We start from the raw sequence: 72,089 nt of genomic DNA, 5'->3' as shown, positions 1-72,089 counted from the left end.
AGTTAATATACCCTGGTCCCTTCAGAATGTGAAACGTTGGAAAAGGCAGTGACTTTTGAATCAAATTATACAGACCAAAGTTCAAATCTCACAGCTGAAATCTGTGACAGTAAGTTTAAATTTTCTGCCCTGCAACTTCCTTCAGTGTGAAGTGGAGATGATCCCAGCTTTCTTGGAGGATTTGTGCATGTGTGCGCGCATGCGTGAGGATTAGAGAGAATGTTTGCAAAGTACCTAGCATAATGCCTCGATAAACAACAGTGGACCTTTCGTTTTTAAACACAACCAGATTTCATGACCTTTTTAAAATCACTTTTTAATGATAGAATTAGGCCAGGTATTTCGATTCCGTCCCTCCCCCCACAGCACGCGCGCACACACACTCACTTCTACGTGCATACCTGTTACAATTTCCTCAATTCTTATTCACTTGACATGTGAAACATTAACTTTAACTTTTCTGAAGTTAGTTCATTGGTGGTGAATTCTTCCCCTGTCTCCCTTCCCCACACAGGTCTCCTTTCCCTTTGTTTCCAAGCCAAGACAAAAATGTTGGGTATGGGAAATATTTATGGGGTGCCATTTAGACAAATACAAGAATTTGATTGAATACTCTCCACCACTGCCGGTTGAAACTAAACACGAAGTTGCCATGGATACTGGTTGCTTGGCCTCTGCTCCAACACATTAGAGCCTTTTTAGTTCAACAATGTGCAAACCACAGATGTTACCACGCATTGTATTCATAATCAGCTTGGCTCTATTAGCAGAGGAGTATCTTGAGTTTGCTTTAGCAGAGGAGGATGCAAATTCTCCGAAGGGAAACAGAATGCCCTGTGCCTCCACTGTGCCTCCAAGTACAGGCAGTGATCTCTACAGACACCATTTCTACCTTCTTTTTTTTCTCTCTCTCTGCTTCTTTTAATCTACATAGACGACTTCTCTTTTGTTATTTATTTGGAAATAAGAATCTCTACTACAGTATTTGGTAAAAAGACCACAGGAGCATCTGCTAGGAAAATTGCCCCCAGCTTTGGGTAGAAGACTGAAGTTATCATCATAGGAGAGAGAATATAAGGAGTGAGAGCAGGAGGGGAGTCACAGCAGAGAGCCCGGTTGATCAAGAGAAAGAAAAGAACTGGTGTGGCCACTCACTAGCTGTGTGTCCTTGGGCAGAGCGAGGGTTGTCAACCTCACTTTCCCCTTTCCACTGGCTCTCCCACTTGCGGGGACCCTGGTGATCACACTGCGTCTGCCTGGATAATCCAGGGGAGTTTTGATATTTTAAGGATAGTTGAGTGTCACCCTGAATTCCACCTGCAACCTTAATTTCTCTTTGCCACGTAGCATTCGCGTGTTCTGGAGTGTATTCTGTAATGCACTGGTGCAAAGGAAATTTTGCTTTCAATTGCCCGTAAATGTCTATATCTTGTTCACGAATTCCCTCAGTGGAGTAGCGAACATAACTGGCTCTTGGGGCATGACACTTTATTGGCGCCCCCCTCCCCTTTACTACGCTTTTCCTGTTTGTCTTAGAGACCATTTGGCACCCCTCTGCGAGTGGCGCCCGGGGCATGACAGACCCCCTTGCCCACCCCTCTCCTACGCTACTGAATTCCCTTCCCACTGTTAGGAAAAGGAGGCGGTTGTGATGATTTGTTATAGGTTTTCTCAGCCTCTTTTGATAACAACTCAGTTTAATTCCCATCTGGGACTACTTGTCTCCCTTCAGAGATCCAGTCCTTTCCCTTCTCCCTCTCATGTTGGTATCTGGGCATTTAAAGGCTTATATGACTGTGATGATGGCGTGGGCAAGAGGGAGACAGTGCTGCAAGGGACCATGGAGTGCTCTCTCTCTCTCCCCTTTCTATGTACAATTACCCTGGCGAGGCTGCTGGGGCTTATTACAAGTGAGAAACATTCTTTTTTTATTATTTTGTATTTTTCCAAAGTTAAAAGTGGGGAAGCAGTCAGATTCCTGCATGAACCCAACTGGGAGCCACCCGGCATGCCCACCAGGGGGCGATGTTCTACCAATCTGGGGCACTGCTCCTTTACTGCTGGAGCTATTCTAGCTCCTGAGGTGGAAGCCATGGAGCCATCCTCAGTGCCCAGGCCAACTTTGCTCCAGTGGAGCCTTGGCTGTGGGAGAGAAAGAGAGAGATAGAAAGGAGAGGAGGAAGAGTGGAGAAGCAGATGGGTGCTTCTCCTGTGTGCTCTGACCATGAATTAAACCTGGGACTTCCACACACTGGGCCAATACTCTACCATTGAGCCAACTGGCCAGGGTGAGGAGCATTATTTATTCTAAAGCACACAGTGTGTAAAAGGTACATTATATTACTGGGCATCAACTCCTATAAAATGCTTCCAAAAATAATATGCTCTTATCAACAAAGTGTTGAACTCAGAAATATTTGGTGGAAGAAATATTGATATTTCTCTTGCCCATTCCCATCCCGTAGGAGTTTGATGCCTCAAGTCTACAATTATAGTCCTGTTGCCCTAAACCTGCTGCTCTAAATCACTGGCTATTTCATGGCAAAAGCAATGATGTCATCTTCTACCTTGTTGCGACAGTTAGGCAAGAACAATTCTGAACTAAACAGTATTTACAGGAAAACACTGTTTGTTCTCCTAAAGAAATATTTGTGATTATTGTAAAAAGAAGGGACATCCAATTCCCTTCACTGAAGTCAAGTGATCCCAAGCCTCCTGGAAGCAACAGAACCCAAACATCTCCTCTTTCCACAAATTTCTGCCTGTCCAGGATAATCATAAGTAAGAGTGTTGCCTCGATAGCACCTCAATAGCGGACAAGTCGTGTTTGGTTGACCTTCCCTGTCGAGCTGCTTCCCCGTGCCAGTGCCTCCCTGATCATTTGCCAAAGGCACAGCTCAGTGCCCAGGAGGAGTAAGCAGAGGCTGAATTTGCGAGCCAGCCCGAGGGGGAGCCCTGTGGTGAGTCACGCTTTGTGGCTGGTGGCTCAGGCTCTCCTCCTCAGGTCCCCTGCAGTGGTGAGAGAGTAGTCTCATTTGAAGAAGAGAATGTGATTGTTGGTTTTAGCCCTGGCACAGGGTGGCAGTGATGACGGTGGAGGGGAGGGAGAGAGCGAACCTGCCTGAAGCTTGAGAGTGGGAGGTGTTCGGTCCTTTCACAGGTCAGCTGTATGGGTCCTCTCTACAGTTCCCGGCTGGTAGAAGCACTGTGAGTACAGCAATGGTCACTGACTCTTTTTCCTACTTCCCACATTCATTGTATAGGGGAGGTTTCATGATTTATGTACATGTCTGCTTGGACCGTTGTGGTTTAAGTCACCGTTTCCTCTGAACACCTGCACCTGCTCTTTGGACAGTTCTCTTTCCCTCTGCTGCTCTTCTTTGCCTGTTCAAACCATTCCCACATATTCAGAAACATAAATTATATCAATCCATGCCCCTGATGAAATATTACCAATGTCTTTTCAAAGAACCTAGACTAAAACAGCACATCAGTCAAGATAGGTTAATTTCTTGTGGCAACCTTGATCTTAGACTTTGCAGCCTCCAGAATAGTGAGAAATAAATAAACACTGTTTAAATCACTTAGTCTGTAGTATTATATGCCATGGCAGCCTGATCCGATTAATGCCATCTGCTTAGGGACTCCTGTCATCATAGGTGTTTAAGGACCTTGGCTGATGGAGACTCTGTTTTATCCCAGGCTTTCCATAAACACCCAGGCAAGGCAAACAGAGGCAGTGAGACCCAGGCTGGCTCTTTAAACTTCTGTGACCCATTTTCTGGGATGTGACCCATTTCTTCAACTTCTCAATTTTTATTGGTCAGAGCAAGTACAGTAATAGGACCTTGCGTGTATCAGCTGGGTAGAAAACAACTCTCATGTCCCAGTTCACTGTTTGAGAGAACCAAAGCAGTGTGAACAGTCTCAATGACCATCACAGAGAGACAGAGGTAGAATCATACTCCGGGCTGGGAAAGGCATGTGCAAAGGCCCTGGGGTGAGAGGGGCCAGCATATAAAGGAGAGCTGAGTGTAGCCTTGTGTCACTGAGAGGAAGAATAGAGAGAGATGTCAGCCAGATGAAGTGGGAAACAGGTAGCTTGTCACTTATTAGCTCCAGCCGATAAGTGGGGGAGCTTGGAGAGAAAGGAAGGAAACTGTGGCCAGGAAGCTGTTGTAAAAGACATGAGACAGGCCTGACCTGTGGTGGTGCAGTGGATAAAGCATCGACCTGGAAATGCTGAGGTCGCCGGTTTGAAACCCTGGGCTTGCCTGGTCAAGGTACATATGGGAGTTGATGCTTCCAGCTCCTCCCCCCTGTCTCTCTCTCCTCTCTCTTTCTCTCTCTCCCTCTATCTCTCCTCTCTAAAGTGAATAAATAAAATAAAAAAAAATTAAAAAAAAAAAAAGACGTGAGACAATTCTGCTTGAGGTACTCCAGTGACTTCCCATTACCCAGAGAGTGAAATCCAAACTTGTTACTCTGCCAACTGGGCTTGGTGGTGGTGGTGACAGCTGTACAATGTTATGAAGATAGTCAAACCCACCACATTGGGCACTTCAGAGGGTGAATGGTTTTTAAGGGCCAGTGAATGCTTTTATTTTGTGCTTGGAGATTACAAAGATCCAGACAAATAATGCAAAATTGTGCCCTTTGTTTGTAAACTTTCACCAAAAGAACTTGTAAAAAATAAATAATGAGGCATCAGTATTTGTGTTAAAAACAGTAATAATATAAAAACTCTATTTAATGGATTTGTAAATAAAAGGAAGGTGTTAGCTGATACCACAATGGTAATCATATTGTAATATGTAAGTATGTCAAATCAACATGTTGTGTGCCTTGAAGTTATTCGCTATTGTATGTCAATTACATCTCAGTAGAGTTTGGGGAGAAAGAAAGGAGATACTTACTTAAAAATTTTAATTGTCCCCACACATCTAACAGCTCCAACCAACATTAATTTATAATGTCGAAATGGATTTTTTTCCTGTCTAGATATAAAAAAGGAATAGTCATTATATTCACATTCAGGTTAACTCTTTCCTTTATAAGACACGTGACATAAATATTTTTAACAGGTTAAGTCTCGGCAGTGGTGGCACTGGGATAGTGGGATTATGTGCTCAGGTTTGCTTTGTACGTGACAAGGCGTTGTCCCGGGTGGCAGCCCCGCTGTCTCTGACCCTGGCCCCCTCTGCTCTCTCCTCTCACACTGCGCTCCGGCTGGCGTCCTGTTCCTCTGCCCTCTTAGCAGGTCTCCCGGGTGGGGCTTTGCAGAAAACTCTGCCCCCAGGCCCCTGGCGTCAGAAGACTTCCTGTGGTTCAGGACCTGGTTCCGATGTCACCTCATCAGTGAGACCCTCAGAAGCTAGGCCTGGCTTGTCAGCTGCCCTTCTCCCTTACGCTCTGGCTCATTCTGTTCTGTGAAGCACTTACCCCACTGGCGATGACCTTGGTCATTAGTTCATGGATTAATTTTCCGTGGGCTCTCAGAAGAGTGGTGGAGGAGGGCAGAGGTTTGGCCTGTCTTGCTTACTCCTATATCCCCAGAACCTTCAAGTTCGCCTAGCCTTTCAGAGGTCTCAGGGATATTTGTGGGTGGAATTGTTAAATAAGTTCAGTGAAGAATATGTGCTTTTTAAAATAAACAGATAGGGGTTTCAGTCTCTGGCCTGTTCTTCCACTTACTTGATGTGAGACCTTCACCCTTAACCAATAACTTATCTTCTTTGTGACTCAGTTTCTTCTATTTAAAATGGACACAAGAATAGTGCTATTGTGCATTTAAAAAAGAACAGTGTATTGTAAGGTGCATAGTATTGCATTTTACAAAAAATAAACCTTTAACAAGTGTTATGTATGTGCTAAATAGTATCATCATCATGTCCTCTCCCATGACTTTTAGCTGTGATCAACGGGACATCTTGTTCAGCTTCACAAAGAGCCATGCTTCACAAATAATGTATAATTCTGCCAAAAACCCATCCGAGGGCTATATACATGATTAGAAATTGATCTTTTATAATATTCCCTTAAACCATAAAAATTTTTACTCTAGTTTTGACTAGAGTTATTCAATTTGATTACTATTTCAGTGAAACCGAAAGCAATTAAAAAAACTAGCTATATGTGTTTACTAATTAGCTTTATCAATTTTTCTTAATGCCTAAAAATTTTCAGCTTGAAATAAATCCCTGAGAGCAGACCCGTGCCAAGATAGTGATGAATACCTTTTAACATATGGTTGTCTACTTGTACATATTTTTAATACGTGAAACATTCCTTGGAAGGAAGCATGAGATGGGAGAGATTTTCAGTGGAAATAGAAATTCACATGAACACATATTAATCATTTCCCTCTAAGTAAATAATAGAAAGGAGGTAATATATGTACAAAGAAGACTCAAGTTGTTGTGAATGAAAAAAAACAAAAACAACAACAACAATAAAAAAACAAAAGGGAAGAGAAAGCAAGTGAGTTGTGAGTTCCCAGGAGATCAGTCTGGGTGGATCATCTCCAGGTTCAACACCAAGGAGGCATGTAGGAAGCTGAAGGGAAACTGGGTGGGGTGTCAAAGGATGTGAACCGAGCTCACTTTGTCCTCAGGCAGCAGAACTGTGACCTCGGGCAGCTCTAAATGACCTCTCTGTCATAGTTATTGCATATTAAACAGGCTCAATTTTATGTACTTTACTCCCTGGGGTTGTTATGGTAAAGTAGAGTTAAATGACTTGGGAGAAGACGATGCACTTCATAGATACACCATATATCTACTACAGGTTCTTCTGTTTGCAATGAAACTAACATTATGGATTCAAAGTTGATTTCTGCTCATTTAACCTATATAATCCTGTGAGATAGGTGTAATTATTTACCTTTTACAGATGGTAAAATGAGGCTCTGGCAGAAAAAGCGACCTGTAGCAACTACTCACTGGCTGAGTCAGGATTTAAGCCTAAGTCTGTCTGACCTCAAGGCTGATGCACTTTCCGTGACAAGTTTCAGCCCCACAGAAGGACGTAGGTATCCAGGGGGCGGAGCTGTATCACCTGGATCAGAGCTCCAGCCCTGCGTGGGTGGGCATCACTGCTTCGTTCTGTACGGAAAGTACAGTCACATTATGAACTTATTTCCCACATGTATATTTTTAAGAAAATATCATTAGAATACATGATCTAATAATTTTTGACAATTTAATAAAGTTACCTTCTAGAATCCTCAGGGCTTACACCAAATGTAGCTGGGTCCTGGTGTAGCCCGCAAAGGAAGAATAATATCTCACTCCTTTATTTCTAAACTCTGTGATGCCGCCCAGAAATGGCCCCTCTTTTGGGGCGTGTTGGTAATTGGATTTTCTTTTCCCGCATGAAGGTATCAGCGACTTCTATGTCTCATGTGCTGCGTTGGTGTCTCTTCTCTGAGCTTCTTCCCTGGATGTTGTTTTCATGACTCTATGGATCCTGGCTATAGTTTGTACTTAGATAAAGAACCCTATATTGAGTGACAAATACCTCTCAGGCAAGGAAGTCCTGCCTCATCAAGCAGGGAGTACATGTTGAGAATACAGTAAGAAGGCAACAGGAAATTTGGGAAATTCTTGCATGCAGATGTGGAGAAACACGTTATTAGTGGGACACTAGGGGGGAGGAGAGGTGCTGGAGGTGTGCCCAGTAAAGGTGCGCTCAATAGAAGACAACACCTATGTTCACAGGTCGCCAACCTGCTGGGCCCAGAGCAGAATTCCTCATTCTCTGGAATAATCGTGGATGCGGAAATAACCCTGAATCAGCAAGGCAGTGTGTGTATCAAGTCCAGCAGGAAGTTGGATATGGAATGTAAGATAAAGAGATGTGATAGGAAATGTCCTTGTTTGGACTCGGAAGACAGGATCTCAGCCTCTTTGTTGCTGTCTGTGATCTTGGCAAATTACTTAATTTCGCTGGGCTCTCATTTGTAAAATAAAGACAATAATAAGTCTCCTTTGCTTCATGCTTACTACAGGGCAGGCCTTGTGCAAAGTTCTCATATTAGCCTTATGAAGCCAATACTTTTACTCTTCCCGTTTTACTGATGGAGAAAATGAGGCACAGAGAGGTTCGGTCATTTCCTCTGACATACCCAGTTAATAGCCAAGCAAAGATTCTAGCCTAGCTTTTATTTTTAATCTTTATGCTTTAGCCTGTCCAGAGCGTTGAATAAAAAATTTTATAATTGTATGTGAAACATTTTTAGATATTAAATGCAGTCTCTTATTATTCACTAAATTGCCTGGCCCCATATGAATAGAAATGGTTAAAACTTTAAGACATAAAGCTCACAATCAGGAATTTCCATTACTGTTGTGAATGTCATCAGCTGGCAGGAAAGGAAACTCTCCAGGGGGGGGGGACAGGGCCTTTCAGATGGGCATGACTCTCAGGACACACCGGCCTCCACTGGTGCTTGGCCAACAGGGATTGTAAACAGTCATGGTGCGGGGAACGTCAGGGTCTGAGGGGCAGTGAGCTGCACACAGCACAGAGACCGCAAGGCACAGCCTCCTCCGTCGAGGGCAGGGCGCAGCTTCGGCCGCTGTGGGCAGTGAGCCCCTGGAGCGTGCCTGCCTACGCTGTCTACCGCGTGCTCTGGAAGAGGCACGCCCAAGCAGAGGAGGCACCTTGCCTTGTATCCACAGACGCAGTAGGAGACCCTGATTTTATTCCTCATCACTCTCTTTTCTTCTTGTGTTTGTTCACAAGGTTCTTTTCTGATCAGCTATTCCATTCAGCTCTGGACCCAACACTTAACCCAGCTTACATGGGAGCTGGCTGAATGGCACGGAGTGATCAAGCCAGACATGGATCTCAGCACTTAGAAGACGCACAATCCCTGAAAAAGGCACTGGATTCCTCTGCGCCCGAGTTTCCTCATCTCTAGCATGGGCGGAACAGCACCTCCTCTTCCCAAGTGGTTGTGAGGGTCACGTGAAGTGAGCTATGAAGAGTGTCCCCCACACGGGCCATGCCCACGACCTGGACATAGTGGTGAGCTGATACATCTGCTGCCCAGAATCTCCTCCTCTTTTTTATTTGGGGAAATACCCCAACTACTTTATCCCTGTCCATGGCATCCCGAGGGAAAACTGACCCTCTTTCCACCGCCTGAGAAGCAGGGCTTGGGCGGTTCACCCGGTCCTAGACACTCTGATCCTTCCCTCCAGGATACGGAATTGGGAACCCGTGTTGGAAGAACCAGAAGAACTTGGGGCCATCAGGGTGACATGGTGCTGCTCTGGTGGGAGAAGAGACGATTCTTGAGAAAAGTTGTTTGTGTTCTGGATCAGGTAAAGCTGCTTTCTTTCACATGTTAAAGAAAAATTGTCCTGATACTTGTTGAAAAAATAAAGGAAGACTTTATTCCAGATTACTGCATTAGAGGTCAGGGCTGTTGCAGTAAGGGAGAGACATGAAGCTCAACTCTGAGGACAAGGACAGCCAGGGATTTATAGTCAAGAGCAGGACCAGAGGATGGTGAGTGGACAGAATATGAATTAGAAATTAAGGTAGGGAGTTTTTTTGTGTTTTTTTTTTTTTTTAAATTAAACTGACCTAACAAGATTCTTGCTAAAGGCAGGCCAAAGGCTTACACATGAAAGGTGAAGGGTGAGGAACTTGATGTCAAGGGTGACCAGAAATCAAGGCTGGGAGATTCTGCCTAACGGACTTGGCAGGATTCTTGCCCAAACTGAGCTAAGCAGGCCAAAGCCTGGCCGGGAACCAAGATGGCGATCTAGCTGATGAGTGGGCTCAGAGGACCCTTATGAAAGTTTGGTCAAGGAGGAGTCTTTGTTGCTCACCTGCCACATCCAAAGTCGGGTTTTAAGCCTCTTCTCAATTCTGTGTTCCTTTGATAAAGTTCTAATACATCTTTTTCTTATGAAGGTAGCCAGTTTCCTTCTGCCAAGAATACAGATGAGATACACTCTCCTCTCTCATAGTATCACATAGAATGAACAGCAGCCCAACTAATGGGGATATTGAATGAATCAGAAATGCATTTTCTCCACTCTATAGTCTGGTTCATTTTGAAGAAAGGATAAACTGACATTATAAAAACTCCATTCTATGATATTACTTAATCACCATTGCTATTTTTAAATGAACTACTATCAGGGTCATCTTGGATTGAGTGTCCATTCAGTGAAATACTTCTTTGCTTGAGATCCTTCAGTGTGTTTGAGAGACACGTCTTAGACTGGTGCCTGTCTTCATCCTACTGAGTGGTCCTCTCTGATTTTCTCCATCATTGAGAGAGGAGGTTTCAGAGCTCGGGTGACTGGCCCAGAGTCATGCCTTCTGTGGTGGAGCCAAGATCCAAACCCAGGTTTTCTGATGGCAAACCACAACGCCGAATCTATGACTCTGCAAAATTGAAACCATAGCTTGAAATTTTCTTTGCTCAGGACCATTTATTCCCAACAGCGTGTCGGTTCATGGAGGGAGAGCCCTGTTTCTCTCTAATACTGTCTACTAAGAAATACATCTATAAAAACGATGCCCAGGCTTAGGTAAGGACCACCTACGATGGGAGTTTGGATGTGGTCCTTGTCCTAAACGGCGTGACTGACTGTCAGCTTAGACAGAATGAATCAGACTGGCGAACTGCTTGCTGAGTGAGCCTCATAGCTGACTGATGGCTTCCCACTCCCTTCCCCCAACCACTAGCCCTGCCGGGGGAATTTGCTCCTGGAGCTACACCTACGTGACTGGCAGGCCTGGGTATAAAACGGAGACATCCCCAGAACCAGGTACCACCACGTAATTTTCCTAGTCACAACATGGGTGAATGTGTTTTTATCTCAGTAATTTCCCAGTGACATTGTGTTCCGTGGAGAGGAAACCCCAGATGTACACACCCCTCTTATGGTATGCGTTTGGGATTGCAAAACCAGGTTAACTGTTTCCTAAGATTTTGGTGTCAGGTAACTGTCGTTTGAGATGATCTGTGCAGAAATCCCCAGGGGTGTTCCTGTTAATTCCAGCTAATCCCTCTCCAGCAGGTGAACCAAAGGCGGCTTGTTCCCTTGGCGTGCCTTCGAGCCTTAAACGCTCATGACTTCACGTCCTAATGAGCCACAGGAAAGCTTCCCCACACAGTTTAACGTCCCGCTCCTTACATGACAAGCTTCAGGGTCTTTCCTTCACACTCAATCTCTGATAAGCTATTTTATCATTCCCCAATGACAGTTAAATGAGTATCCTCAGACTCCTCGTTAGTGTAGTCGCCCAATTTGCTTCCAAGAATTCTACCTTAAGAAACTTCTGATGAGGAGCTGGCACTGCTGCCACCTCAAACAATCCCCAGGGGCATTGTGTGTGTGCGCGCGCGCGCGTGCGCGTGTGTGTGTGTGCGTGTGTGTGTGTGTGTGTGTGTGTAAATGAAATGATTTTTAAAACAAAAAGGAAAGAGGAAGGGAAAATATATATATTTTTTAAGCTTGTCTCTGAGTGCAGGACCGTATCCCAGGATTTTCTGCGGTTAATGAAAAGTCAGACAGCAGATGACATTTACCCTGCTAAATGCTGATGATTAAGAAGGAAAAGGTTATACCCTGCTTTTTTCCTCTGGAGCGTCTTGTACCGGGGGTCAACACGAACGTCTGCACAAAAGGAACTGCCTGTTTGTGAACAACCGAGGCCAGCTCCAGCGTGGTTGTAATTGCTCCTGATGATGGTAATTACTGTGTGTCCCCCTCTGGGTATTTCCTTTTCTGAATCTGGCCGGTTGAAAGCCTAGCTCCAACGTCCTAGCCTACGTTGGCCAGCCCCCCTCCTGGCCGCAGGCCAGCAGCCCATAATTAAAGTGTTTCTGTGGGGGAGTGTCTCCGTGTACTACCCATTGTGAATGATGTCCTTGGAGTCTGGCTATCTAATTGAAAAGAAATGAGACCTTTCCAATTTGTTCCTCTTTCTGCAGCCCCTGCCCCGCCCGGTTCCCAGGGTAGACAACTGTTGTGAAATGCCACACAAGAGGGAAGAGTACATTTCTGTGAATTTGAAAGCTAATGCACAATACACCCACATCCCTCCACCCCCAGGAGCGGATGCTTCAAGTGTAACCTTCCTATTACAATTATTCTTGCATGATTAAATAGAAACTGTCCTTCTATTGTGCTCTTTGCTGATAGATTAAATGTTCCAATGAGACATTAGACGATTGTAATGAAGCGTTTCTGGAGCATCGAATTATAAATTAGGTGCATCTTTGAAGATTACCTTCGACGAGACTTGCTGATGTGGCTGTGAATTCTAAATAATAAACATTATCCACATTTTTATATATATCATCTCACTAGATATTGCCAATAATTTTATGAGGTGCCTAACACTGTTATCATAAACTCGTTTTTTTTACTAGTGAGAAAATGTCAGTGCAGAGAAGGTAAAAAGCTTCCCCTTGTCCTTCTGCCTTGTACAATGGAAACGGGACGTGAATTTAGATTTCTTGATTTCCAAAGTGATGTCCTCCTCACCATACCATTTAAGTACTTACACAGCCAATGTGCAGAATGTGTTATTTCAATTTTCACAAAATTCTACAGATGTGTCTCCAAACCCTCAGAACATTAAATTGAAACATTATAATGTGTGTTTTTATTTTTTTTCCAGAAGAGTTGATTGAGTTGTACTCTCTCTACCAAGTGGCCCAAACTCACAGAGGGAGAACAATTATATTACCAAACCCCATTGTCAACAATGCAACTCATATTCAAAACTTGGAAGGAAATTAAAAGAGTCTTGTTGGCTTCTGTTCCACAGTAAACGTGGGAAAAGAGATCAGTGTTTGCTTAATGGAAACCTTCATTCAAATTTCTAATTGAGCATAATGAACAAAGGAGAATGTCCCAAATGCTTGAGAGCTGTAAACAGAACAGTGTTCTTTTAATGATGTACACTGATTATCTTAGTGAGTCTGCATTACACGGGGCCAAATGCTGCTGTGGGAGACACAGCTCCCCCTTTGTGTGTCGAATAAGCTCTGAGCTGTCTTGGCAAGGGAGTATGGGGGTGGGGGGAGGCGGCTTCTTGCTAGCTGGTATTATGATAGAATTGCCAGATAAGAGGACAAGCATTTTTCAAAGAATTACTATTAAGGAAAACCTGAGCTATGACCCTGATGGAAGGACATTGACCTTTGAAACTTATCTATAGGAAATAAGTGTAGTTCATGTTTAAGTGAATAGTTTCTAGAGACAAAGCCACCAATTCTAAAGACGCTCCAGACTATATTTGGAACCTCTACAGGGGGTTGAGATGAAAGTTTATGTCAATTTCTTGTAACTTCCTCAGCAGTTGCAAATCTTTGCCATGGGAGACAACATGATTTTGGGAAAAAAAAAGGTAGTAATGTTGGACTCAGACCAGATCTGGAGAATTAAGTGAGGGGATAAGTAGGGGGCAAGGCCATCTTGGATCATGAGAAAGTATGTCAGGTTTAAGTGGCAGAGTCAGGAGACTTAGGTTTAAATCCCAGCTCTGCAGTTGCCTAGCTGTGTGGTTTTGGCCAGGCTACTCAAAATCTCTCGATCTCTGTTTCCTCATCTATAAGATGGAATTAAAAGTCATGCTAGCCTACTCGAGCAGTTGCTCATTTATTTCTTTCATATTCATTCATTCATTCAGCAAATGTTTATTGAGCACCTATTACATACCTTGCCCTGTTTTAAGTCCTGGGGACAAGAGATGAGTGAGCACAGAAGAAGTCCTAGAACTCCAGGAATGTGTGAGAAAGGAGGTGTGGATAAAAACCTTATAAACACATTAAAGTATGCACTCGATAAGGTGTTCCATCAGTGCCTGAGCCTTCGTTCTCATAGGGCGATGTCAGGAGAGCCAGATGAAGCCTGCACATGCACAGTGGTTTATATTCCAGGAGGAAAATTATGAGCTTGGGGAATCTCTAATTTTTTATAATGGACAGTAAGTCTGCCCGAACTTTGCCTGGAGAGCGACATTATGTTTGCTATTCAGGACGGTAAACAGACCTGCCTTTTACTATCTCCGTCTTGTAGAGCTCTTCACTGTACAGAACACCTGGGAAAGGGCCAGAATAGGGAAGAGGACGCCAGTGCGTCCGCAAGGTGTGAAAAAAGGACAAGGGACTCTTGGTGCTCTGTCTCACAACGCCTGCCGGAAAGTCACACCCACGGGTCCATCTGGACCTACTGGATCTGGAACTCTGGGGGTACAGCAGAAAAGCTGTGTTTTCCACCCTGGTTATTCTGCTGTGGTAACATGGGAGATCCACCATCTAGGGAACTGACTGAACGTTGAGAGATTTGAGTGGAAGTGGGTGGCACCTCAGCTGGACTGTCTCCGAGGGCGGTGCCTGCAGGTGACAGTCCCGTGTGTCTGCCTGCTCTCCTCGTCCTGCTAACGCCACCACGTGCAGAGGACTGTGGTTAGAGCCTGGGGAGGCAGTCACAATAAACATGAACTGATCTAGAGATCAGGATGTTGGGTTTCCACTGTCACCTTTGCCATCTAAACCTGAGCGACAATCTAGTTTTAAAGACGTCTGTAGATCTGAGAAAAGGTTCTGAAGATCATCTAGTTTTAGGATTCCAAATCGGGATTTTTCTCTTGTGACAACTCTAATCCTCTTAGACACAGGTGTTAGAGGGACGCCCAGCGCCAGGCACGGTGTGGCATGGGAGGTCAGAATTCTTGTAGCTCACATCACCAGTCTGCCCGAATGCAGATTCTTTAAGAAGAGAGAGGACATGTTCCTTATTCTTTGATACCTGCTGCTCCTCTGTTCCCTGTGTTATTTTCAGGGACAGCCACAGGGCTTACTTTCTCTTACAAGCTTAATTTCTGTCTGTATTTTACAATGCTTGGGTGAGTCGTTGCTGAGGTGGCTGAAAAAGCATGGGGCAGTTGGATCCTTGGGCTGTGTATTTTGCATGAAAATTCAGCCCCGCTGAACAACTTCTGAGGCAAAACTTTGTTAGATGACGTTCTTTGAAGGGTTGCTTCTTCCAGAACCAAATGGATCTTTTTGGTATGCCTGCAATCAGCAACAATGAGAGAGAGAGGAAGAGAGAACAAGAAATTTATTTTGAAGTACTGTCTTGGAAATCAAAGGTAATAGCAAGTTTTATATGTTATTAACCACCCTATGAATTCTTCAAAACAGCTCTGGACCTCTCAGATTCTTTGTCTGTTTTTACATTTTTTAAATTAAATATTTCTAGTCAGCCAAGCATATTGGAAAAAACAAAATTTTGATTTGAATCATAGCAGTTTCCTTAAGATAGATTTTTTTTATTTTAAATGCAACCAAATACTTCAAAATGGAATTAAACAACACTAGTGGGTGATGGTTTTGAGTTTTCTCCAAGAAAAAAGAATTATTCATAGCTACAGATTTGTTGCAGTCCTAATTAGGTATTGCACTAGCAAGCACAGTTTTGAGAAGGACGAGAAGATATGAAATAGTAATAACCATAGTGGGGAAGAAGAAGGGAGAAGACTAGATAGGCCAGAAGAAGGAGGAGGAAAAAGGAGAAAGAAGGGAAAAGGGAGGATGAGAGTAGGAGTGAGAGAGAGGAAAGGAGAAGGATAAGAACAGAAGGAAGGCGCATGTTGACCTCTGTTCCTTCTACCCAACCCTTGTTAGAATCCTGTTATTTCTAGGGGGTGAGCGGCTACTTTTCAGTTTTAAGCTAATGCTTTCCCAGAAAATGTTTTCTTTGCTCCCTAAATTATTGATTGAGCTATTAAAGCTCTAAAATGAAATTTTAATTCATTGTGAGTCTGCCCAGAGTGTGACCTCCCAGAGCGTGCTGATAGAGTTGCTGACCTGCCACGGGATTGACAGTGGAGGGGATGGATGTGCCGGGGACCCAAGAGGGTCTGTGTGGGGACAGCCCCAGACGACCCTCCGTGCCCGTGCCTGGGCTCTGTGGGCCAGGGAATCCGGGGGCCCGGGCAGGAGGGGTTGTTCTTCACTGACTTCCCCGAGAAGGAATGTAGGGTTTTTCTGTCAGTCCCCTTTACAGGGTTGACATGGTAAATGGGCTCTCTGCCCAGAGGTCGAGAGCATCTACCTTAACCCATCTGTCACATCTGACCACTGGGAAGTTGGTGACTCAGACAGAAGCAGAGGGTACTAGTCATGAGCCCATGCAGGCATGGAGAAGGTCTGGGACGTGCCGTGGCGTCACTGTGCAGAGGGCAGTGCTTGGCCTCCTGAAGCCCTGCACTGAGCTCCCCTCCCTGCCTCTGACGGCAGTTCCCTGGAGAAGGTAACTAGTGTCTCTAATTCTCTGTGCTCTCACCTATCAGATGGAGGTGATGATAGAAGCGTGGGGCCAGTGTGTGGAGAAAAAGATGTAATGCAAATAAAACGCTTAGTAGCATGCCTCGTAAGCATCTCCATAAACCTGAACCGTCTTTATTTTTACAGTTACATCATGACATCATCATTTCCGTCACTGTCCGGAGCTGGATGAGAAGGCTCAGATTAGGGTGCATTCAACAGATCAGGAGCAAGTCAAAGGGAACAGGAGTGTGTAGTGTATAAGGGAAGAAATCAGGCAGACCTTGGGGAAAAGATCGAGCACGAAGACCAGGAACGTAAGCTAACACTGATACGGTGTATTACCAACACTACCACCTATCATTTACTGCTTATCTGCCCAGGCGCTATTTTCTTCTCTTATACTACTGTTTCTAATCCCCACACTCACACTATAAAAAGGAGAGCATTATTTTCCTGTGTTAACTGGTGAAGGAAAAAGAGCTCAGGACATGGTCATAGCAATCGAGAGCCCAAGCTCTCGCCCCAAGGCCTGTGGTCTTTCCATGGCAGCGGTGCTTCAGCTAACTGTTCTCTGGCGAGATCGTGGGTTCTGGTCTCCTTTCTGCTGCTTTCCTTCTGTGCTGCAATGGAGTCAGGGCTAAGATATTTGGCCCCAGAGAAAAATGCAGAGGTCTGCTACTCACCCATATCTCTCCCCTCTTACCTTTGTTTAATTTCCTGGCTCCTGTTTTATTCTGTGTTGTTGTTGGGTCTTATCGTACCTCTGATTTTATTGTGCACGCAACATTTTTGAAGTAGCGACTATAGCGGTTAGACATGGTGCGAAGCAAGTGAATTCCAGAAAGCAACCATGCGTGGTTTCCCATGGGCTGTGAGTCGACAGGGGGTGGCTGGGTCGAGGCTGGAATGGGTTGCTGGTGGCTCCGCTCCACGTGTCTCTCTCCTCCTGCTCGGACCAGGCCATGTGTGCTCCTGGGATGACAACAGCAGAGGTGCCAGACAGCCAGGGGAAGCACACACGACTTCTTAAAGCCTGAATTCAGCACTGGCGCACATACCTCATCTCCTTCTCGTGCTCTTGGTCAAAGTGGCCCACATGGCTGGGTCCAAAGTCAAGTGACAGGAGAGCCCACATCCACATGAAGGACACCATAGAAGCACATCCACAGTGAAGGACACCGTAGAAGCACATCCACAGTGGAGGACACCATAGAAGCACATCCACAGTGAAGGACACCGTAGAAGCACATCCACAGTGGAGGACACCATAGAAGCACATCCACGGTGAAGGACACCATAGAAGCACATCCACGGTGAAGGACACCATAGAAGCACATCCACAGTGGAGGACACCGTAGAAGCACATCCACAGTGGAGGACACCGTAGAAGCACATCCACAGTGGAGGACACCGTAGAAGCACATCCACAGTGGAGGACACCGTAGAAGCACATCCACAGTGAAGGACACCGTAGAAGCACATCCACAGTGAAGGACACCGTAGAAGTGGACGGAAACAGGGAAGGGGGGAGCACTGGGGCCACTGTGCACTTCATCAGAGATGTGTCGACCAATCAATCACTTTTGACCTACTGTTGCCTGTTGGTCTCTATTCCTCTTCAGTGTTTTTCAACCGCCAGTCTAAGGACCAGTTCTCCAGAAATTTTGTGCCAATCTGACAAAGATTTAGCCACCCTGATGTTGTAGGAAGATTACAGATCCAATGATCTTAGTCAAATTCACTTATGCTCAGGGTGAGTTCTGCCTTAACATTCCCTGAAATAATTCTTCTATTTTCACCTGTCTCCAAGTGTAAAAAGGTTGAAAACCACCGCTCTATCTGACTGATTGGCAGGTTAGCTCTCTTCCAAGTCCTGACAGCCATAGGAATCAGGCACCTCCCTTGGGTGTGGGTGACACTGAGGGACACTGAGGGTTGCTTCCTTTCTAATGTCTCATGTTGTGCCCTCTCCCCTCTGCAAGCTCCAGAGAAGGAGCTATATCTTCAAACTCTTGCATCACAAGTGGGACACATTGGTGAAACACATGACTGATCTTTTATCTTTGAATCCCCAAACATCTTCTTTAAAAGCTTCTATTTCCTTCAGTAATATTGGGGCACCATGAGTCAGTGCATTCACATAAATTCTGGTATTCTTGTATTGTAACTGGTATTATACCTCCGTAATTCTTTTCCTAGTATTGTATTTTTATCAAACTTTGCAAGCACAATACCTTTTGTTTGATAATGGTAGATATTCAAGCAAGAAATATACTGATTGGGTAATAGAAGGGCTCTAAAATTAAAATTTCTTCAGTACATGAGCATGAATCTTGATCATTTCACAGAATGGATGCTCAAACATGCGACTAATAAATAAAGCTTATTTTTGCTCTGCAATAGTCTACATTTCCAAGATAAGGATCTAAAATTTTTTTGACCTAGTTCTTGGAAAGGGTTATAACATGCCATTTAAATCAATATTAACCTGGCCCCCAAATATCTGTAGCTGTTATAAAACATGGATATTGAGAATTAGAAGGCTTCCAAAAACTAGCCAACATTTCCATTGCTCTCCTTGTCTTTAGAAATTACTGGCCATCCATCTCTGTTTCCCTGAAAAATGGATTTATTCTTCTCTCCAATCTTCTGCAAACTAGCCTTCTCTGTTTATTTCTTAGCATATGTGGCCCTAAAATTGACAATCCCAAAATGGGAGGATTAACTCTTGAGTCTATTTGGTTTTATAATTTGGGAGCCGGTAGCTGGCTAACCCAGATTCTCTCTGATCCTTGGGCTGGTGTCCTTCCATAGACCAATGAATAATGCCTGTTGGCAGGGCGAAGATGATGTCAGACGGTAGTGAGTAGCCCTGCCTTTAGGGAGCACAGAGGAGGAATTGATAGTCATCTTTATCACATTAGCCTTTCCTAGCACCAGCTTAAATAGCCAATAATACAGTTCCTGAGAAAAGCAATTAGACATCATCTTCCCAAATAGTGGAACATCCTAAAAGCCCCAATGGTCTTTTGTTTTCTCTTTTCCAGCTGACTTCTGAATTCTCCATTATAATTTTATCTCTTCAGTATTAAGGTTTTAAACTCAGTTAAGGTTAACATTCTCTCCCTTAACCACTCCATATATTCTTGTCAATTAATTAACTAAGGAATTAAACATGATTGTTGAGTATGTACTATGTAGGGGGTATATTTTTATATTCCATGTTGAATATAACCCAAAAGATAAACCCTCTGTGTTGAACATAACCAAAAAGAACTGCTTGCAAATTGCTTACAATCAAGTGTTGACAGATTGATGTAAATTGAGATTCTAAAAGCAGATGACCGGGGTCTACAGATCACAGGCACCTGAGGTAAAAAAAGAAAAAAGAAAAAAGAAAGTGAAATGACTTCCAGAATGTCCACTATGTGCCATGCACCACTGCTGGGTCCTTTATGAGTCGTTTCTCATAAATCCTTACATTACCCCAGCAAAGACAGACATCATCATTCTAATTTAAAGAGAAGGGAGATTAAAGGTCAGGCCTTCTAGATTCCAAAGTCTGTTTTTCTTCCTAGGTCAAGCTGCCTTCCAGAATGAGGTGGCGAGGTTGGGTAGATCTGTGGCTCTGTTCCCTCTCTGGCATGCAGCACTACCTTTACAATCTTTCTTCAAAGCACTCGATGAGAAAACTTGCTTCCCGTGGTCAATAAAAAACTGTTTTGTTTTTTTTTTAATTTTTATTTGGGTTCTTAGTTAATTATTATATTTCTGTTCAAGTCCAAGGAAGATGATGAGGTGAAGTGGCCGAATGAGACTGGGTTGATCATTAAAACTGGAAGGGATGATTTCTGACACCGTCATGGTGGGAAGTAAATCCTTATCAGAAACCCAGTTAACCTTTGACCAGGTTGTCCCTGTGTGAATGCTTCCCCTCCAGGAGGAAGCCGACCCTCCGGGAGGCCATGCGACCCGTTCACATCATCTCAGAGCTGACGACTGTCTCCTCCATTTCAGGGGCTAGGCCAGCAGTGTACGAAACGGTGTCCCCTAGCCGCGAAGCACTCTGTCTTCTTCTGTGCGTTCCCATTGCATTCCGGGAAAATTGCTTAAGTCCTGGAGGAATACTGCAAACTGTAAAAGCTTCTCCACTTCCCCTCTGCTCTGAAACACATCACTGACGATCAATAAATGCGGGAGAAGCACAGTGGAGTGGTTGGAAAGGCAGGATGCAAGGCAGACCTGGGTTTGGATCCTGGCACCTCTCCTTAGTCACAGTGTAGACACGGGTAAGTCACGTAACCTCATTCATGGTATCCAGACCTGTATTAAAGAAGGTAACAAAATCTCCCTCCCAGACTTGATTCAGGCACTAAATGAGTGTAAAGCATGTAGGGAATATACTGTGCAATAATGTATAGAGGCCTGCCATGAATGAGACTGTCCACTGAGCACGGCATGACTCTAACCATTCTGTTTACACGTGGTCAGTACTGTGCAGTGAACAGACGCTTAGTCTCCCTACTGGAGCCATTAGCATGCTGCCCACTGCAAAGAACGCATTTTTAAAAAGGCAGTTGTTGTCATTATTGGTATTGCTTTTGTGGAATTGTCATACTGGGTTTTTTCTCTTGACTTCAGTTTGGATTATTGCTTCTATTGAGGACCTACTCACTGAACCCGAATTAATCCTGTTTTCACTCCTGCCGAATATCACTTCTCTGATCACTTTATTTTATTGTAGACACAACAGACTGCAGGCAAATTTTGACCTGGAATCTTGAACTACTTTTCTATGCAGAGCTAGAGCTTTGCCTTTATGTTTGCCGGCGAGGTGGAATCAGAGACTATGGATAGAAACACGTGAGCTGGGTTTAGGGGACAGTGAACCTGCTTTCGTGGATGAGGGTGGAGCTTGAAAATTGAGGTAATCTTTTTGAACGTCTGTTTCACAATCACAGAAGTACAAAAGGGTCATTGAAAGTTACAGCAAAAGAGTTAAAGGATTAATAGAACTATGGAATTTGTCCCTTTCAGAGAGAAGATCTGTGGGAGACCATTTATAATTGGATTGTCAAACATTATTGCCAGTTGATGAATGCTGAACCTTAGGTGCAGGTGAATTCCACTGTTAGCTGGAGGGGAGGCGTTCTGTGGTCTTCAAACTGCATTGACTATGAATAACTTTGCGCAGCACCTACGCCTTTAACATGCTGATTTGCTCTCACATAATAAGGTCAGGTCTTAACCAAACCGGTAGGTATGCTATTTGCTCCATTCCTTCAGAAATGCATCAAGAAAAAGAAAAAAATAAAGGAAATTACATTCACTTAGGAATCATAAAAAGCTTTGTTATTTTTTAAATTTTTTATGTCAGTGAACTTATTTTTATTAAATTTTTTTGTACATTGAGATTGTAGCACTCAAGAGAAAGGGAGTGGGCTGTACGTGGAGGGTGAGGGATGCAGGATGTGACAGTGTTTGTGAGGTCTCTTCTAGTCCAAGTGCTTTGGATGTTTGTTTTATCCTCATATTTCTTCCATGAGGCTGGTGTCATTGGTTCCATCTGACAACGAGAAAAGCCAGGCTCAGCGAAAAGCACTCATCTCTTCCATGTCATCCCTTTTGTACTGGCAGAGGTGAGGTTCTGATCTATGTCTGCTGTCCCCAAGCCAGTCCTCTCTCCTTTAGACCAGAGTCAGCAAGCATTTTTGGGAAATGACTATAGTTAATAGGCTTTGTGGGCAATCCAGTCTCTTTCACAACTACTCAGTGTACTTGGTCATACAAAACCATCTATCAACAATATATAAGTGCATGAGTATGGCTGTGTTCCAATAAAACTTTATTTATAAAAATAAGCAGTGCATAGGATTTGATCTGCAAGCCTAGTGTGCCAAGTCCTGCAAACTTCAGAATAAATACCAACCAACCAACCAAACCTTACATATTGAGAGGAAGAGCCATTCCATATATACTGATAGACTGTGTCAGTGCCTGGAAAACAACCAAACTCTTCTTTAAATAAATGTATGTCTAGTGTCTCAAGGTTTTATCTCAGTGAACCACAAAAGACCAGGTCAAAGCATTCCCTGACACATGCAATCTGTTAAGGGTTCTTTCCAGCTGGGTGGCTCGTTCCTTCCCTTCCTGTCATTTTAATGTCATTCATAAGTTCCCATATACAATGGATCCTCACATTGTTGGAACAATTCCAATATCATAAAGCAGAACAGATAAAAATTTAGTTTGAAAGTAAAACGAGAATGTTGTGTTCTCAACTGAAGATACCATGAATGATACATTTCAAACGATTCTTTGCCATTTGTTTGTTTGTTTATTTTTACATGCTCTACAAACAGAGTCTGGGAGGCCCAAAACAGGATGCTAACTAAAACAGAGCGAAAAATGTGCTTCTTTACAAAAATCAAGGGTAAGTATGTAAAAAGTGAAAAGAGTGCCTTAACTCTTACTAGATTTCAGGGGAAAAAAATCACCAACTTGTTCCCCTATTACAAGGTGTGGAACACCTGAGAGTTGGGCATCACCAGATGCAATAACAGCCAGTACTCACACGGATGGATACAAAAGACTTTGGCTCAATTTGCAGTGAAGTTCATGTCCAGTGGCTTAACATTCTGGTTCAGAAGTGCTATCAGTGTTTCAGGTGAGAAAGGATGAAAGTCCAAATTGAAGCAATAACCCTGTGATAAAAAAGGGGTGAAAATGAGAAATTTTTATAGGCAGAATTGACAAAATGTGGTGCGTTAGATAAAAGTGATGATGATGATGATGATGATTACAATGATGATTTTGGGTGGCAGGTAACAGAAACTGATGAACTTAAGCAGAGATGCTGAGTTATTAGTAGGACTCTGGCATAGCCCACTTAATTGAAGAAAGGTAGTGTGCATAATTGATCAAATCTTGGGATGGCAGAAATCCAGGAATCTCTAGGGACATCAGCATGGAGCCTCCAGATACCTATCTTCTTTCTGGGGTGTTGCTATATGGTTACTGACTTCCAATCTGTGGTTAGTTGCATTAATGGTCCCATTTTAATACCTCATTGCATCCACGCCCTTTCCTCTGTAATTCTATAGTCCCCTCTCACTCTGATTCTGAAACTGGTCCAGTAGCAAATCTGATATAATCAGAAACTCGAGAAAGCACTTGCAGGTTTCCACTTTCTTGCATGTTCCTCATCTTTGCAGTGAGAATGTGCCCAGACTAGCCTCCTGGATAATGTGACTCATGGAGAGAAGCTGAGTGATCTCAGCTGTCTGAGCTAAGCCCCCACCTATGAGAGAGAGCTAATTTGATAACTGCCCATGCCACATGTAGCTGACTGAGCCACATGAGTAAGCCCCACCAAACCTAGTTCAGATCAGCAGAATTTTCCACTGACCCACAGACTTATGATAAATATAAATTGCTGCTATAATTAAAATTTGTGGATGTTTGTTATGCAGCAGCAGCTAACTTGTACACCACCTCTGTGTCTCTTGAGTCAAGTCTCACTTTCTCAAATAAGAAGATGTATTCAATTTGGTTTGGTTCTTGTGTTTTAGCCCTGAATCATTTGGCTGTGACCAGGGATCATATAGTATAATTGAAAGGAGAAACACAATGAGCTGGAAAAATACCCCAACCTGTAATTTATCCATAAAAGAGGGACTGGGATAAAGGTGGAGAGTCAAAACCTCTTGAAATGTTTGTAAATATCCTCAGAGTTTCACCAAGCTCCTGAGAAGAAAGGTTTGTAGAGTGCCACTGATGAAAGTTGTGCATTAGTACTGGGGAAATTGCTTTTCAATAAGGAGCCAAAAACTGATTGGCCAAACCCATGAAGAACTTGACTGAGTGGAGAACAAAAAGACTTGTTTTTTATCTCTGCATCCTCAATGCCTAGCTAATCAGGGCATATAGCAAGTAATATATACTTTTTTAGAGAGGTCTCTGCATCCAAAGAATTGTCTAGAATAAAATATCAACTGTTGATATTGAAGAGAGTGGCCAAATTTTGCTGGTTTTAGATACATCAATACAGTACATGATAATGCAATGCTTATGTAATCTTAATTATAAAGAAAAGTAACACATTGTGTCAGAAACAGAAACATTGATGTTATCCTATAACAAACAAATGTGTTTTTCAGGCAACTTGTGGTGTTTTTGGCTGTACTTTTCTTCCTCACCATTTTCATAGAATTTTAGAACTGGACGGACACTGAGACCCTCTGGTCTAGGGAGCCTATGGCACGGTCTTGCCTCAGTGCCTTCCCATGGCCAAATACGCTCTTCCTTTGTAGAAGGTTCTCATTGGCTTGTATGACCCCTCATCACTAAGTCACTCGTTCATTCTATACCCAATCAGCACAGAGTTGCTGAGCTCCAGCCACGCGCCTCTGCACACGGAGGGTGAAGCAAGTAGTCCCAGGAGTTAGGTGCTTCCAGCTCCTGCTCAGTCTGGGATTAACATGCTCCTAACCATAAGAAAAACATCCACGTCCCCGTTTGTATTCTTCATACTTTGTAAAAAAGCATGTGCAAACTGTGCACATGCACCTGGGCTACCTCTCCGTGCCCTAGCAGCCGGGCTGAGAGAAACTGTTGAGAGGAACGGCATGTGGGAGCGGGCACCTTTCTTTATGTGTGTTCTTGAAGTTAGTTGCATTTTAATTATAATTTTCCTCCTTTCTTTCTTCTTTTCTTCCTTCTGTTTTCCTCTTCCCTTGTGCCCTGCTTTATAACAAATGCTGGTTAAATCCTGGTATTCAAGAAGTAGCATGTAGAACTAAAGACACCTATGCTAACCTTAATGTAGCACATGTTGTGAAAAAAAAAGGAAAAAAGATAAGCAGAGGTTTTACTGAGATCTGAGAAAGAAACTAACAATGGTGGGCAATTATGTTTACCATATTGTTCTGATTTTTACATAATACATATATCTCATTTGGTTCGTACAGCTGCTCTATTAATGAGGTATTTCTATCCCTATTAGTAGGTAAAGAAAACAAGGCTCAGACTGTCAGGTAATTTTCTCAAAGTCACACAGCTAAGGCGTGGCAGGACGGGGATTTACATCCTCGTTCTTTCAGTTTTGACTGAGAAGCCTGCAATTGTTCCTCTGCTCATTGAGCTCATCACTTTTTAGCCAATCCACTCTCAGAAAGCAAAGCAGAGTCCTGTATTGTTTAGTTTTTGCTGTAATAATGCTGCATAACAAATAGTCCCAAAATCCATTGGCTTATAGCAACAAGCATTTATTTTTCTCCCCCATGGGTCTACAAGTAGCTTGGTCTTTGGCTGATTTTAGGAAGACGTGGATGCATTGATCTGGGTTTGGCTCCCGGGGCAGGTTGGATACAGCCTACTCTAAGGAACTTTCAAACCCTCCCACCAGATCCTGCGGCCTCTTCTCATAGTAGTGTTAGAAGTGCAAGAGAGTCTTTCAAGCCGTGCAAACCCTCCAAAGTTCCCACTCCCATGTTCATTAACATATCATTGTTCAAAGCAAGTTACACAGTCAGTCAGACATGGGAAGGCAGGGAATTATCGCCACCTGTAGTGGGAGAAAAAAGAAGTTATATGGCAAAGTGTTTAGATGCACAAATCTATATCAGAGAGCAAGTCAAGCATTGGGAACAATAATTCAGGGTACCAGGGTTCCAAACCAGCAAGCTGGCCGATCAGGTGTATACCTGTGACTTATCCCTTAACAGCATTTAGCATCGGCAGTCCTGGCTTTGTCACTTCCTGACCATGAAGCATTTGGCTGTCACCCAACCCTTCTGAGTGCTCACCTGTGCTCTATGGTCATCATATTCCTGTTTGATACTTCCCAGACTTACCGTATCTAAGTGAGATCTAAGAGAACAAATTTGAACTTCTTTATAAATTTTACTGCAGTATCCCAAGTTAATATTGTTATTTATTATTTTTTTATCACTATTAATACCACTTTAATTATTCTTGAAGTCTTTTGGGGGACCACCTGGTAATCCGCAGTTGGAGAAGCAGGTGTTCTGTGGGCTGCGGCATTAAATGCTTGATTATTTTATTATTATATCCATGGCTTGGTTTCTGGTAGTCAGTAATTTGTTTATGTTATTTAATAAAAGCAGACATTGTCTCATAGGCAGCCCATCAGCGGCAGCCCCAGCCTTGTATTTCCTGGGGTGTGGTTTTCATTTGGGGCGGCCCCCACGGGAGTGAGGGTGGCTGGTGGTTCGCGGGCGGCCTCCGTTTCCCAGGAGTGGTCAACAGTGCGCAGGCGCTTAGGAGCCCCACTTCCCGTAAGTGCACTGACTCTCAAGCTGAGAGCTTTCGCACGATTTCTATTGCTTGGTAATGGGCTGCTTCTTCTCGCTAGCAGCCACACACAAATAGTGCTTGAGGTGAGCAAGAAAAGGCAGGAGGTTAACGCCTGCCAGGAGCAGCTAGCTGGAAACGTGAATGCAAAATAATCTTTTCCTGAATAAAAAAACCATAGCATTGAAGGGAAGAGGAGGGGGCAGAAGTCACCATTATAAACCAAATATAAAATTCCTAAGATAAACCTAAACATATTTTTACAAGCCTTGTATGTTTGCTCAATTCAACTCAAACCTATGAAATTCAATTCTCTACAACTCAATTCAACCAATACTTCTAGACCCAATAGTGCTAACAATACAGGGATAGTCTCTAACTCAGAGATGAATAACATATAAACTCTGCTCTCAAGAAAGTCTAGAAGATAGTGGTGAACAACACACACACACACACACACACAATTAGGGGGTGGGAGGTAGGGTTTTGGAGTTTGGAAGAGCTAGATTAGAATCCTGAACAAGGTCTCGATCTTGCTAAGTATTAGTCTCTTCATCTGTAAAAAGGGGACAAGGGCATACATCTCATACAGTTCATTCAGTGTTCATTTATTTATTTAAAAATATTAATTAAGCCTCTATTTTGAGTCAGGGGATATGCCAGCTTTCAAGGAGCCAATAGATTTACAGGGAGACAGATATTAAAAAGAGTAGTGATGCAATAATAATGTTGAAAAGTTCTGCCAAAATTAAATACAGGATATGTGGCATATGGGGTAATGGATGAGTAGGATCTAGGGTGTGAGGTGTTTACGGGACATTCCTGAGGCTGGATAGTCATGTACTACTTCCCTTTTAAACAGAAGGAGGAAGGATGCTTGCGATTTAACAAGGTGCATGCCTGTGTCCATGCGTGTGTACATACAACTCATGTGTTGGGGTTGGGAAAGCAGAATGTTTCAGGGAGAAGGAATGACCTATAAGAGAAGGCCATTATGGTAGGCGTGTCATCAGAGGGTTGAAGACACAGACAGAGGCCATGTAGGAAGAAATTCTGTTAGGGGCTTGGGCTTTGTTACAAGAAATATGAAGCTATTATAGAGATTTAAATAGGATGGTGGTGGCGGCTAGGAGAGGGTGTGCTTCAGTGTGGGCAGTGGTTGGGAAGGAGACAAAGATACATCTGGGAGGCCAGTTTTAAGTCTGTTGCCATCTTTTCGGAGAAAGGTGATACTGGCTGTCTACATAGTAAGAATAGAGAAGAAGAAAAGACAGTCTAGAAATAATTTTAGGAGGTCACCAGTGTCAAGGTCATTAATGAGCTCCAGGTTGCCATATGCAAAGGTCAATTCTGTGTCCTCATCTCATTCTACGTTTGACACAGATTGGCTATATTGTTTATGCTCTCTTAGATTATCTTTATCCCTTTGTTTCTGAGATACCACCCTCGGTTGGATCCCTGCTAATGTACTGTTCAATTTTAGTCTACTTTGCTGCATCTCTCTAATCTTCAAGGCTTATAAATTGCTTTTCTCCTACAATGGACTGAATATTTGTATACCCCCCTCTCATTCATACATTGAAATCCTAACCCCCAATGTGATGGCATTCAGACATGGGGCCTTTAGGAGGTAATTAAGTCATGAAGGTGGATCCCAAATGAATGGGATTAATTCTCTTATAACAGGACCCCGGAAAGTTCTCCTGGCCTCTTTCTGCCATGTGAGGATATAATGAGAAGCCTGCAAACCAGGAAGAGGTTTCTCACCAGAACTTAATCATACTGGCATCTTGATTTCAGACTTCCAGTCCCTAGTAGTGTGAGAAATAAATTTCTGCTGTTATAAGCCATTCAGTGTATGGTACTGTACTATAGCAACTTGAACTGACTAAGACATCGCCTTTATGTCCCTCCTTTCCGAATTATTACTCCAGCCTATCTGCCCCCTGACTTGTATGTCCAGATGATATCACCACTTGGATGTTTAATGATCTTGCAGGTATCAAATCCAAAATGGACATGCTAATTCTACTCCCTGCCTTCTGTATTTTATGACTCTGTTATTCCAGTTACTTAGAGCAGAAGTACTGGGAGTCATCCTTGCCTTTCTCTTTTCCCGTAATTCACATCCGGTCCCTTAGCACATCCTGGACACTTGTTGTAAGTTATTCGCCTTAATGAACTCAGTCAGAGACACTCTTGTGTCCACATCCTTTACAACATGGCTTTGTAGCTTCTCCCTTAATAATGTAGTTTGTTTTCCCTCCCTTGAATATGGGCTAAGTTTGTGATTTGTTTTGCAACAAAATGATAGACCGAATGCAAATAGGTCGTGGCCAGACTATCTATAAAAACAGAACTCTCACCTCCAACTTGCAGCCACTGGCCCAGGAAGCCAACCCACTATCTATAGTAAGTCAGACCACGACCTGCAGCAGTGAGTCCAGGAAGCCAAACGGTAACCCCTGTAACGATTGACCTCAAATGGCCGGGACTTGATGAATAACTGAGAGCACTCCTAATTTTCACGTCACCTTCCAAAATAGGACCAACCAGAAAAAAAGCTAAATGTGCACCCTACCCAAAAGTGTTAGCCCACCACCGCTTTCCCACGCCAACAGCCTCCAGGTGGGACATCCCCCAAACCTCCCTTTCCCCACTGCAGGGCTTTCTTACCCCTCTGTCTGCCTTGGCATCTCCGCCAAATGCGACTGATGATGGCTGACCGCTTGTTATACCAGTCTCTGAAAAAAAATAACCTTCATTAGCTCTCATTTGGGTGATCTTCATTTATTCCCCTAAGAATATGGTGGAAGTAACAATATGGCCATTCTATGTCTGTGTCTCAGGAGCCATTTGACAGTTCTGCTCTCGCCTTTCTGCTGTCAGCGCGAGAACAAACGAGGTTCCTGGGCACTCAAGGGCCCGCTCCTCTTTGAAAGACTTTCCAGAGCAAAGCTCAGGTGTTTTTCCAATGGGGCTGCCTGAAAGTAAGAAGCCAAAACAAAGAACCCGAAAAAAGCGTAGTGATTTGAGGGTTATTTGGAAGAAAATGGAGAGACGGAGGACTTAAGCTTTCCAATCAGGTAACCCCCAAGCTGTCTAGGATTGGTACTAATGGGGGTTGTTCTTGGGTAAGTCCTGGATTTTCATTAGAGGAGGCAAATCATTCCAGAGCTGGGACGCTGCTCACAGTTACTGGTCTGACAGGAGCTCCGGATGAAACTCCCAGCCAATCAGCTTCTACGTCATGCTGACCTTTTGGAAATGGAAACCTCTGAGAGAGTAGCAGAAGCAAGGTGCTGTATTTCCTGGAGACTCTCAAAATATGGCTTAGATAAGAAACATTGTTCTGCACAGAGCTGTGAGTGAAGACTTTGTGTGTGTATTAATTCTTAAGTATTATGAAGAAGAAAAGCAGGTCTACATGGAGTCTGGAAAAGCTACCAGGAGAGATGAGCTTAACCACCTCCCTTGATGGGGGTTGCCCTGTCTAAGGGGGTAACCCTATGTCTAAGGTTGTTGTGGGGAGGTAATGCAGGTAAACCCTCTCAAAATTTTGCTACTGTGGCCATGGTTTGTACAAACTGGTGTTTTTCAACCACCAGTCCTCAGACAGGCTGCCCAAAATTTTTGTGCTGGTCCACAAAAGAGGAAACCCTGACGTTGGATGAGGATTACAAACCCCGTGATCTTAGTTGGATTCACTCACGCTCAGGGTGATTTCTGCCACGGCAGTCCCTGAAATAATTCTCCTATTTTCACCGGTCCCCAAATGTAGGAAGGTTGAAAACCACTGAACTAGGTTACAGCTTATCCCTTACCAAGAACACAACAACCAAAGAAATATTAGTGAGTGGAATTCGAGCCGTGTGGCTCAGGTTTTCAGTTGTTTCACGTGTTTTTCTTTCCATTTATTTCCTCCTCTGCACAAAGGATACTTTGATTTCTTCCACACCATTTCTTTTTCTTTGCAATTTGCCTCAAGCCCAGGCATCGTTTACATGTCCTGGGTGTGAGGTCCCAGAGTTTCTACCTCCTGTACGTTAGACCCAGAGGAGAGCATAGGAGCTTTTTCCCTCTAAGCAGTTCACTAAGAAGGACCCCGGGGCTGTCCCGCCATTCATGATCAGTCTGTAGGGTCTGCGGTTGCCTCTGGCCTGGGGGTCCATCCAGCTCCAGCATCGTCTCTACTGAGTTCACAAGAACTTGGGGATCCTTGGAGCTTTATTTTTAGTTTTCTCTCTAGCAATTGAATACATAAGAGTCTTGACATTATATGAAAACCTCTGTGCCTGTTTTTATTTATTTATTTATTTTTATTAAATGGCCATGTCTAAAATTCTGTAAGGTTATATAAAACATAAATAGGGGTAGCCAAAATGTGTCAAGAATTCCAGGTTTAAATCCTGCCCAGGTGACTTGGGGCAAATCATTCTGTAGGCTACAGTTTTTTCAGCTACAAATAGACATGGTCTCTGAAATCTTTCCACCTCTACCATTGGATACCTTCAACTCGACACAAATTCTACATCCTGAATTCTGAATAAATTCTACATCCTATTTATTGTGTACTTATTGCATGGTCAAATGATTTCAAGAGATTAAAAAGCACTGGTTTCCCCTCCCTGTGTGTCAGATATATTCCCAGGTGCTGGGCTGGAGCAGGTCGCAAGGTAGAGACAGTTTCTGCAATTCTGGAGCAAACGTGCTAGCGGTGAATAGCCTAAGGTCCCACCATGCTGAAGCGATGAAGGCAAGGTGAGTCATTGTAACTCTAGCATGCTTGTGTTGACTCCCAAAGCTTCCTGGTCTCCTGACAATAGGAGGACCCAGACTTTGGGCTCCTGATTTTGTTTTGTAGGGACGCACAAGTGGTGGTTGTGGTGAAGAAGACTTTTTTTTTTTTTTTTATCATTCCAGAAGTTCAGTACAACAGGAATCTGATATACTCATTGGGAGACTAATTCTAGAAAAACTGCAAATGATAGCATGACAGTTTGCATTTCTCCTCATACCTGCCTCATCCAAGTTCAGCATTAATATTGAGCTTTATTCCCAAATGTAAGGGGCTTCCTCTGTTCTCCTCTGCAATGGGTTTGCTGTAGTAGGTGGGAACATGAAGCATTTCCTTGAAATAATAGACTGTATGTAATTAAATATTTTTTTTCTACCAAATGTCAGATTAGCCAGGAATTCAGGCAAGACTTTAAACTCAGAATAAAAACAAACAAAAAGAGCAAAAAGTAAACAGAACTTGAAACAAAATTCACAAGGTATGTGACTTTGGGTCACTTCTTTAATCCTGTCAGCGGGTTTTATCTATATCTACCTCAAACTAGACATACATAGTCTGTCAAGTGCTTAGCGTCGTGTCTGAAATCATTATAAGTGTTCAGAGCAAATTAGCTCCTGCCTTTCTCTAGAAGTGAGTACATGTCTACATGTGTTACCTACGTGTATTGTCACCTGGCCCCTGCTCCCAGAGGCTGTGCCCTGAGAGGACTAACTGAGCTGAGTGGAGTCTGCAGCCTTGGAGAATAGCAAGCGAAAGTTAAAAGTAGTTTAACTTCAGGGGATGGTCTTCTATTCATCGGTGTACGTCTTTATGCTATACCATTTCACAGATGGGGAAACTGGAAAGAACAGAGGAATTTGATCTACCCAGCATCATCGTGGACATCCCCTCGTGACCTCATCTAGTTCTGCTTACTTTTCAAACGCTCCACCTCTTAATACTGTCACATTGGGGGTTAGGGTTTCAGTATAGGAATTCTGGGGGACATAAACATCTAGTCCATAAACATGGCTTACTCCATGTTTTGCATGATTGGAACCCCAGGCAAGGGTGTTCGGCTTACATGTGGTCAGGAGCTGGTTTATTATTGATTTGGATTTGAAGAGCATTGGAAAGGTTGTTAGGCTGTGCTGGTGGATTCAGGTTAGAATTCAGCCAAGGTGGCAATAAGTAGTTGATATTTATTTAGTTCCTTATGCCTAGTAAAACAGTTCTACATGCGATATTTCAGATCCATTTTACAGAAGAGAAAGCCAGGGCTCTGAGAGGTTATGTAAATTCCCCAAGGTCACTAGTTATTAAGAAGCTGGAAAGGAAATTGAATTTAGATCTTACCGCTGAATTCTGCATTCTCTCCAGGCTGTCAGAAACTTCTCTACTATCCCCAAAGTGCCAGTAGACTAACCCGTATTCCTGAAACTTTCGATATTTGAGCTACAGGGAATGTAAGGACCACTTATCCCCAACTCTTTGTTTTGAGATCCAGAGAAATGAAGTGATTTGATAAGTCTCAAACTTAGGACATAACAGAGTTGAGATGAGAACTTTTCTCTTTTAATTGTGATCTAAGATCCCCCTGACTCTAGAATATGTTAACCAATTTTTATTCTGCTGGGCACCTTCCATTAAATTATTACCTTTACTTATTGACATAGTCTTGTAAGAAAAGACAAATGTCAGCCCATTTTACTGATGAGAGAAGAGAGACTTTGAAAGAGTAGGTAGGTAACTTGTCCCATATTGTCTGGTTGGTAAGAGGTGAGCTAGGTACTATAACCTCCTTTTAATGAAGAGTGAACTAATTTCATCTCCCTGTAACGATGGGTTAACTAATTTCAGAGAGGTTAGGCAGTGTGTTCGTGAAGCTAGACCTTGTTGTTGCAAGCCAGGTACACTTTCACCCCCATTGCTCCGCGCCCCTCTTTTCCCCTCGGGCTGAGAGAGGAGTCCCTCCCCCCCCCCCGCCCCCGGTGTTTGCCTGTCCTTGTCTGTGTCTGGTCGCTCTCCTGGAGCTGTCATGGCAGCTGTGGCGGCAAGCCTGCTGTCTTCATCCTCAGATACCTGTTAGCTCTCTGAACCTTCCCACAGATCTGCTCCTTGGATCACCTGCGGTTCGGAAAACTCCATTGCTCAAGGGAGCCCCTCTCCGTATTGTTGGCGTCACAAACTGCTGGCTACGTCCCATCTCCTTTCACTTCTCATTTGTCATGCGGCCTTGTTTCAGAAGCAGGGTCAATTAACTTCCTGCAGAGATGTTAACTTGGCAGACACAACTTGATTGATTTGCTTTAATCTGACCCATTTTTGCAATGAGCCTCCCAGGTAAGGAGGGATAGCCAAGCCTGGGAGCTGGGGTGACTGTCAAGATGGATTGCTCTTTTATTTTAGAAGAAACACAAAGTAAATAGTACATGTGGACAGATGGCAGATTTGTCTGATAGATCGGTGTTATCAGAAGCCTAAATGGATTGCTTTCTCCTGTAGTATTTCTGCTTGGCAACATCGACCTCCACATCCTCATGTCATCATCTTTCTCTTTCAACAGTGTCTGCTCTCTCCTGGTTACCACCCTCACTATTCATCTCATGGCTCAATCCAGAAACTAATAATCGTCCTATCAACCTCCTAGCCCTCACTTAATCTGGGTAGGCATTACGTGCCCTTGTTGAGAACGTGCAGAGAGACCTTGCCTATGCATTTCTGTGAAGTGAATGGACAGCTCTGAAGACGTAATGTTGAGTTCAACTCTTCAAGCTGATTTCCTCAGATGGCAGAATACCATCTTAATGTATCTATTATCCAGACTCTCCTGCATCTCTTTTTACTTCAGAATAGTCTAAAACATCTGACTATCCCATCAGGAACCAAGATAATTTAGGGCCAGGCATAATTCCTAGAGTATATATATTAATTGCAGAAGGTTCTTGCCATGAAGGGACAGCACAGTACAGAGGTCAGGAGCATGGGCCTTGGAAGTGGAGGTCTGTGTTCAGACCTCAGTGCTGCTGCTCGATCACAGACTAAGCTTTCAAGTCGCTTCATCACGTTTCCCCATCTGCAAAAATGGGCAACCTTAGTGAGTTGGCATGAAATTTATATAAATTAACCTTCAGAAAGTTTTTTGAGCAGAGCCTTGCACATACTATATGCTATGTGAATATTTATCGAATAATTTCCTGCCTCTGAGTGTTTTGGGCTACTTGTTCTATCTGAAATGATCTTTTTCTCAACTTCAGGGCTTGTTTCTAGGTCTACTTCTATTTCAACCTTGAAGACTTTGGTGACCAACTCTGCCCTCAGTTACACCTCCCACATTTGAACTTGACTCTAAATCCATGGTCAACTTCTTAAGACTCATTATCCATGACTGTTTACTGCCAAACAAGAGAAAGTGCACCGTTCGGAGCTTAGCCGGCTGTCAAGTCAAACACATGGGATTTTCTAAGTTAAAATCTCATGTGCAGAGTAGTTCTGTAGGCAGTTGGTTCAAACGCAAGACAGAACTTTAAAAATACCACAAAGGAAGGTCAAATCAAATACTGTGGGTATAGATGTGTGTGCTCAGACCTCCCCGACCCGCAATGTGTCTGGAAGGCAGTGGGAGCTCAAAATCCCAAGGCAACTTTGAATTGAACAAGAAATTTTGGGCCCTGGCTGGTTGGCTCAGTGGTAGAGCGTCGGCCTGGCGTGCAGAAGTCCCGGGTTTGATTCCCGGCCAGGGCACACAGGAGAAGTGCCCATCTGCTTCTCCAACTCTCCCCCTTTCCTTCCTCTCTGTCTCTCTCTTCCCCTCCCGCAGCCGAGGCTCCACTGGAGCAAAGATGGCCCAGGCGCTGGGGATGGCTCCTCGGCCTGTGCCCCAGGCGCTAGAGTGGCTCTGGTCTCAACAGAGCGTTTCCCTGGAGGGGGCAGAGCATCGCCCCCTGGTGGGCGTGCCGGGTGGATCTCAGTCGGGCGCATGCGGGAGTCTGTCTGACTGTCTCTCCCCATTTCTGGCTTCAGAAAAATACAGAAAAAAAAAAAAAAAGAAAAAAAAAAGAAAAAGGAGTTTTGTTTAATAATCTCATGTGTATTTTATCTAAGGCAGTGAAAAGCTAAGGTAACCATGCATTTCAGAGGATTACAAAAGATCCCAGTGACCTAGCATGGGGAGTAGATCTGTTGTTTGAACATAATGGGAGGACTCACCCGTGATTGAGAATATGTATTGTCTACTCCTACTGTTTGAGTTGACCTCCACAGAGCAGAGCGTATGATACCAATTTAGTTTTGTGTTTACAGTTTATATTCTTTAAAACTACACTGTCCATTATAATAGCCCCTAATCATTTCCAGTTGAGATATGTTGTAAGTGTAAAGGATACACTAGATTTCAAAGACTTAGCTGAAAAAAAGAAGGCAGAATATCTCATTAATGATTTTTATATCAGTTACACGTTAAATTGGTAATTTTGCAGATACATTGGGTTAACTAAAATACTATTATAATAAATTTTGTCTGCTTATTTTTATCTTTTTTAAATGGTTACTAGACAATTGCCCATGTGGCTGATATTATATTTCTGTTGGACAGCGCTCTCCTAGACTATGGTTTCAAAAGATCAGTCACACACACTTATTTAAGCAGATGTAATGTGCGAGGCCTTAAGCAAGTTTCTGGTGATTGAAAGATTAATGAGATGAAGTTCACAAGCCAGAGAGAAAAACAGCTGTATAAGTACCTATCTTTGATACAGAGTAATGAGTCTTGTACTTGAGGGGTAATATTGTGTGGAAAAAAGACAGTAGGTTTGGATCATTTTGGGCTTTATTTGAATTCTGATTTTTCTGTCTGCTGGATGAATAAGTTTACTTGCATCTCTGATTCTCTGTCTTCTCTGTATAATGGTAGTCATTATATAATCATTATATCTACTTTATTTATTGTAGTTAGTATTTTTATTGCTTGTAATGGCCATTTTAATTAAATGATTTATGATAAAAGTTCTGTGAAGCTCGGAGAAAATGAGGTGTCTATCCTGCCTACCAGTGATGAGTGAGAGGTTTGAGGCTTATAGAAATATGTCATTTGACTAGTGTCACTAAGATTACTAAGAATTTGCATATTGAAGAAGGGGTAGCAAAAGTCAGTGATAACAAACAAAATTAAGCCTGACCAGATGGTGGTGCAGTGGATAGAGCATTGACCTGGGATGCTGAGGACCCAGGTTTGAAACTCCAAGGCCACCAGCTTGAGCGCAGGTTTACCAGCTTGAGTGTGGGGTTGCTGGCTTGAGCATAGGATCAGAGACATGACCTCATCATCTCAGGCTTGAAGCCCAAGGTTATTGTTTTGAGCCCAAGGTTGCTGACTTGAGCAAGGGGTCACTGGCTCAGCTGGAGCTCCCCTGGTCAAGGCACATATGAGAAAACAATCAATGAACAACTAAAAGTGACACAACTATGAGTTGATGTTTCTCATCTCTCTCCCTTCTTGTGTGTCTGTCTCAGTCTTTCTCTCTCACTTAAAAAACTTAATAGTTATATATAACACAATATGTCCTAGGCATTGCTCTAAGCATTGTACCTGTGATAGCTCATCTTAGTCTTTCAGAAATGCTGTGTACTTTTATTATATTCCCATTTTAAAGTTGAGAAGACTTGGCATAATGAAGTTAAATAAGGTCTCTAAGGTCATACAGCTAAGAGGAGGCACTGTTGAGGTTGGACCTAGGCCCTTAGTATCCTGAGTCCATGATTCTAAGCACTCTACTCAGCTGCCCACAGAGAGCCATCAAGAACAGGTGTGTAGGAGCACCTGGTGGGCCATCTGTCAGTTCTGAATGTAATATATGAGAGAGTAGAGGCTGGAAGAGTGAGTGTAGCAGTTGTCTAGTGGTGAGACTGTAGGTTAGTGAGGGGCTTTAATCGCCATGTTAAGAAATCTGACATTTATTGTATGAAAAGTGGGAAGCCATGGAGGATTTCTAAGTTGAGGAGTGATATGATTAGAGTTTTACTTTAGAAAGAGAATTCTAGTGGCTGAGTGGAGAGTTAACAGGTACAGGTAGAGCTTGGGGGCAAGGATACTATTTGGGAGAATACAAGAGTACTGCACAGGTCCCAGCAAAACATGTTGATGGCTTGAACTTGGGTAGCCATAGCTGGGAGGGACCCAAGAGGCAGAGTCCACGGGTTTGGTGGTAGGAATCACATTGTGTTGGTCATTATAATATTATATTATTATTATTTTTTAATATTATATTATTTTATTTTCCTCAATCGCCTGTGCTTATTCTTAGCTGGTTTATTTTTAGCTCCTAGTTGGTCCAGATTGAGGTTTTTCTTTTTTCTTTTTTCCCTTTCTCTCTCTCAAATAGTCTTCACACTGTTAGCTATATTCCGGAGATTAGAGCACATGATAATTATAATACTTCAGGTTACATGTAACATACAGTGTGCTTATTGTTTGTCTGCATTTTTTCCTTACTGCTGAATAGTATATTTTTACTGGGCACCAATAATCATGTAATTGCTATGTAGTTATTGAAATCAGATACAATGCTCGTTAAGATTATCCTAATTATAAGATCCTTACTTGGTCTGTTAGATACTCTTAGTTTTAAGCCTGTAGAAATTAAAAAAAATAAAAGGTTAAGATCTTAGTACTCTCCCATTCAGCACCCCTCTCATTTAGCTATGGGGAAACCTTTGTAAACCAACAGGTTGACTGTGTGCACACTTGCTACTTTGATAAGACCGGGAAGCATGGGAAACTGCAGTCATGTTCTGAGGCATGCTGGGAAAACCATTGTTGCCTAAAACGAGGACTGTTTGACAGGATATAAGACACTTGAGCTTTTGTTTCTTTCAACTATAAACATATTCCCCCTCCTCCACTCACTATTTCTATGTTTTTATTCAAATATACATCCTATAAGTTTCTTAAAAAATATTTTTTTGAGAAATTACTTTAAAAAATACTTTTATTGATTAATTAGAGAGAGAAGAGAAAGAAAGAGAGGAGGTGGGGTAATCAGGAAGCATCAGCTCATAGTAATTGTTTCCCTTGTGCCTTGACAGGGCAAGTCTGGGGTTTCATACCAGTGACCTCAGCGTTGCAGGTCAATCTTTATCCACTACACCACTACAGGTCAGGCAAAAAAAAAATTTTTAATTTAATTATATTTTTGCTAATGTTTCTGGCACCTTTAGAAATGACAGAAACAGTTTAACCTTACATTCATTCAGTGAAAATTTGAATGTAAATTCACTAGTGGAAAATGTAAATATCTCAAAGAATAAATTTGAAAAATAGGCAGAAAATTACAGTACCATTTTTGTGGATACGGTAAAGCATATTCAAAAGTAGTGTTACATTGTACCCTTTCCCCTTTCCCATTCACTTACAAGGTCATGATGACATGGCAGGCATTCATTATAAAGTCACAGATCCCACACACCGAGAAGGAAAAAATAATATGTGGGCTTTCAGACTAAGGATGCCAAAAAGATCTTGATAAGTTGAGTCAATAGCTTCACACTAAGATGTCATTTTAAGATGCCTTTACTTGGTTCCCAAAAGCCAATCACATGAGTACATGTGTAAGAGAAAGGTACCAATCCAAACGTCAGAGTTATAGTGGAGACGGCAACTTCGGAGGCTCAAGAGAAGGGCATTCTCCTGCCTCCTCACCCTCCCTGGAAGCACAGAGCTGTAGCTGCGGGCCAAGGGGAGAGAGCTGTTGGACACTCTGAGACCTAAGATGCTGGGAAAAGAGGGGAATCTGGTGACTGACTGTTCCATTGAGTAATAGTGAGAGCAGGGCGGATGAAAGAGTGTAGGCTTAAGACCAGAGTCGGAAGGATTAACCTGGGGAGAGGTGAAGGCTACACACTCGTCGAGATAAGAGGGAGGAGGTAAAGTCTACGTAAACACAAACCCATCTTCATGTTCTGAGGATCGTGTGACGTTAGGGGTAGAGGGGATGAAGATATAACAAAACACTGGAGAGCTTCAAGCTTCTTTGAAATAGTGGATGAAGCCATCATCTGTTAAGTGTAGAAAGGAGCCGTTTGGAGCTGAGGAACTGTAAAAAAAAAAAAGAACTGCAGATATGGTAAATGTCAAGGCAGGAGGAGGGATCGCTTGAAGTTTAAAGGCGTGTGGTCTCAGAGTGATCCTGTTAAATGAAAATCAGGTCCCGTCACTCCCCTGACTTAGAGTCCACAGTGGCTGTCACTGCTTTGGGGGCTGAGGAGCAACATCCTCAGGCTGGGGGAGCCCTGCAGGCTCCTGCCTGCCTCCCCGGGCAGCCTCAGCCTGCTCAGGGGCCATGCCCTCCGTGGCGTCCCGCTCACCCACCCCGTACTTCCTGCTTCAGGGCTCCGCCTGGAACATGCTTCTCCCAGCTCCTGGCCTCACTGCTACTACCCACTCCGCCTCCAGGACCCAGACGAAACCTGATGTTTTACAAAGATTTTTTTCCATCGATGTGTGAGAGCGAGAGGAACATCAACTCGTTCTTCCACTTGTTCTATTTAGTTGTGCACTCACTGGTTCCTTCTCCAATGTGCCCTGGCTGGGGATCAAGCCCGTGACCTTGGCCTGCTGGGACAGTGCTCTATCCACTGTGCCACCCAGCCAGGGCTGGAAACCTGCAAATCTGACTTTCTAAAGAAGGCTTCCCTACCCCCGCTAACTACACATTCTCGCAGCACTCCTCTTTTCCTTTATCCTGCCTTTCCCCAAATATAACTAAATAAATCATTGTAAGAATAAATCAAGAGAAGGCTGGTTTGCAGTTAGAATGGATTTATGTGAGTTTAGGCCTGGCGGTATAATTTGTGGGGCCCAGTGCAAAATAAAAATGCAGGCACTTTGTTCAAAAATGATGAGGAAATTCAAGACAGCAACAGCAGAAACATTATAGCAAGCATGGGGCCCTTCTGAGCACGGGGCTCTGGGAGACTAAGTCCTTCCCCTCGGAGGCTGCCCTGGCAGAAGTCTCCTGCAGGGACAGGGACCGTGGAGGCTGCATTTAGTAGTCCAACAGGAGTTTGAGGGGTGACACTACAGTGCTAGGAAGAGCCATCCTGAAATGATGAACCACTGTGTGTAAAACAGGATGGGCTACAAGAAAAGAAGTCTGATGAAGCTAATAGACTGGCAAGGTAGGGGCAGCAGCGTCAGTGCAGGGGCATTTTGGTGGGATGGACGCCATCATAAATAGAATGTCCATGCATTATTTGTAAGGCATCATGTCAACATTTAATTTTTTAGCTCCTACTTTGTGTTCCTGGGAGGAGTACTTGAATTTTTTTAGTCTCCCCAAAAGAAATACGCTGAGAAATTATAGAGAGTGAAGCATGGGCTTTAAATGATTTGAAGAACAAGTTCTAGACTCAGACAGCCTGTGTCTCAAGTTCAGGTTTACCTGTCATAAGCCCTGTGACCTTGACAGTTACTAGCTTCTTTGTGCTTTGGTTTTTTGGGGGTGGTGGTGGTGGTGGTGGTGGTATATCTCTTGTGATTGTCTAAAGAACAAATGAGTCAATGAATAGTGTTTGATTCATAGTAAGTTCTTATTATAATTTCACACTAATGAATTTTTAATTTCCTTTTCAATGCTGTTTGCTTTCAGTAAGGTAGTTGAATCCTGTCATAGTATTGCCACATATCATAACCAGCTAAACTTCATTATGGAACTCAGATGGATGCAAAGAATGCACTAACGTACTTTGTGAAACTTGTAATGGGATCCATTTAAGCAGAAGGAACATAATATGGAAGCTAACTCATCTTCATTATAAGGCAGTAGGTGCCAAAGCCGTATCTAGAGCACATTAGCATGTTAATGTGCGATACATTTCAACGAACTCCAGCATTTTATATTTATAACTCAGGAGTCAGAGAGTTTTCTTTTGGACAATTAAAGGTGATTATCAAGTGTTAGAAATTGTGAACAACAAACAGCATGGGATGTGCTATGGTCTTGTCTTCTGTTCTATAATTTGAATGAAATTAAGTCAGTATCTGTTATTTATTGAGCATATACTATTTTTTTTAAACTGTTAGCATGCCATTTTCTTTTCAGTTGCTTGATGCTGGTAAATATTTGGGTAGATTTCTGAGTCATTATCCTCGATATTCTCATTTTGGCAGGAGCTCCGACAAGGTCCTGTGTGGGTAGTCCACATAATCCACAGTGGGTCCTCAGTCCACATCTCCTGTCTGCCTCTCTCTTAGCAGGGGTCCCCAAACTTTTTACACAGGGGGCTAGTTCACTGTTCCTCAGACCATTGGAGGGCCGCCACATACAGTGCTCCTCTCACTGACCACCAATGAAAGAGGTGCCCCTTCTGGAAGTGCAGGTGGGGGGGCCGGATAAATGGCCTCAGGGGGCCGTAGTTTGGGGACGCCTGATAGAGATATGAATCAACAGTTATCCTTGTAACAGTTGTTTTCTGGATAGCCCTCCAATATCCAAACTTCACTTGTCCCAAAACAAATTTATGATCTCTTCTGAAAGCCCAGCTGCTTCTTTTAAACAACTTATTTCTTGGCTCACTCCTACAGAAAGATGCCCCGGGTTGTGGAGTCCACCTGCTTCGTACTTCCTGAATCCATACTTACCTTTATGTTCCTTTCGCCACTGGCCTAGTTCAGATTCTTTTCGTGCTTGTCTTTGACCACAGTGGCACCCTGTCAACTCCCTCTTTCTTTCCAGTCTTCCTTTCCTCGAGTCTACTCTACTCACAGATTGATGAGAACAATTTTTCTGAACTGCAAATCTGATTATTCAGTTATTTCCTTGTTGTTCACTAAATTCCCGGTGTTTCAGCATGAAATGTAAATACTTGTACAACTCTACCTACTAACTCCTACATTCTTTCACCCACATCTCCCACCACTTCACTGGTCTTAGTGGGATACACTGGATGTCACCAGAACACATTGAAAGGGCACCTTCCACCAGTGGGGAGTCTTCTTGGAAGAGATGATATCTGTGTTTGGTTAGCCTGGTAAACATGAGAGAATGCCATTATGAGATGTTGACAAGTAATTAAAACTATTTGTTTACATGGACAAATAGTATCCATACTAAGAAGCTTCATTTCCACCCCCCACCCCCCAGTTTTTTGAGGTATAATTAGTATACAAAAACTGCATGTGACAAATGTACACACTTTGGTGAGTTTGGACATATCTATACATTCACGTTAGCATCAACAAAATCAATGTAATAAATGGAACAAAAACAGTGGACAGCATGCAACTGGTTGTATGTCTTTCCCAGTCTAGTTCTTATCAGCTTCAGGAGTAACAATTTTTACCTGCCTTCTAATCTTTTCCATTCTCCCTACTGGACACAGTCATTGTCAAACGCACTGTTACTAATGCCGTTCACCTGACTCCATAACCCCTGAATATTTGGTGTGCTGATTTATGGCTGAAGTTTCCACTTGGGTTAGGTGAGACCCAAAATAAAGAATTGACCACTTCTGGTGATTAAAAGCTCTCTTAATGATTTTTAAAAAGGGATTGTTCAAAGCTTTTAGTTCCACTAAATAAGGAGCGAAACTCTGCTGTCCTAAAACTCACCCAGAGACTACACATGGACATGGCGTCTTTCTTTCCTGCTGCACAACACTACTGAGAATTTTCTTTTAAAAAGCAGCAGCCTTTTAGTAGGAAGTGAAGTGGTCCCTGTTATATAATTTAGCAGGCACTTGGAGCTTTTCATATGAAAACACATTGGAGAAGTAAAATTATTATTACTTATACTGTAATTAGCTTATTTTTCTCTTGTTCCTATATGAGATGTTGGTTTCAAAGGATTTAGAGAATAACTGTTGATTATAAAGGTAAGAAGGAATAGATCGAACCACCCTAAAATTTTGGGACAAGCAGTCAAATTCAATCAGAATGAGCAGTTATAATGTTTGTTTCTTCTTGAATGCTATATATTTTTTAAATGTGTGTTACATTTTTCCTTTTGCGTTTCTAGATAGGAAGAATCGTGAGAATGGTGATTTATAGCTGTGCACTTGCATGCACACACACACACACTGCACACACACACACACTGCACACACACACTGCACACACACACACACTGCACACACACACACACACTGCACACACACACACTGCACACACACACTGCACACACACACACACACTGCACACACACACACTGCACACACACACTGCACACACACACACACACTGCACACACACACACACTGCACACACACACACTGCACACACACACTGCACACTGCACACTGCACACTGCACACTGCACACACACACTGCACACACACACTGCACACACACACTGCACACACACACACACTGCACACACACACTGCACACACACACACACGCACACACACTGCACACACACACTGCACACACACACACACTGCACACACACACACACTGCACACACACACTGCACACACACACACACTGCACACACACACACTGCACACACACACACTGCACACACACACACTGCACACACACACTGCACACACACACACTGCACACACACACACACACTGCACACACACACGTCTCTAAACCTATAAATTATTGGAAACATTTATTTCACTTCTGCCTACATAGGTCTGACAAATAAACAGCTAAACTATGTAACTGGAATTGTGATGCACTTAGATTGAGTTACAGAAAATAAAATCATAACCTTTTGCCTCTCTGTTTCCCATGAAACAGCCTGTTCTAGATATTGGCACCTTGTTGGGCTCTAGATATTTAATATGCCCGGGGGATACGAATGGAAATGGAAGTGCAATATAAAGTTTGATTAATGTTTCAATCCCTCTAGGATTAAAAAAAATCACAGATTAAATTAATTTTTTTTCATTAAGTCAGATTGATTAAAATATTCTATAATCTTTATATATATTGTGCGTTATTGTGCGTGTTACATTTTTCCTTTTAGGTTTCTAGATAGAAAGAATCCTGAGGATGTTGATTTACAGCTTGCATGCACATATACTTTACATATCGTGTTAGGTAAGGTTAGATGTGACTGCATGCAACGGATAAACACCCACAGACCAGGGGCTTACATAAGAAGGTAAGAAGGAAGTTTCTTAGATACGGTACCAGTGGATAGCGGTAAGATGACATCCCTACCTGGGAATTAGGGATTCCTGGTAGTTAGAAACCCAGGTTCCTTTTATCCTGTTGCTCTGACCTCCACAGCAGGTTCCTCTTGGTCCAAAATGGCTGTCAGGGTTTCAGCCAACATATTAGAATTTCTGACAATAAAAAAGGGGAAGGGAAGAAGAAAGGTTGCCTATCCTCCCTTTTAAGGAGACTTCATGAAAAGTCTAATCTGTCCCCTCCTGTTTATATTTGATTGGCCAGAGATTGGTCATATAATGCACAGCCAGTGGAAAGGGAGGCTGGACAGCAGTTTCTGTGACAGTGCACCCAGCTAAAAACTAATTTTCTGTTACTAAAGAAGGTAAGAAGATCAGCTATCGGAACTCAGTTTGAGTCGTGGCCGGTTAGCTCAGTGGTAGAGCATCAGCCTGACGTGTGGAAGTCCCAGGTTCGATTCCTGGCCAGGGCACACAGGAGAAGCGCCCATCTGCTCCTCCACCCTTCCCCCTCTCCTTTCTCTCTATCTCTCTCTTCCCCTCCTACAGCCCAAGCTCCATTGGAGCAAAATTGACCTGGGTGTTGAGGACAGATCCATTGCCTCTGCCTCAGGCACTTAGAATGGCTCCAGCCGTAAAGTAGCAACGCTGCAGATGGGCAGAGCATCGCCCCCTGGTGGGCATGCCTGGTGAATCCCGGTCGGGCGCATGCGAGAGTCTGTCTGACTGCCTCCCCGTTTCCAACTTCAGAAAAACACACACACAAAAAAACCCCAAAACAAAACAAAAAACAAAAAAAACTTAACGGTTTCAATTTGGTTGGTTGATTCTATTGGGTAATGAGTGTGGTGAGGTGGGGTGGGAGAAGGAACCTGGGAATATTGGATTCTAACTCCAGCCTGAGGTTGTGAGACTTCCGTCTGCGCTCTGAATAAGGAGGTTGTGTTACAGGGCCTCTAGGAATCTCTTCAGTTCTTATTCTCTTATCTGGTTCCTGAGGTTTTGCAACAAAGGCAGGCATGCATATTTATTTACACACACACACATAATTAGATGATACATAATTTGAAACTCTGTTTCTATAAAAATCGAAGATGTACACATATGACTGCGTTAGTAGAGATTGACTTAATATTTTTCAATTTTCAATTTTCAATTCCTTGCTTTTATGAAAAGAATTGACTTTTGTGTGTAAATTGTAACGGTGAGAGACTGAAGATGGGGCCTGGCTGTTGTCTTTCAAATTTGGAAGTCAGCTTTTCAACCCAGAGAACAGGCTCTTCTTCCGTTTTCTGGTTTTCATGACTGTTGTGTTTTATTTGTCATTTTGTGTAGAAAATCATAGCCTGGCAGGATCAGAATGTGTGTCCTTAAGTGTGTGATGGGAAGGAGCCCTTGGCACTCTGGGACTCCTGGGCGCAGTAATGCTGGTCTCCCTGAGACATAAAAACAGGGACAATTGCGTTCTCTGTCTCCTATTTCCTACTCAGTTTCAATCGATTGTGGTTCTTTGTCCCGGGGCAGCTGTTCCCCAGAGCTAGGTAAAACTTTTGGCTTTCCTTTTACATTTAAGGAGAATTCCTTTGTGCTGCCTTGTGCCTGAACAGACCACACAAGTCTCCCTTTAGGGCACTGGGAAGCTATGCCCTTTCTTACGTGTTCCATTATGTTTTTAACAGATAGGATGGTTATGAGGGCACTAATGACTCCAAAGGGTACTAATGGAAAAAAAGCAAAACAAAGCAACAATAACAAAAGACTATTACTTGCATTTTCTTGTTATTATGAGTTTTAACCTTAAGGGGAGAAAACTATAGAATGGTATCACCCCTCTTATATCCTATATGGAATAAGACGAAGGTACAGACAGACAAATCTTTATATATGTTGTTTGAAGCAAAAAGATTATTGACCAGTTGGATTGGTTAGGTTGAACCATCTGAAACTGCTGTTTTTGTATAGGTCAACAGGGGTTGGATCCAGACGCAATCTAATTGTTCAACCAAATAATAATTTCCATTCTGGCTACACAGTAGAAATTGTCAACCTTAAAACTAACACCATTTGAGGTTACTCCATAACTACATGTTTTGAGTGTAAAAGCATTTGGATATTAGGTGATAATCTGAAATTTAAGGAAGTATATATTTAATATTGGTATTAAAGCCATGCATTTAAAAAACTCCATACATGACACCCTGCCCTTACATAACTATTATATTCTCTGTTTCTGTCTCAACATATATATTTTTATAACTAGTATTTTACAAGGTGAAAATTAAAAAAAAAAAAGTAGAAATCATTCTTTCAAAAAGACTGCATAGATTTAAACAAATTTCAAAGAAAACTCCCCTGGTATTTGAGTTTCTGAATTTATAAATGAACGCACAGGGCAATGGAGCTGAAACAAAGCATTTGCATAATGACACCTGGAAGGAACTTGATGAGGGAAAGCGACACTCTCTCAGAGCTGCCCCTACTCTCCTAAGGCAAAGCTGTGCTTGTACAAATTGCCTTAACGAGCTGAGGGACATACGTTTCCATCAGGAATGACTTAGCATCCACACAGTTAAAACTGAGCAATTCAGGAATAAACAAGACCCCACCACCACCACCACACACACACTTCTTGGTCATGACACCCTCTAGTACCCTTGTCTGTGGTCCAGAAGTTCCCAAGTAATTCTTCAGCTTGGATCAGCTCACTCCAGGCTCAGGAAAGACAAGGGCACCATACAAAAAGTGACAGGCAGGGCCAGGATGGAATAATTATGGGGCAGTTTATGACTTGTTATTTCTCAACACTCCAGGGAACATGGTTGGTGCTCATTTCTTTTGGCTATAGAGGTCTGAAACCCCCAGCTAGCTACCTGCTGGCTTCAGGGGGCGGAAACCTTATCAGATAAATGCCAAGTGCCTCCAGGTAGCCAAAGCCTGACCTGCCTGGTTACTAAGGAGCCATGTGCCCAGCTGGTTGCTATGACAGGGAGGAGGAAAGAGGAAGAACCGCGGCCCAGGATGCAGAGTACCTCCCTCTTCCCCCGGCTTCGTTCATCTTCCACGTTTTAAATTTCGACCCGAGAAGAAAAGCAGTTTTCTAAAACCTAGGAATCTTCCAGATGTAAATAAAAGGTCCTGAATGGCATTTTAGTGGGTTTTTTTTCCCTGAATTGATATGCAAATTTCTAATTTACTTAAGCCCAATGTCATGCATGATAATAAAGTCTAATATACGCTTCCATGTAATTATGCGTAATAACTAGTGATCAGTGGGAGGAGGGAGGTGGAGGAGGGAATGGTGTTTCCAGCTGGCCCTCCACACCTGCAAATAACAGACAACTCCTTTCAGTGTAGAGGAAACAAGATAATGACAGTATGATATTAAATACAAACATTAATTCTTGGGGACAAAACAGAAGGAAGATATCTATCAATTAAGATGTGTGCTGATGAGTAACTTCAATTGCATTCCGCACCATCTTAAAAAAAAATAAGGACCAAGCATAATGAGAAGCGTAGTTTGCTATTTACTGTGATGCTCCTGACGCCACTAGTGTTATTTTCTTTCTTACAGAAAGGTTTATCTGGGACACTGAAATCCTATGTCAGGGTTCACTCTTCATGGTCATTTGGTTTTGATTTGAGAACCAAGTTGCAGTAATATATTTTCTCTCTCTCTTTCCTTCTCTCCCTGAAAGGACAATTCATATCTTAGAGAGAAAATTTGAGGAGGCCATGGAGCCTTAAGTTGTAAGAAGACAAAACAATGTAAGTATATAGATGCTTTGTGAGCAGGACAGTATAATCATTGTGCAAGGGACTGCTATTGTCCTGGCGGATGGCAGTGCCATTTTACTCCAGGGGATGTGTGTACCCTCTAAAGTCACTAGCATAAAGAATATGATGGCATTTAAACATGTATTTTCATCTGTGAGGCAGTTTAACCCAATGAGGAGGATCTTTGGCGTCTTTCTGCCTGGTTTTGATTCTAGCTTTGTTAATTATTCGCTGTGTGATATTGAGCATGTTACCTAAGCTTCTCTAAGGTCGCAGCTTTCTGAAAAAATGGGAACAATAATAGCTACACCCACTTGATAACATTTTTGTGAGGATCAAATGAAATAACATATGTATTGTATACCGGACTTACTTCCTGGGGCCCTTGTAAGTAAATAATCATTTTGTAAATAAAAAACCTTTTTTTTAAAAACAGTAATCAATAATATCAGAATATAAATTCTCCACATTGGTTTATATGCATCTAAAGAAATGGTAGACTATAAATCAACAGCATCCATGGACAACAAAAGTGTCTGATGAATGCTTTGCACGTATTGTCATGAGGAGCAGCCAGGAATAGTGTCCACATAGGGCAAGAAAGTAACAAGATAGTCAAGGGTTCAATTCTAGCTTTTCCATTTATTAATTCTATCTTGGGAAGGTTGGTTAACTTGTCTGGCTTACTCAGAGAAGGCTGGCCCTTTGGAGTATATATCTGATATATACTACATGTTCAGATCCATAGCTCTCCTTTGCTTTTGTTGATTTATGTGAGAAAGAAAACACAGTCACCTTCTAGTTCCTGGGACAGTAGACAGGCATTTATTTCCTCAGGTTCCATCCCTTCTTAACCTGCAGAAAGCGGCAGGATCTTCTGTGTTTCTTCTTGGGCCATTAAGTTCCGCTGGGGGTGAAAATATGAGCCCTTTGATATTATAGGGTCTATAAGAGAGTGGGCAGAGGCAGGAAAAGACAATAGGGTATAAGGAGGTAAAAGGAAGAATGGAGAATTAGAAGCTAAAACTCTGTAGAGCTGTGTTTCCTAAAGTGCAGAGGCCAGTGTAGCAGGAGTAGTGCTGCTGGGAGTATGTTGTGGGGAGTTCTAGAAGTGACTGAAATTCTGAATATTTCCCAGCACCAAAGCCCAAGGAACATGTTAGTTAAGAAGTAGAATCCATTCTTTACTTTAAGGACTTCACTGTTAATGCTTTAAAATTTTTTTTTTTTATTAAGTGATAGGTGGGGAGGCAGAGGGACAGACTCTCATATGTGCCCTGACTGGGGTCCACCCAGCAAACCCCCTATGGGGCAATGCTCTGCCCATCTAGGGCTGCTGCTCTGTTGCTTAGCAATGAGCTATTTTAGCACCTAAGGTGAGACCATGGTGCCATCCTCAGTGCCCTGGGCCAACTTGCTGGAACAATTTGAGCCATGACTGTGGGGGGGGGGGGAGAGAGAGAGAGAGTTAGAGGGAGAGAGGTAGGGGTGAAAAAGCAGATGGTTGCTTCTTCTGTGTGCGCTGACCAGGAATTGAACCCCGGACTTCCACATGCTGGTACAATACTCTACTGCTGAGCCAACTGGCCAGGGAATGCCTTGACTTCTGTGTAAATTAAATCTGTTCTGTGGACATGTTTTATGCACTATCTCAAAATCCTTTGGTGACTGAATAAAAAGCATGTCAGCACCCAGGACACTGGACAGTTCCTGGACATTTGGCTGCCTAGATTAATGGCTTCTCTAGTGTTGCTAAATAAAATTTAAAGCAAGGCTTGAGGGAATCAAAGAATGTCAATGTAACTTGACTGTATCCCAGAAAAAAACTCAAGAATTTAAAAGAACAACAGAATGTCCATCACCCAACAAAAAATTACACGAAATTACAGGAGTAAGAAATAAAAGCTATAATGAGGATAAAAATCAATGACCCCCAAATTATATGAATGACAGGATTAGTAAAAAAAACCATGAAAATAGTTAGAACTTTATGTTATATCTTTATGTTCCAAAAGATACAACAATTCTAAGCATGTTAAGGAGAGACAATTCTAAGCATGTCAAACTTCTAGAGGTGATAAAAACAATTTCTGAGGTGAAAAATACACTGGATGGAATTAAGATTATTAGAAAACGCAGAATAAAATGTTTAGTGAACTTAAAATCACAGTAATAGTAGCAATCTACAATGGAATACAGAGAGAAAAAAAGAAGACTCTATAAAATGAACAGAGCACTGGTGAACTGAAGAGGATATTGATAGTCTAATCTGTATAAACTTGAGTCCCTAAACAAGAGAAGAGACAGCAAGGAGAAGAAATAAAAAAAATTCTTTAGAGCCGGAAATATATTTCTTAATGTGGCAAAGAAATAAATTCAGATTTCAACAAATCTCAACAAACATCAAACAAACATTTAAACAAAGCCCACAAAAATTGAATTCCTTATAACCAATGATAAGGGGACCATCTTAAAGCAGCCATAGAAAAAAGACACATTATCTCTAGAACTATAAGAAGAGTAGCATCTTTTGCATGGGAAGCAGTACAGGCATGAGGCAATGGAACAGCACCTTTCATATTGGAGGAAAAAAAACAAACAATTAAGCTAAAATTCTTACCCAGTAAAAGAAGGGGAAAAAAACTTTTTTATGACATACCAAAAAGAAAAGAATTACCAGCAGTCCTATATTAAAACAAATAGTAAAGAAAATTTTCCAGGCAAAAGAAAAATAATATCAACAGAAATCTGGATCTATAAAATGTAATGGAGGGCACCAGAAAATTTAAATATATTATAAATATAAAATATTTTCTTCTTATACCTTAAATCACTCTAAAAGAAAATTGACCATTTTAAAGAAAAGTCATTGCAATATATTGTGGGTTTATAACAAATGTAAAATGTATAACAGTTAACAAAATCAGAAAAAAAAGGAAGAGAAATGGAAGTATAATATTATAAAGTTTTATTACTACATGTGAAGTGTCATAATTATTTGAAAGCACATTATGATGTTATATTTGTATGATTAAAACATTGAAGTAGTATGGAAAAATTACTGCAGACATTCTGAACATTAAAAGGATACTTAGGAATTTTTATTAACTTTATATTAAAAATATGATAACATAAAGTAATAAAAGTCTTTGAAATGCAAAAACTAAAACATCAAAGCTCATTCAAGAAGAATTTTGATAACCTGAGTATTCTTAAATCTAGTAAACAGTTTGCACTTTTTGGTAAAATTTTCCCAGGGAGAAAACTCAAGCTCAAATGGCCTCATGAATGAATTTAACTAAACATTTGATTAAGAAATGGTAGAAAGTCTACATCAAGTATTCTGGAAAAGTTAAAAGTAGGAAATATATTCTAACACATTCAATGAGACCTTCATTACCTTTATACAAAGACCAGGTAAATGCATTGCAAGAAAAGAAAGCCAACAGAGCTCATGAACGCAGACACATGCAAAAATTAATAACATTTGAACAAAATAAATCTAGCAATAAATAAAAAGGATAACACAGTACGACCAGAATAGAATCCTGGTTCAGTATTCTAAAATCAATCGACATAATTCACATCAACAGATAAAGAAGAAAAACTCCATATGATCATTAAAGAAATGCAAAAAAGTCATTTAGTATAATTTAACACTAACTCATGAAAGAAACTCTTAGCAAACTAGAAACAGAAGGAAACTTTCCTAATCTGAATAGGACATCTACCAAGAGCCTGCAGGTAATAATACATTTATATATTTATTTATCGATTGTAATAATATATTTAATGTGGAAAGACTATTCTTTTCTTCTACGATCGAAAACTGACAAGGATATGCATTCTCATTGGTACTAGAGTCCACATAAGACAGGAGAAAGGATGGTAATGCCTAACGCTTGGATAGGAAGATTAAGACTGCTTCTATTTGCAGAAAACATGATTATCAATATAGAAAATCACCCCCCCAATATGTAAAAGCTTTCCATAGATCTAGTAAATGGGCTTAGTAGGATCACCAGAATATCAAGTCAATTGCATTTCTGTATATCAGTAATGGACAATTGAAAAAAGAAATTTAAAAGTCAGTTCACTTACAGTAGTGCCACCCCCCCCCATGAAATACCTAGATACACATCTAAAAAATTGTAGGCAAAATCTAATGTTCAAAACCAGAGCACACTAGAAATTGTTAAGCTGATTTAAAATTTATACAGAAAGCTAAAGAAAGTAGAATAGTCAGAATAATATTAAAAAAGAACAAATTTGGAGAATTCATGCTATCTGATTTAACAACTTAGTATATAATAATAATAAAGTTATAATAATCAAGAAGGTGTGAATATTAGCAAAAGGATAGATATTGATTAGTGAAAAAAATAATTATTACAGAAATAGACCTATGCATATATGGGTAATGGTTTTTCATCAAAAATGAAAAGACAATTGAATAAAAAATACTTTTGATTAAATGATGTTGAAACCATTGATATAAAATGCAAAAGTAATGATCTTATCCCTACTTTTCACTGCGTACAAACCTTAATTCAAAATGAACAGCATGCAAAAAATATAAAATGTAAAACTGTTTAACTTACAGAAGAAATCGTAGGGGAAATTCTTGGTCTTGGGTTCAGCAAAGACTGCTTCAATAAAACACCAAAAAGATGATGTATAAAAGAAAATATTTTTGTACATTGGATTTCATTAAAATTAAAATTTATGTTTTATAAAGAGTTTTATGATAATGACTTAACAAACTACAGACTGAGAAAAATATTTGAAAATCCCATATTTGATAAAGTTACCTTTATTCAGATTATATAAAAAAAAACCCTCTAAAAGTTCAATAATAAGAAAGCAAAAGACACTTCACTAAAAGAGATATGTATGTAGATATAAAATAAGCAGATGAAAGCTTTTCAAACCAATTAGTCATTCGGGAAATGCAAATGAGAAACCACATGAGATGCCACTATATGCTTATTAGAGTGGGTAAAATTTCAGAAAGAACAACACTAAAAATGCCAGGTATAGGTGAGGCTTCATTGGTGGTGGGATTGCAAAAACAGTACAGCCACTTTGGGAAATAGTTCAGCGATTTCTTTAAAATAAAGTTATGCTTTTCATGCAAATCCGAGATCCCATTGTCAGAGGTTTACCCAAGTGAAGTGAAAAACTATGTTCATACAAAAACCTGCACACAGAGTTTATTGCTTCTTTATTTGTAATTGCCTCAAACTGGAAATAACCCGAACGCCTCTCAAGCAGAGAATGGCTATAAAGAAATAATGGTCTGTCCATCAAGTGAAACGGTGCCGGGCTATAAGTAGAAATGAACTACTGATAGGGCAGGACCAGATCTCAAATACATTAGGCTCGCTGAGGGAAGCCTGACTCAAAACGCTACGGATTGTATGATTCCACTTATCTGACTTTTTTTTTTTGGTATTTTTTTTGAAGTGAGAAGATGGGGGGGCAGACAGATTCCTGCATGCACTCAACCGGGATCCACCTGGCATGCCCACAAGGGGCAATGCTCTGCCTATCTGGGGCGTTGCTCTGTTGCAACCGGAGCCATTCTAGCACCTGAGGCAGAGTCCATGGAGCCATCTTCAGTGCCTGGGCCAACTTTGCTCCCATGGAGCCTTGGCTGTGGGAAGGGAAGAGAGAGGCAGAGAGGAAGGAGAGGGGCAGGGGTGGAGAAGCAGATGGGAGCTTCTCTTGTGTGCCCTGCCTGGCTGTCGAACCCGAGACATCCACACACGGAATCGATGCTCTACTGTTGAGTAACTGGCCAGGGTCAACATTTTTTTCTTTTTTAAAGCAAAATCATAGGAACAGAAAACAGTTCAGTGGTTTCCAAAGGTGATCAGTGGGAGCAGGGTTGGCAGGAAAAAGCCACCGGCGAAGTTGGGGACAGGACAGAACTGTTTAATAACTTGCTGGTGGTGGTGGTTGCATGAATTTATATGCTTATCCAAACGTGCAGAACTGTATTATTAAAAGGATGTTTTTAAAATTCATTTTAGAGAGAAGAGAGAGAGAGAGAGAGAGAGAGAGAGAGAAAGAGAGAGAAGTGGGGAAGAGCAGGAAACATCAACTCCCATATGAGCCTTGACCAGGCAAGCCCGGGGTTTCGAATGCACAATCTCAGCGTTCCAGGTTGACACTTTATCCACTGCGCCACCACAGGTCAGGCAAAGGGTAAGTTTCACTGTATAGACATTTTCCTTTCATTTTAAAAAAATTCTTCTTAATTTTGAAATGGGGATTGTACAATTGATGAGACAATTCCTTTTTAATGAAGAGGAGAAAAATAAAAACCATAATTAATGTAATTCTACTTCACAAGTAGGGGTATGACAAGGGACAGAAAGTGGGCCCCGCCTGCTGAGGAAGGAAAGAGGGGGGTCCCGAAGGCTTTTTGGAGGAAAAGATGGCTGCATGACTTGCGTTTATTGGGAACCCTCTGGTACCCTGGGTTCTTTCCAGTGCGGTGGCTTCTTCTTCACCACGAGCCTGAAAGGGAACAAATCTGCTGCTACCTCTTCTTCCACAGACAAAGGACGGAGACTTCATTTTTGTCCTTTCCTGAAGGTTTCTGCTCCTGTTTCATCCGGTCAGATTGAGGACTTTCATTAGGGAAGCTGCCAGGACCTGGCAGGATCCTGAAACGGGATGTTGACATTGGTAAAGACTGATTTTGACATATCCTTCTGACAATCCTTTGGTTAATTTTCTGCTTTATTAAAACCCTTAATTAAATTAATATGGGGTTTAGCATGATTCTTGACAGATTTTGTGTGTTAGCAAACAAGCCCTCAGATTTCAAAGTCAGTGGCATTGCCGGCCCCCGAGGCTGGAGCTTCCCGGGGGCACGGGGTCATGAAAGCCCCGTGGGATTGGATCTGGGCTGCGAGGCTGACGAAGGCACAGAGGATGGCCTGTGTGCGTTGACGTCACCGTGCTGAGACCCCTGCCTTCGCTGCTGTCTGCTCTCCTTCCATCTCTCTGTTGCCCTGAAATGCTTTATTTCAAACATCACAACTGAAAAGAGTTAAACCCTGCAACAGATAACCCACCCTACTATCTTCAACTCTTGATGTGTCTCCTTAACACTTTCAGGGACAGCTTTGTAGGTGTGCTTATTATGCGAGGGTTGACAAGTGAGGTGCCAGGGCTCGTATCTTGAAAAATTCTAAAAATGATAAATTGATCATCTTTGAAGTTCCTCTTTCACGTCTCCCCATATGTTGGATTTAGCAGCCCATATGTCCTCGTTGGCACCACAGCTATTCCTGCATCGTGGAGAGCTTCCAACTGAGGGTGGGGGAAGGTGATCAGAATCAAAGGTCCACGAGAGTATGAATATTATTAACGCGTATTCATAAATGTATTGCTTGCAGTCAAATTATTTTTACATGAAATCTATTGACACTCGAATTTCATAGGCGAAAAACTGATTTTCCACCAGGTTCTTTTTTAACGTAACGGCCTGACAGAAACAGGCTGAGGCCGCTCTCCGTCTGCAGTCCTGGTGTGTGCAGGGGACTGACCCTTGCTACCCTTACGACCACTGGCACATACCAGATGGAGGCTTACCGAGGTTTTGATAAACGAGAAAAGCTTACCACTGTTCTTCGCTCAGTTGCGAAAATATGCAGTGCCCTCTAGGCTTTCTACCTCTTGCAGAAGTGTCCTGTGGGTTTGTTTATGAATTTCCACGTGAACTTACCTGTTTCCAATTAGTTTAATTGTGTTTTATTCATTAGATATAAAAAAAAACGTAGTGTCTCGTCTGTACCAGGCATGACCTGGAAATACAGAGATGGAAAAACAGTTTCTGTTCTCAGAGAGCTGTCCCATGTCAGGGCACCAGGTATAGTGACTGAGGTTAGCATAGGGTGGGATGGGCACGTTCAGGAAACGGGACTCAACAGAGTTGGGGAGGTGGCCAACCAAGTCATCCTGAATCCTGAGTGCTGATGCTGAGTTCTTGATGGAGGGAAGCAGATATTTGAGTTGAAGGGCGACGGGAAGACCTGGGGAAGAGTTGGAAAGAAGGGCGTTATGCAGAGATGTGGCTCTATGTGCAAAGCACAGAGTGCAAAGCAGCAGGTGAGGGTGGGGGTGAGGGACACAGATTTCGGTGGGGTCAAGGCCTTGTAGATTAGGAGAATGGCTCCAGGTGCAGCTACAGAGGAAAGCAGACACGCTTCTTGGAGGTTTCTGTGCAGTAAGCTAAGAAATGGGGATTTACCTTGGGAACTTATGAGACTTACTGGAATATTTTAGGGAAGGATGTGATCTGGTTGGCTTTTACTTGTCACAAAGTTATCGCTGGTGGCGGCGCAGAAGAGTGAGATAAATTTGATGATGGAGAGTTAGCGACAGAAGGCACTGGACCGAGGGAGGAAGAGCTTGGAAAAAAAAATACCCAGGTTGGAAAGAAGAACTTGAATTAGGAGGAAAGAGAGGAGGGCTATGCTCCATAAAAGCTGTTGAATTTAATTAAATGAATAAAAGGAGAGCTGCTGTCAGCACCAGTCAAGGATAGAGACCTCATGGAAAGGCTTTTAGAAAACTGTCTTTCCTAAAGATAAAATATTAAACCGTCTCCATGGTTACAGCACATAGCCTTGTACTGCGTGATCCATATCTCTGAACGCGTTGTTTTACCTTGAACACTTTATTTTTATATGCACTAAAGTTGTTTGGTAGAAGAGAGAGCAGCAGCATCTATAGAAGGGATTTAAAGAATGTTTGGTTCTGGGGGGGGGTGTTAGGTGCTGTGCTAAGAATGGGGCACGGGGCATTAACTCTTAATTTTGACAACAATCTTTTGAAACAGTACTTTGGTCAATGCTGTGTGATGGTTACGGAGACTCAGGCATAAAGAGATTAAGTAACTTGACCAAAATCACACAGCTAGCTAACTAAGTAACCAGAATTCAATTCTTCTCTCCTCTCTCTTTTTTTAATCACCTTATGATGCTGTGCTGTGCTGTATTTCACTCATGTTCTTCCACTGGTCTCCTGATTTCATAATCCCGTAGCTACATCCTGAATAAGAAAGCAGATACAAGACAGATCTTTCGAGAATCAACATGCATAGTGATTATGAACAGAGGCCGGCAGCCTGGACGCCTGGGTTTATATTCTGCCTCCAGCTTTTACTGGGGGGACATTTTTCATTCTGTGCCCCAGTTAACTCATCTATCAAATATAAAGAACAGTATTTTCATAAGGGTTTTTTTGGGGGGGAAGATTAAATGAGTTTATAAAGTATATATAGCAGTGCAGTGAAAAAAAGTCTTCATTCCCCTAAGTTATAAGCTTCTTCTCTGAAGTTTTGGAAATATAACACTGAACAATCATCAACAATCTATTCTTACAGATGCTTTACTGAACCAACTTTTAATGGCAACATGGTATCTGTTTTATTTTTGCTTTGTTGTCGTGTTTCTTGGGTTTTAGCTGTAGCCACAGGAGACAACTTCAGACATCTGATAATATGTACAAAACAGAAGACTCTGGGACATTGGTAATAACTTTTAACCTAGAGATAGGAAGAAAATATTAGAAACATTATATACTTAAAATTGGTTAATATTAAGTTATCGCTGCTGGTGGCGCAGATAGCTCATTCATTATGTTGCAGTACAGTGAATACTCTCCCCCTACAAATTAGCTAATTGTGTATATCAATTTTTATAATTTTAACACATTTTCTTTCCTGGGATTTAATAAGGATTTTTGAAAAATGCATAACCTCATCGCATATGATAATTGCTTAAAATAAACAAAAGCCAACAACAGAATAACACACATGATGAAAACAATTCAAAACACAGCTTTCTTTTGAAGAAAACTTGTAGAAACATCGATGGAAACCATTAATCTTATAACGCTGGATGAATCATTCAACCTTTCCCAGCCTTTTTTTTTTTAATCTGTAAAATGAAGGAAATGATACCATTTAACAAAGATTAGGTGAAATTATTGATACGGAACTATTAAGCTCAGTAGATGACAAAGCAGAATCCTTAACTTCCCTCCCCTCCCCCTCCCTCCTTCCCTTCTCCTTCTGTTCTTTTCATTCCCTCCTTCTTCCTTTTTTTCTTCTTTTATTTCACTTTGTACCTTCAAGATGTCTGCAGGGCACACGGCAGAGTAGGGAGAAGGGAAACAAGAGGAGAATGGACATGAAGCTTCTATTGACAAGACTGGAATTCCGCTGGGGTGGGGGCTTCTTAACTGGCAGTGTCCCCTCACTGTTGCAGCACCAGGAAGAGAGACAAATCTCACCGCAGTGCGCAGGGTTCTGTGCGCTGGTGAATTCATTTTCAGCAGAGACTCCCAACAGGAAGTAACTCTTCCTGGCAGGGAAGGGTTACATTGTTCCTCTGACCACGACAGGTATATTCATACTGGCAATGCCGGAAAAGAGAAAGGATGGCAACAATGGAGGTGGTTAAGAGTTAACAAGGTAGAATACTGGTTCCGAAACCATTGTTGTTAACCGGCATTTATTACATAGTAAAGGGAGGCAAATCCTTCCGTAAAAATAACTTAATGAAGACTCAGACCCCAAAGATTACTTCGAGCAAGCACATAATAAAAGGCATGGCGTTTCTGCAGTTGGTAACAACTAAAATAAAGTGTGGGAATCTTAGCAAACGACAGTGTGAACTATAAAATCAACCCTGTACCAGAATTATTCTGTTAGCTCCCGATATTCATTTTCTGTTGCTGTGTTAAAATTACCACAGATAATTAAAAACAAATTACCACAGATTAGCTGTTTGAACCAATGCACAATTAGTATCTTAAATTTCCCATGCGGTCAGATTAGCTGGGCCCCTGCTCAGTCTTATGGGGCTCCAGTCCAGGTGTTAGGCTGCATTCTCATGTGGAGGCTTGACTGGGGAAGAACCTGCTTCTCATTTCAGTTGTTATCATGATGAACTTCCTTGTCGTTTATGACTGAGTACCCCATTTTTTTGGTCTCTTTAAGCTGGAGGCTGCCCTCCGGACCTAGTTGTGTGGACATCCTCAACATGGCTGTTTATGTCCTCAAGGTGGCAAAGAGAATATCTCACCCGAGGAAGGGCCCAGTCTCTCTTGTGAGAACCCCCACCTGATTAAGTCAGACCCACCCAGACGATTTCCCTTCTGATGACCTTGAAACCAACTCATCTGGGACTTCAGTTACATCAGCAAATCTCTTCACTTTTGCCATATAAGGGAGTGACATCCTATCACATCTGCCATAGTCCCTTGGTTACAAACAAGTCACAGGTCCCACCCACACTCAAGGAGAAGGGAGTAGATAGAGCATGCAGTCTAGGGGACTGGAATTATGAGGGCTGCAGGAGAATCTCTTCTCAACAGCCAAGCTGGTTGAGTCAAATAGGGAGCCTTATTGCTGGTTAAGAGTCATTAGAGATACTCATAAGAATTCCTGTATACTCTTTATATTTGAATAATTTCATTCAATATACTGTACAACCTGCAATTTTACTCAACATACTGTGTCTAGTAAACAACGTAGGCTTTCTCATTACCAATAAACTCTTTTCTTCTCTTTATGTAGCATTAAAGTAATGGATCCCATTAAGGATCTGCATGTATTCATTTATTCAACAAATACTTATTGGCCACTATGATCTAGGCATTATTCAGATGTTAGAGGTTTTAAGGGAAATGTAAAGATTTAAAGTAATCCATGCCCTCTGAACCTTATATATTAAGGAGCAGAGAGACAATAAACAAGATGAATATATATATAATGTTTGGTAGTAGCACGTGCTAAGGAAAGTGCTGAGAAGGTTTCTTGTGAGTAAAGACCTAGAGAGGTAAGGGAGTCTGTCACGTGGGCATTAGGGGGTGAGCATTCCAGGCAGGGAGAAGCAGGTGAGGCCCTGACGGTGAGAATGTGCCCAGTGGGTCTGAGGCACAACAGCGAGGTTAGCATGGGGGCAGCTGAGTGAGCCAGGGAGAGACAAGGAGATGGAGTGATAGGAGAAGGAGGAGACCGGATTGAGCAGGTTGTGTGTGTCTTTGTAAGGCATTTGTTGTTACTCTGGGATGGGAGCCATTGGGACATTTTGAGCAGAGTGGCATGGTCGGGCTTATGTTTTGTTTTGTTTTTTAACACTTTTTTCTTTTATTTCATATATTTTGTTATGCATTGGTAAAATATACATGTGAGTTTCTTAATTAAAAGCATGTCTTTTTTCATAATTTAGGCTGGTTTGGGAATGTTTTACAGGGCTGGAATGGACTAAATCTATTTCAGTTATTTTATTTTGGGGTCACGCTTGCTAACGTGTGAAGAAGAGACCAAAGGCGTCAGGGTGGAGCAGGGCGACTGCTGAGCCGACCACCTGATGACCCAGGTGAGAGATGGTAGTGACCTAAGCCAGCAATGCAGGCGGAAACAAATGGATCTGACAGTAAAACCTAGAGAATTTTCTGACACTTCTGGTGCAGGTTGTACGAGGAGGGGAGAAGTCAAAGGTCACTGTCTATATCCACATTTGTGAGTATATTTATAGCTTACGAATTAACCACCCAACTTCTGTGCATCCTGTGTGAATGAATATGTATTCATCTGCATATATGCTGGGGCTTCATTGCATTCACTCTAATTCAGTTGTCTTTGGTAAAATATGCTTTGCTTACATGTTCCTTATATACATTACAGGATGTCTATACATAATGAAATACACTGCACATTCACATGCATACATGTTGATTTTTTGAGTGAGGAAGACACAAAACAATGTATACCATGCTTTATGGACAATGTAAGAAATTTTTCAAGCGTGATTTCAATTACATGCAGTTTCATCTTGGAAGCCTACTCCTGAGAGAGAAGTGACTTGCCTTCAACCTGAACTGAGTGGCCCTTTCCTGATTTTACTGTCTATGATGCTGCTGCCCAGAACAGAGCCACACAGTCAAATGGAGTCGCATTTCTCTGAGGACTCGGTCATCCTGGGGCTTGCTTACCCTCTCTGTGTGTGCTGCAGGGTGGAGTCCCGAAGGAGGGCTGCTTCCCAGGTCCACGCTTTCGGACCACCATGTTCTGTGCCGCTTGTGTTGGTGGGGTCCACTCCGCTCCGTTGACTCTTAGAGGGAAGTGGATTTTAAATTCAAGATTTTATAAAGACAATAAAACGTCCTCATTCAAATTCACTGCTTATACTATAATTGGGCTAGATAGTATTGTATAAATAATCGTATTGACAATATGCAAATGTATGTGCATAAATAAATATGTATTTACATGTAGTGCATCCTAAGTACCATACCCTTGTACCAGCTGTGTGGTCTTGTTGCTAAGGCTGGGCTCTCCTTACTAGGCAGTCATTGCACCCTTTGTCATCTCTCCAGGGAATGTGGCCCTTTGGGTGTATTTGAGTAGTCTACCAGGTGGAAATATTCTAGTTCCAAGTGAGAGAACATTTAGCCTAAATGGTTAAAGCAAGAAAGGGAAATTTACTGGCTCGTTTAGTTGACCAGTGCAGAGAGCATAAGTACCATGGATGTTTGCATTTTACACTAGGCTCTGCCTTGGGCATGATCCTGGGCATTTGTGACATGTCCTCATGTGGCTCTGTTCCTCATAGAAGCACAGGCTGCAGCAGCTTTAGGTAGAGAAGTCTGTAGCCTAGTACTTCCAGGGCAGACGTTGGGGTATTCTAGTTGGATCAGCATCAGTCACATGATCCAGCTGGCTCCTGGATATGCAGGAGGAAACAGTGCATTGATTATCTTAAGTCTGCATCTTGCCTATCCATGAAAGAATAACTGTGGACAGAGTTGGGATAGGTTATTAGGATTTAGCCAATTCAGACCCAGCCACATGGTAGTCATGGTAGTGCGATCTGGTACTTGAATGGAAACCAACAGGCAGCTGTTCCGTAGATGTGTAGATCATGTAGAAATTTTAATGTTTTAGCTCTTGCTTGGCTTGGCTAAAAGAGGAGGCAGGACTGACCAGTGGTGGCACAGTGAATAGAACATTGACCTGGGATGCTGAAGTCCCAGGTTCAAAACCCCAAAGTCACTGGCTTGAACATGGGCTCATCCAGCTTGAGCGCAAGCTTGACAGCTTAAGTGCTGGCTCACCAGCTTGAGTGCAAGATCACCAGCTTGAGTGTGGGATCATAGACATGATTTCCTGGTTGCAGCTTGTGGCTAAAAGTCACTGGGTTGAAGCCCAAGGTTGTTGGCTTGAGCCCAAGGTCACTGGCTTGAGCCCAATGTCACTGAATTGAGCAAGGGGTCACTGGCTCAGCTGGAGCCCTCCGGTCAAGGCACATATGAAAAGCAATCAACAAAAAGAACAACTAAAGTGAAGCAACTATGAATCGATGCTTTTCATCTCTCCCCTCTTCCCTCCCTCTATTTAAAAAAGAAAAGAAAGAAAAAGAAACAAGAGAGAGAGAAGACTGTATAGTGTATAGCGAATGGTACAAGGGTCGTGTTCCCAGCAGCCTCCTCCTTCCAGTATGCCGTTCCTCCTTGGGGTTACCCCTGTGTCATGACACCATGGACATCCTGAAACATATGTTTACAGCTAATTCCTTCTCTACACGAAAAACTACCTGATACTATTCATGAAAGGGAATGGCCTGCCTTTGAGGAAAGAATTTAGGCATGGGTTCTGAGGTTTTTGCTAAGATCCTAATACAGGGCACTGTGCCATTTTTTACTAATTAGCCATTTATAATAAAATTTGGGAGTTTCTTTGTTTCAGCAGTTAGTAATCTCCTTATATTCTCTGTCCCTCTCCAGTATTGGTTTTCCCCATTACTGTCATAACGACTTACCTCGTACTTCGTGGCTTAAAGCAACACAAGTTTATTATCTCCCCAGTTTGCTGGTTGGAATTCCATCGCCGGGCTAAGTGGGCTGTAGTCGGGTGCACCCTGGGCTGCGTTTCTCTCTGGAGACTCTGGGGGGACAGTCTGTTTTCTTGCTCATTGAGTGTGTGGGCAGAATTTCATTCCTTCCAAGGTTGTGACTATCTCCTAGGTCCGCTCCCTGCTTGTGGAGGCCACCACATTCCTTGGCTTGTGGCTTCCTTCCTCCGTTTTCAAAGCCAGTAGTGGCAGGCTGAGTCCTCCTGTCACATCGCTCTGACCGCCCGGGGAAGCTTCTCTGCTCTTTGGGACTCGTGGAATTAGATGAGAGCCACCCAGATCATCAAGGGGAACCTGGCCTTTTTCATGGTCAGCTGATTAGCAGCATTCATTCTCTCGGCAACATGATTTGGTCACATGACATAACATATCCATGAATTTGAGGATTAATACGTGGATATCTGAGGGGGCTATTATTCTTAATACACACACACATACACACACACACACTGGCTTACATTGTTTTTTTTTTACCTTTTTCTCACTTAACTGTTAAACATATTAATCTTATAAACCAATCCTTAATTTAAAATATAGATGGAATGAACTCCCCTTTACAGGGGCAATTTGATTGTTAATAGGAGGGCATATGTGGATCAAATATTCCTTTCACTTTACTGACAAGAAATTGAGGCTTCACTTGCCCTTGTCCTTCCGTTTTCTTCTGTGAAAGCTGTCTGGTGGCAGGTAACTGATTTTTGTAGATAGTTACAGCCTACACTTTTGGTTTCGGCTAATAGGGTTTTACTCTCACCTTGTTAGACCATGCTGTAGAGTACCTCCTATTGTTTATTAGGGAAAAAATGTTTTTCTATTTCCTCCTCTATATTAAGGAAGGCTCTGGGAGATATTTAGGAAAATACATAAATTTTGTATGTAAGACGGGCCTTTTTATTTTTTTTTTATCTTTTTTTTTTTTTTTCATTTTTCTGAAGCTGGAAATAGGGAGAGACAGTCAGACAGACTCCCGCATGCGCCCGACCGGGATCCACCCGGCACGCCCACCAGGGGCGACGCTCTGCCCACCAGGGGGCGATGATCTGCCCATCCTGGGCGTCGCCATGTTGCGACCAGAGCCACTCTAGCGCCTGAGGCAGAGGCCACAGAGCCATCCCCAGCGCCCGGGCCATCTTTGCTCCAATGGAGCCTTGGCTGCGGGAGGGGAAGAGAGAGACAGAGAGGAAGGCGCGACGGAGGGGTGGAGAAGCAAATGGGCACTTCTCCTGTGTGCCCTGGCCGGGAATCGAACCCGGGTCTTCCGCACGCTAGGCCGACGCTCTACCGCTGAGCCAACCGGCCAGGGCTGACGGGCCTTTTTATATTCAAACAGAATTAATCATCTTTGCTACAGTGTTATCATTCATAGGATACATTCACTTGGAGCCAATTTCAAAGCTAAAGATATCAAAGAAAGGGATAAGATTTAAAAAATGAGTTTATTTGACTTCCCAAGATTTGTTATGTAGACCCTTCTAGTTTTCAGTTACTTTTCAGGTCTTTTTAGTAAAAAATGAGCTACACTAATATCCTATGATCCTCCAAAATTAACCCCCAATTCTTGGAATTAGGTGCCAAGGCTTCATCATATGTGTGAAAAAAAAAAGGTATTTGGGAAATTCTCAGATAATGAATCTGCTGGAGTGTCCCCACCCTGAGTTTCACAGTCTAGCATCTAGGAACTTCCTCCCGCCCCAACACCTCCATCCCAGGTAAATATTATAGGTCAAGGCATGTGTCAATCTAGAAGAATAAGAAATGAAAAAGTATCATGAAGAAATAATGATATGGGTAAAGCGAAAAAATATCCAGGAATAAAAGGCACAAAAAGAAAATGTATGATGAAAGATGTATAACTCACGGAACATGTAGATTAAGAACTTAACATAAACATATTCTATTTAATCAAAGGGATGAAAGAGAAGGTGGGGGACAAGAAGTGGACCAGACAGTTATGAAGCAGCAGCAGGAGCAGTTAGAGCTGAAAACTGACATTGTTAAACTAAGTCACTACACGGATGTGTTGAACGATGAAATGAGTATGGCTGAAGAACAAACACGTCAACTGTGTGATCAAGAAGTGCTTGCTCTTCCGGAAGATATCAGGAAACGATAAATAGAGGGACTGAGTGAAAGAAAGATTAAAAGGGGTCAGCAGGAGAAGTATCAGTGGCCAAAAGGACTTTCAGAAGCAGAGTAAAGAAGAAATGAAAGAGAGAATGTAGCAGAAGGAATAATGAATGAGAACTTCCAAGAATTGGACAAGGGTATGAACCCTTAGGCTGAAAAAAATCACAACGCTGATAGAATTGTTAAGAAAAAACTACTGTATTTCCCCATGTATAAGAAACACTTTTTTCCTAAATATTTGGGTCTAAAAACTGGATGTGTCTTATATAGTGGTTGTAGATTTTTAACTTGCATTTCCCACTTTTTCGCACTTGTTTTGCGCTCATTGTCATCAGACACAGATGAGGACAAGCTAATGGATGGGAGTTTTGACAGTGATAAGGAGTTGTATGAATTTTATGATGAATAAAACTTGAGTTCAATAACTTTATGTAATATACTTTTTCAAATTGCGGGCCCCAAATTTAAGGTGCATCTTATACATGGGAGTGTCTTATAACATGGGGAAATATGGTATACCTAGACCCATTATAGTGACATTTGAGGAGGTAAAAGACAAAAAAAGCTCCTAAATACTTTAGACAGGAAAAACTAAATACCTGCAAGAGTGGTGATATCAGTATTTTCAACAGTAACACAGGATGCAAGGAGAAAGTAATAAAATATCTTTAAATTGTTGATGGAAAATAACTTTGAACCTATATCCATTGAAACTATTATTTAAAGTTGTTCTCCAGTATATCAAAGTCTCACTAAGTTCACTAAACTACAGGGCCTTAGTAAGTTCCAAAAAATCAGTGTCATTCAGGACATGAAATATAGTCATAATTTCAGAAACTAGAAACCAGCAGCAAAGGCTAAAGTTTAGATAACATATTAAATGTACTACTCATGCCAGACCAGGTGGTGGCAGAGTGGATAGAGTATTGAACTGGGATGTGGAGGACCCAGGTTTGAAACCCTGAGGTCACCAGCTTGAGCACGAGCTCATCCAGCTTGAGTGCAGGGTCTCTGGCTTGATCCCATGGTCACTGGCTTGAGCTCAAAGGTCACTGGCTTGAGCCCAAGATCGTTAGCTTGAGCAAGGGGTCACTCACTCTGCTGTAGCCCCCCGGTCGACGCACATATGAGAGAGCAATCAATGAACAACTAAGGTGTTGCAACAAATAATTGATGCTTCTCTTCTCTCTCCCTTCCTGTCTGACTGTCCCTGTCTGTCCTTCTCTCTGACTCTTTCTCAGTCTCTGTCAACCCCCCCCCCAAAAAAAAAAACATACTACTCATACTATTACGTGACCTGTGATACAAGGAGAAAACAATAGGGGAACTGTAACATATTTAAGCTAAATGGCGTGAAAGCACACTACATGTTAATACCTGTGGGATCCAGATTAGAAAGAAAGTCATAAGTTTGAAAGGTCTGTCAGAGAAAAAGAACTATTGAAATTAATTAGTTCAGAGTTCAAATTAAGACGTGAGGCAAAGAGCAATAGAGTAAATCCTAAGAGACAAGAAGGAAAGGAATAATAAAAGTAAAGGTGGAACTGAATAAAGTGAGATTACATAAAGAAAATTAGAGAAGATTCACAACTCCCAGAACTTGTTCTTTCAAATGACAAATAGAAAAAAGAAAAAAAAAACCAATCACAGGACCTAATAGAAAAAAATAAGTTCTGTAAATAGAATACAGAGAGTGAAAACTTAGAAATAAATATACGTAGCGTATAAGTTTAAGACAAATGCTTATGATACGACTTATAGGTGCAATCTAAAACAGCATGTTTTCCAGACCTTTCCCTTGTCAGTGGATGAGTAGAAATTTGTATATCAGGGGCTCGCTAGCTCTCTCGAAGCTTTTAGTAATCAAGTTTTTGGGAGAAAGATGAGAATTTGGGCCTCTGGATAGAAGTTATAAGAAGGCAGACTTTAGTTCTTTGGAAGAAAATATGTACTAGTGATTAGAATAGGGTGCAGCCAAAATGACCTGCATACAGCTGACTTCATGTGTCTGGAGAAGTTCTCAACAGAGACATCTTTTCTGACCTATTCTCCATGAGGAGCAGATGAAATGCTGAACGAGAGGTCGGAAATAGTCTGTTTATACTATGATATTCTGGGTCTGTACTCAGTTAACAATCTGCTTCTGCAACCCGGCTCACTCTTGGTTCACTCATTTATTCATTCAACAAATACTGTGAATCACCTACCAGATGGCTGATACATCCCCAAGCCCTGGGTATATGACACTGAACAAATAGACTGATGTTTTTCCCTAGTCCACTGAGAGCAAAGTTTTCTTCTGTGGAACAGATCAGGATGGTTCATAAAAGCCTTTGTCAGTTAGCTTCAAAAGCCACTATTACTTTCTGCAGAATAGAATCAGCTTAAGAGTTATTGACTATAAACTAGATGAGCATACTTCAAAGACATACTTTAATATTATTAAATGCTTTTTGGTGAGGGGCAGGAGGAATATGGTTTTACTGAGCAGTATTTTCCTCTGCCTAACCTAGGTCATCATTCTTCCCAAGATAGATATAAGAAACTGAACTGCTATGCTCAGAAGAAGAAAATGTGTATAATTTTAAGAGAAGTGGGTTATTTAAAATTCTCATCTTCCTTATGCCTATAAACTGTCATGTAATTTAGGGAGAATCATTCCCGTTAGTTCTTCTTTGGGGCTAATAACTCTCCTTTACAAATAACCACAGATGTTCTCCAAGGAAAGTGTTATGTGAAGTTCAAATGAATGTAGGAGTTTAGAGAGTTATTAGATATTCATTAATTTAGGGGTCAAAAAGGGGTCGACCCATCTCAAAAAGGGAAGCAATATTTTTATCCATTGCCTACTATGTAAACTTTTAAGTTGTTATTTAATTCACTACTTATCACAACCCTTGGAAGCTCAGAGTTTAAATAATTTCTTCATTTAGTCTCGCTTACTGAGCTGGTGCACGGAGGAACAGGGCACCATGCCCATTTGAAACCCTCCGACTTTCTTGGCCACCACCAGACTTCTAGACGTGATGAAAGGCATCAGGAGCTGTGTTTCACAAGGTCCCCTTCACCTTCTAAGACAAATTCATTTTCTTTTCCTCTACCAATACTTCTTGGAACATCTACCATGTTCCTGATCTCATGCTAGATGATTGGGGCACAGCTGTGAGTAAAACAGACACATTTCATGTGCATGTGGAGCTAAGACCCTTGTTGGAGAATCAAACAGCAAACAAGTAAAAACATTTAATAAAACTATGCAATAATGAATGAAGAGATTAAGACTACAATTAAAACTCAATATTTGCATTTAAAATTATTTTACAAACCTTAGTGACTTAAAAAAAATAAATTGATCTTAATCTCATGTCTAGAAAATGCACAAGTGGCAAACTGTCTGTGGCTCTCAAATCACCCAGCATTTCATTTTCAGCTTTAAAAATCCTTTACAATATGAAAATGTTTTTAGCACTAAATAAATCTGTCGGGTTCTTGGTTTTCAGTGGCTCTGCTAACAAACTGGCTCAATTTTCCCTCAAGTATGTCTGTCTTACTTCGGAGGTGCCGTCAGCTGACCAGGCATGTGCGTGTAGCGGTGTTCGTATGTGTGTCACGTGTGCATCTGTGTGTCCTCTCTTATCAGAAAATCCCGAAGCAGGATTTCTAACTTTATCTGACAACAACAGCACTGATTGGAATGCCAGTGGGGTAAATGATTTTTGAATATTAATGCTAACTGTATAGTAATATTCTGCTATAATGGGATCATGAATTCTATTACCTCTTTCTGAACTACTGTATGTAATTAACAGTAATTGCTTTCCTCTTTCTGGTCTCTTGATCCCTACTCCACAACCTACCTTTAGTGTAGGCTGGGAGACAACACAATAAAATTCTTTTTTTTCCCCCCATATCTCCATTCTGTTTACTGAGGCTAGAACATAACTAAGTGCACAGGACTCAGTGAGCAGAAGGGAGTCATTTTGTGAAGTCTTTCTTGAGTTGTTAGTGATTAGTGGAATGCCCTTTTAAAGAAAATATAGATTTATAGTCTGTCAGAGCCATACCACAACTTCTAAATTATTAATAATTATTATTTTAACTATTCTTTATGCTACTCACTTTATATACATTATTATATTTAATACTATAATTTGAAAAATTATTATTATTTATTTTTATTATTATTATTTTCAGCAAGAGAGAGAGACAGACATATAGGAAGGGAGAGAGCTGAGAAGCATCAACTTGTTGCATCATTTTAGTTATTCATTGATTTTTTTCTCATACAATTTGTAAAATTATTATTATCTTCATTCTACAGATGAGAATATTAAAGCTCAGATGGGTTAAGTAATTTGCCCAAGGTCATACTATGGATGTACATTTGAACCTGATCTCCCTGGCCCCAAATTTCACACTCTTACCCATTCATTATGTTACACCACTTCTCTAGTCCTTATGCCTTTATTTAATAAAATTGGAAACTGAGACACGGACGTAGAGGCTGAGTTATCCAAGGTCACAGTATTTCATTCATTTATTTATTTAGTAAGTGTTTAATACAGACTATTTGTAAAGGGTGGTGCTAATCACTGAAATGTCTGCAGGAAAGGCAAATAATATGTGATATATTCTCCCTAAGCATGAATTTATCATTTCTGGGGGTGAGGAATGCATATAAATATAAAATTAGGGAAAGGATATGAATGAAGTGGGAGGAGTGGAGAAATTCCTGGTGTGGGTTGAATTCAGTAAAAAAAAAAAAATCCAACTTTCAAAAGGAGAAAAGCAGGCTATTGTGTGTTCCATGATTTAATCCCTATAACAATGGTGTCACTGTGGCCACATTAGGGGTCATTCCAGGTTGGGGTCAGCTAAGCCTATAGACAAAGGGGCTGCTCTTACATTGGTTCTCAGTAGCCTGGTTTAAAAGCAAAATAGGTCTGGAGCAGTTCATTTCAAGACTAGGTCTCAAACCCATGCTTGCACCAATCAACCCTGCGCCTGCCCTAATATGTTTTCTTGTTGCAATAAACAGGACCAAAGATATTAGTTAGCAGGCAACTCTAGCCTCAATAGGAGCTTGAGAAAACTGTAAAAATATCTTCCAAATCATGCCAAAGAAAATATATAAAATTGTTAGTCATTTAAAAGGTATGGGAAAATACCTTCATCGGTAACAAAATAATGCAAAGATATTTTCCCTGGAGGGATATTGGTGACCAAATTAATCTCTGCTAACAGTTGCTTGAGTGAAACTGTTACATCTCTCAGATTACAAACTATTGTATCTTAGTTGAAACAAAAAATGTAGGCACCAGAGCTAGGAAGAGTCAGGATGCAGTTTGGGAAGAAGGATTTTGCTTTTTTCATTAGTAGTTTAATTCTATCCATGAAATCAGTTTTCTAACCTTCAAATGCTTTGCTGTACGGGTGTGCTTTGGTGTAGCTCTACTTGATTCTGTGCCAGTATTAATACTGCTCAATTTTTAATTATAAGAGCTAATTCTTCCGACTGCAAATCGCGTGCACTGCTGCCTTTGCTCCATTGTTTCATCTCGTAGCTGAGTAGGAGTTGTGCCGGCATTGGTGTTCCCTCTCTGATTCTGTACCTGTGGGTCTCCTGAAGGCAGTCCGAGTTTTGTCAAAGCACAGCTCGCTCTAGGGCCAGCTGATTTGTGGCAGTATTTGCTGCAGCCAAAAGGCTGTTTTCCAACGAAAATCGATAAGAAGGTGTTTGAAAAGTCAACCTTATGAATAATTCCATTTTTTTTTTCCTTGTGCTGATGGGGCTCCTGGCATTTCTGTGCAAAGTGTCAGCTGGTGACCTTACTTCCATTTCCTGTAAATTTATCTTGTCTACAGTATTTTGATCTTTTTAGCCTGAATATAAAAAAAAAAAATAACTTCATAGCACAACACTCTCTCACACTAGAGACTGATTTGATTTTAGGTTCCTGTGAAGGTTTTTTTTTAACCCCTGTATTGACAGAGCCCTTGGTGAACTTCCTACTGCTAGTGGGCGCTTATAGTCCACGCTTAGCTTGGAAAGTAGGTGATATACAGAAAACATATTTTTGTTTTCTTTTTTATCTCTTTAAAGTGAATGTTCCGTAACATTATAAGATTCATAACAGAAAAGTTAGTCATTACAGAGATTTAATCAAGAGGTAACACTGGAAGGCTTACGAATATTGGCAGCCAGACAACAGGGGGACTGGTTTCCAGACAGAGTCATTTGAAAGCTGGCCCAGATAACATCAGTGAGATTCATGTCTCAGCTCTGCCACTACCCCGCTGTGTGACCTTGGGCAAATCACTTCACCTCTCTGAGCCTAGGGACAATTTAAGAATGAAGTACTTGCTTGACCAGTCTCAGGAGGTAGCTGAGAAATTCAGATGAGATAATCTGAGGGAAATGCCTAGCTGACAATAAATGGCTTTAAAAATAAAAAAGGCTAAGATTAACATGAAATTTAAATATAAATAAATGCACTATATCAATGTGGGACCCAAATAGAGTAGGTTAGGCATACTAATAATTATAACTCCCATCAAAACTATAATATTGAGGGTGGACGTTATTGAGACAATAATAAAATTTCTCCTTTTTTCTTTCACTACTGGTTCTTGTCAAATGAATGAATCCTTTTAAAGTGACATTTTCTTTTATATGTGGATGCCTTTGTTCCTCTCCTGA

At 41.9% G+C, this 72,089-nt stretch overlaps 1 long non-coding RNA gene across 2 annotated transcripts; it reads left to right on the top strand.

The window, feature by feature from the left end:
• The first annotated feature begins 20,336 nt into the window (after positions 1-20,336).
• Positions 20,337-48,304, top strand: LOC136306354 (uncharacterized). 2 transcript variants are annotated; one of them, XR_010725640.1, is made up of 3 exons: positions 20,337-20,601; positions 22,675-22,745; positions 48,242-48,304. It is a non-coding gene; the product is annotated as an uncharacterized lncRNA (long non-coding RNA). The 2 variants fall into 2 exon arrangements; XR_010725639.1 differs by lacking the exon at positions 20,337-20,601 and adding an exon at positions 21,826-21,951.
• Positions 48,305-72,089: the final 23,785 nt, after the last annotated feature.

Source organism: Saccopteryx bilineata, chromosome 5 (assembly GCF_036850765.1).
Source record: "Saccopteryx bilineata isolate mSacBil1 chromosome 5, mSacBil1_pri_phased_curated, whole genome shotgun sequence".
Taxonomy (NCBI): Eukaryota; Metazoa; Chordata; class Mammalia; order Chiroptera; family Emballonuridae; genus Saccopteryx; species Saccopteryx bilineata.
This window is presented reverse-complemented; position numbering and strand designations above follow the sequence as displayed.